The 72,089-nt window shown below is 42.8% G+C and overlaps 1 protein-coding gene across 4 annotated transcripts; it reads left to right on the forward strand.

The window, feature by feature from the left end:
• Positions 1-689: 689 nt before the first annotated feature.
• Positions 690-48,692, forward strand: ints13 (integrator complex subunit 13; the record flags this gene model as incomplete). Of its 4 annotated transcripts, none has more annotated exons than XR_014620526.1 (18): positions 690-1,169; positions 2,596-2,854; positions 9,072-9,146; positions 16,420-16,622; positions 17,555-17,635; positions 18,244-18,334; positions 21,268-21,396; positions 35,323-35,407; positions 35,943-36,035; positions 36,988-37,077; positions 37,342-37,520; positions 40,991-41,155; positions 41,654-41,808; positions 41,896-42,126; positions 42,758-42,894; positions 43,328-43,463; positions 48,227-48,377; positions 48,466-48,692. XR_014620526.1 is itself a non-coding variant. In XM_084330118.1 (18 exons), the coding sequence occupies exons 3-18, from the start codon at positions 2,630-2,632 to the stop codon at positions 48,261-48,263; spliced, it is 2,112 nt and encodes a 703-aa protein (XP_084186244.1). In that variant the 5' UTR covers positions 690-1,169; positions 2,236-2,382; positions 2,596-2,629. The 4 variants fall into 4 exon arrangements, 3 of the variants coding, with proteins under 3 accessions (XP_084186244.1, XP_084186243.1, XP_084186245.1); XM_084330118.1 differs by adding an exon at positions 2,236-2,382 and having other exon boundaries at positions 48,227-48,692; XM_084330117.1 differs by having other exon boundaries at positions 48,227-48,692.
• Between the last annotated feature and the right edge of the window lie 23,397 nt (positions 48,693-72,089).

Raw genomic sequence — 72,089 nt, forward strand, 5'->3', positions numbered from 1 at the left:
AGTCCTATCTTCCCACTCCTCGTTAGGGGATATGACCCTCCTCTCCGCCTTGATGGTCATAAGGGACCTCAGGGGGTACATCTATCAGTGGCTATGTGCCCTGCTCCGCCTTTAGTTCCCAAAGGCAGAGCGAGACGCGAATGCCAGTAATGAAATATAACAAAGGTTATCCTATAAACCTAGTTATATGGATACTGGCTGAGCGTCTCGCTTTCAAGCCCTGAGGACCCTTGGCTGTTTTCTCATGTGAAATTCAGACTCGGAAGGAGGAAGTATGGGCCCCACCCCGGGATTTATGGGACCGGAGGTGGGCGTGGCGGTGGTAGATGTAAAGGTGCAAGAGAAAGTTTTTTCAGCAAGTACAATAGGTACTATGAGCAACGGATGAGTTCCCAAAGGCAGAGCGATAGGCTCAGCCAGTATTCATATAACTAGGGTTATAGGATAACCTTCGTTATTTGGATAATAATATCAAATACAAATAAAAGGGACACCTTTCCGCAGAACATCGTGTGAATAGCCTACTATGATATTTCACCTTTTATTATTATTTTACATTTAATTTCAGTGAATTTGAAGAGAGGTAGCTAGGCCAAATATATTATTATAATAATATCGGTGCCAAACTAGGATCTCTTGAACTGTCTGGCTCGAGTAGCTGCCGGACCAACATATGTGACGGACCGGACACAGTTCTGCTAATAATAACAAATCTGCAGCTTGCTTGCTCCTGCGACGTTAGACAAGATGACTTAGTACCTAGTCGTACATATAGAAAATATACAGCGTGGAGCTAGAGACGAATGAATTATGTTTTGTATTCCTTGGAGATAGAAGTCAAACCGTAAACGGGTGATTATTCCGGGCCATTAGCATGTGAGCCAACCAGCTAACGCGCTAGTCAATGGCACGCTCCTTTCACTAGTTACTATCGTCACCGATCTGGGAGCCACGTTATTAATATAATAACTTACTGTGCGACTGACTCGGTCTCTCGTCGAGTAGCTAAGATAGTTTGACAGCGGACCAAGGGGAGTGTATTTAATTTAGGTACATTAGCTAAAGATGAAGGGTAATTGAGTGTAACGTTATCTGTCAAACTGCACGGAGCCCGGGCCTGGTTCACATTATCTCCTGTCAGGAAACGTTCCTCTGAGAGTTTTCATCAGGTAACGTTTTTAACGTTATGGATACAAGTGATGATAACCCTTTATGAAATAGCTCACAAGAAACCGTTTCCAAGTATAATTTTATTCAGATCCAAGCAGTGAGAACACAACTTGTTTAACCAATTAAAACGCCCAGATGAGCTTTATGATGAATTGAAAATGGGGGACCCTGATGTAAACAAGACGAAAGTCTTTCTCTGGTCTGCATCCCCTTAACAATTGTATGTATTGAGCTGTACTGTACCCATTCTGCAATCTGTTAATAAAGTTTTCAATCAATCAATCAACTAACGCTAGATACGGTTCATAATTACGTTTTTAGATGTATTTAAAAAAAAAATTATCTCATGCAGTATGGCACAAAGCCATAAACACAGCTCATTGGCCACGTTATTTGACTACAATCACCCGATGTTTGCCTACCAACATGTCTGCGATGATTATGATGTAATCAGTGGTGGGACGTTTTGAAGATTTGATTATGTACTTGAAAGCCATCCAACTTCAAGAGGATGTAATCAGATCAGCATAACTGGACCACATACCACTTTAACATAACCTTTAGAGGTCAAATGGATTGATGATTGAATGCTCCCAAGCACTGGAATCCAATTTTCAATGGAGGACTTTTACCAGAGTACTATTTTATCTGGGGTATTTCATAAGAAAAGGAACTGTACTTCTTCCACCGGTGGATGTAATGGAGCATGCCAGTTAATTAAACTAATGATTACTAGCTATATCTATGTATCTGTCTACCTATTGTTGTTATATGAAAAGAGGGCCTGTACACAAAGAAAATCTAATCTAATTGAAATGACTAGCCATAATGTATAATATAATATTTGAATGGTAATTTGGAAGTGACAGATTACTGCCAGCAGATTTTGAACTGTACATAAGCCTCTCTAGCCACAGTAGGCACCGACCAGCACACAGCAGCAGCTACATGTCTGTTCTTCTGAAGAATGACATGTTTATGTACTTGGTTGGTACAATGTGTGATTAGAAATTATGTGAACTCAGTTTAAGTGTTGTACATTTTTCGGTCACATGGTATTTTCAGCCCTCGTCATCATGTCCCCTGCCCAAAGAATGTGGGAACCCAACATGATGAGAGGAATCTTAAATCCGTTATTGGGAATAAGAATGTTCAGGAGTGCTGGTGGCTCACTGTGATGGGACGCATACCATATGAGCGCAACGTCCTAAGGTTTGAATTTGGCCTAGGACCTTTGTTGCTTCTCCATCCCCAATTTACTGCCACTCACTGTCCTGTCCAATAAAGCAGAAAAAAAAAAAAAAATATATATATATATATATCTTAAAATAATGTTCTACTGCAGCTTCTTACACCAAATAAGAATGTTCTACTGCTGCTTCTTACACCAACCTAACTGGCTCTATTCTCCCCCCCTGCCTACAGATTGCACAAATACTCCACACACTAGACATCCAACATGAGGATGTTTGCTGTGTCCCACAAGACGGCCTTCGTGGTCGATCACTGCCCCTACATGGCAGAGTCCAGCCGTCAGCAGGTGGAGTGTGACGTTCTGACTAAGAGTCGTGCCCAGGGTGTGATTCCCCTGGCGCCCGTGTCCAAGTCCCTCTGGACCTGTGCGGTGGAATGCTCCATGGAGTACTGCCGGATCCTCTACGATGTTTACCCCCTAGACAAACTGGTCAGCTTCTCCCTCTGTTACCTTGATGCACACTCGGTACAAACGTTATGTGGACATACTGTATGTGTTTGGGTCCATGTTACCACAACTCGGGTTAGTTAGCCAGAATTTCAGCGTGTCCGTCCGTATCAAATAGTAATCATTTATGTTACATTACCTCCACTTGTCTGCACTGCAACAGCCATCTCTCTCTCCACTCATTAAACGGAAAATCTCTTTAGTAAAAGGTATTTTTGTGCAGCCAGTATGGCTTGGGTATTTGGGTTCATGTAGCACAACAGCTAGCCGCAAATTAAGCGCGTCAGTCCATATCAATAGTTTATGAACGTTATGTGAAGTAGGCAACATGTTGTTGACATAATTTGGAAACATACAAACACAGAACATTGTTTTTATCTTTTAGAATCGATGATGCTATGGTATAGGGGTGGGACGATACATCGATCCAGATCGATACATCGATGTAATTATCAACGATCGAATCGGATCGATGCAATGTAATAAGATCGATTCATATCGATACTCTTATTTTGAAAATCCTGTGGCGAGTCTCATATCCGCCCAAGAACAACAGCAGTAGCTCCGTGTGTGTAAACGTTACAGCATAGCATTCTCCCTTTCTGTGTGTGTGTGTGCGCGCGTCTTTGGAAAGACCAGATGAGGTCAGAGGAGTTTGATGTTTAAATGTTATTTAAACATAAACAATATAATACATAATAAATGTAGGCCTATACATGATCATGCAACATCAACAAATTGTTGTAGGAACGGTTTGGGAGAGGGAGGTAGGGAGGGGTTTTAGGTTGTGAGTTTTGAGTTCCAAAAAATGGAGCTTAAAGTTTAAAGCTCAATATATCAAAATGTGGCACTTTACAGTGAACAGGAGGTCTATTTGTATTAAAAACAATAGATTGATTTTCCTTTAAATTTCTGGAAGAGCTCAAAAATACAAATGTCAAATGATATTTTCGTTACCGTTTTTTAGTTGATCTAAATGTTACTGATTGTGTTAAATGGGCATATGATATCATCTCATATCGATTGCAGGCACCTGAATCTAATCTAATCGTATTGTATCGTGAGAGACTTTGTGATATCGGCAAATATCGTATCGTTGTCCAAAGAATCGATATCGTATCGTATCATGATGAAACTGGTGATTCCCACCCCTACTATGGTAGCTGTATTGCAACGCGACAAGTGTTCCAGTCCTCATTTGTTTCCTGGTTCACGCACACACACACATACACACCTTGCAAATCCAGCTGCATCGCAAGGTAAACACACACATGCCTAAAAGGATTTCAGAACAAGACTTTTTTTTGCGCTAGTTTTCTGTTTCAGTGGCAAAAACTACCACTTTTAGTGGACGTACGTACTACAAATAAGAATAATAGGGAAAAGGACATTATGACCACTTGAAACCACGTTAAGTAAAAGATAAAAACCTCATAGTTACAGTAAATCTTGTACTGCTCCTAAAGCACTCATTATTATTATAAGAAACGAATATACCGTCATTTACCGTTACGGTCCAAAATTCTAAATATACCGTGATATTAATTTTACTTAAAAGTTTTCTGAACATTTCAAAAGGTTTACATTCTTTTAATATGTAATATATTTACTTATTTGTAATACATACACATGTTACATTTTCAATACAATACATACATATATTATAACAGTGTTCTAAATTCTCCTACAGTCAGAAACCTTTGCTTTTGTCATGAAAAGGACGGGTGTAGTTAATGTAGATCTATTCTGGAATCGGTGTGGCAGTATGGTAGCCTAATGTTTACAGAAGGAGGCTTATGACTGGAAGGTTGCCAGTTCGAATCCCTGAATAAGATAGAAAATTGGGCAGGGGAAGTGAATGGGGCCCTGTTTCCACCTGGCATTAACATCCAATCTCATATTCATATTTGACCAATCAGCACCAGCCCAAGCTACTGTAGCACCTTTACCTGAGAGCAACCACCGCTGTGGTTCGTTGTTGTAGTCATTGTGAGTGATTCAGAGTGGCTCTGTTTCAGGTCAACTACATTGTGACTGAGTGATTCAGAGTGGCTCTGTTTCAGGTCAACTACATTGTGAATTTGTGAGTGATTCAGAGTGGCTCTGTTTCAGGTCAACGGCATTAAATACCACTGCTACGCAGACGACATACAACTACTCTGCTCTTTTAAACCCGACAACTTGGAGAAACTCAGCCTTCTCCAGGAGTGCCTGCTCGGCATTGAGAGCTGGATGGGGAGTAACTTCCTCCAGTTAAATGCAAAAAAAACGGAGGTGCTGATCGTAGCAGCTGAAAAGACTGCAGCTAGAGTGGCCACTCACTTGGGGTCCCTTAAAGACAACATACGTCCCCACCTGAGAAACCTGGGTGTTGTCTTCGACCAGGCCATGAACCTAGACAAACATGTCAAAACACTCACACGCACCTGCTTCTCAGAATCTCAGAATCATTGCAAAACTACGCACCATCATATCTCACTCTGAACTAGAACTGTCCGTGCATGCTTTTATTTCCTCTAGGCTTGACTACTGCAACTCACTTTTCACCTGTCTCACCAAATCATCCACAGACAAACTACAAACGGTCCAAAATGCTGCAGCCAGGCTACTCACAAGGTCAAAAAAATCATGTCACATCACTCCCATTCTGGTATCCCTGCACTGGCTCCCGGTACACTATAGAATTCACTTCAAAGTCCTCACTTTCACTTTCAGAGCACTTCACGGTCAGGCCCCTATCTACATCACTGAACTCATCCATCCCTACACCAACACCCGCTCACTCAGATCTGCCGATCAGCACCTCCTGGTGGTCCCCAGGTCCAGGCTGAAAACAAGGGGTGATTGAGCCTTCGAGGTGACAGCACCAAGGCTCTGGAACGCTCTCCCCCTGGACCTGCGAACTGCCCCCTCTGAAAACTCTTTTAAAAAACAACTAAAAACACATTTGTTCAGACAGGCCTTTGGGCATACATAGGCACTTCTTCTTGTCCTCACTGTTCTATAGTTTTGTTTTAATTAGTGACTCATGATTTTATCCAAATTCTTTTATTCTACTTTTTCTATCTGGTTTCACTGTTTTTTAACTGCTGTTTGTTGTTGTTGTCATTTATTTCTGATTTTGTTTTATTGTGTTTTTATATTAAGCTGTAGTGTAAAGCACCCTGTGCATTCGTGCTGTGAAGGGTGCTATATAAATAAAGGTCATTCATTCATTCAACTACATTGTGAGTGATTCAGAGTGTAGAGCCATATGGAATCCGCAATCGCGGACGGAATCGCGGAATTGAGCAATAAAAATGGAATCAACTATATAAAAAAAAAAAAATTTAAAAAGTTTGTACAGCACTTTGTTCAACTTTGTCAGTGCTGTAAAGTTTAAACCTTTTTAAATCTTAGACAAACAAAACACTTTGCTTTCATGAAATATTGTAAGCCGTCATTTGAGGGTTTATAAAAGCAGCACAATAAACACAAATCTGTCAGTGCCGAGTCCGACCTCATCTTAAATAACAAACAGCATTGCTTGTTGTAGTTAACAAAGAGAGGCAGAGTTGATTTAGCAAAAATATAAATAATTTTTTTTTTTTTTAATCGAATTTTATGCCCATCGAACGAAGCTTCGAAGTATTTAAGACAGCCCTATTAAATGGACTGTTATATCTTATTAAATTGTGGACATTTATTCATTCCCACTTATTAGACACTATTTCTGATGGTAAAATGAGCGTACAAAGCAAAATACAGAATTCTGAAATATTAAAACGGAAAAAACGGAATTTGGAAAAAAATTAAATGGAATTTGGAAAAAAATAAAACGGATTTCATATGGCTCTATCAGAGTGGCTCTGTTTCAGGTCAACTACATTGTGAGTAGGGATGTCCGATAATCGGCCTACCGATATTATCGGCCGATATTGGCATTAAAATGTGATATCGGAAAATATCGGTATCGGTTTTCAAAAAAATATTATTTTTTTTACATTTCTATAACCTTTATTTACCCAGACAAGCAAGTAAGAACAAATTCTGATTTTATTTATTGTCAAAAGTATGCATAATGTTGTGTTAATTCCACAACAAGAGATATGTAATGTTAATTACCTGAAATTATTCCGTTTTTTGGGGGGGGGAAACCCTTGGTTGATATCGGTATTGGAAATTAAGAGTTGGACAATATCGGTATATCGGTATCGGTAAAAAAGCCAATATCGAGCATCCCTAATTGTGAGTGATTCAGAGTTGCTCTGTTTCAGATCAACTACATTGTGAGTGATTCAGAGTGGCTCTGTTTCAGGTCAACTACATTGTGAGTGATTCAGAGTTGCTCTGTTTCAGGTCAACTACATTGTGAGTGATTCAGAGTTGCTCTGTTTCAGGTCAACTACATTGTGAGTGATTCAGAGTGGCTCTGTTTTAGGTCAACTACATTGTGAGTGATTCAGAGTTGCTCTGTTTCAGGTCAACTACATTGTGAGTGATTCAGAGTGGCTCTGTTTCAGGTCAACTACATTGTGAGTGATTCAGAGTGGCTCTGTTTCAGGTCAACTACATTGTGAGTGATTCAGAGTTGCTCTGTTTCAGGCAGGGAACAAACTTAACTTTTTGACTTACCAGCCATTTGGCTGGTAGATTTTAAAAACTACCAGCCATCCAGATCTTTTACAAGCCAAAAATTATAAATAGCTTTTTAGTATATCGCCATGTGTTATTATTACTATATAATACTCTCGTATGCTATTTTCAATTAATATCATAAACAACATAAGGAATATTAGCCTAATTTTGAGTGGACTGAAGGAATGAGTCGGCGTTAATAGTTTTAAATGCAAATAATTTATTGCGAATTTATTTACAATATGGAAGCAAAAGAATTAAAGAACATATTAAAACAACTTCAAACAAGATAAACAAATCCATACTTGCCACCTACAAGGCAACAAGGGATGTTAGCGGAGTCTGTAATGCATCCAGCCTTGTATGGAATAATAATATAATAATATATAATATCATGTAAACAATTCCACTGGGTAGGCTTTACAACCATAATTAGCTGAAAGTGAAAGCCGACACACCTATATGAACATGCTGGACTAACGTTATAAAAAAACACAATAAACTTACTCGCACATCCAAGTCCCTGTATGGTCTTGATTTTTTCGCTATAGCGTGGGCGTTACGGAATAGTATCCGCATTTTAGCCAGAGTCGACTCTGACAGCTTGGTCAACAGTCGGAGCAGCCAGGAGCGGAGTAGACTGTGACAGCGTGACGTCTCGTGGCTTTTGATGGCTTCCAGTTTCATCACCGACGTCCCGATGACAAATTAATTTCGTTTTCTTTTATCCGTTGCTTTGGCACGACATGGTATACAAAACTTTACCCCCCCCCCCCTCAAATTTAAGCCATTCTCGCGGTTTCCCGGAATCAGATGTGTACCATTTCTGGTTAAATTTCCTAACTACACCGACGCTAGTAGCAGGTGCAGTGTTATCGGTGGTGCTTGTGGTAGCAACTGACTCGTCAACGTTAATGTTGTCGCCTGTTTTTCTTAATTTTGAGGGGGGACCCGGGGGAGCTACTCCGGGAATATGCCTCCACATATTTGGTCAAATCAAATGCAAAATTAAATATCAGAGCACAATCAAAAACGCGATTGCAGGGTTTTTTTGTAGTAGGCTAAAGAACGGATGAAGACAGATCTCATGTGCGTCTCATGTTACAAACTTGATCTCGTGAGCAGAGCGCATCTCACACACACACACAGTTTCACTTTCGTTTCAACTCACCACGCCCGCATCCAATAGGGTCCAGCTGCAGCCCCGGAGATTGTTCCAGATTGGGCAACTTCCACCCGCTCCCACGACATTTCTCTCGCTCAGCTGGAGGCTACACCCTGCATCATATTAATGCCGACTCATGCAGTGGATTTAGTTGGCCGCCAGATGGCGCCCAGGCCTTAATTTATGACGGCCAAACATTATATCTACAAGCCTGTGGCGGTGGGCGTGTGACTATTTTGTACCCTGGTTTCAGGTCAACTACATTGTGAGTGATTCAGTGTTGCTCTGTTTCAGGTCAACTACATTGTCAGTGATTCAGTGTTGCTCTGTTTCAGGTCAACTAAATTGTGAGTGATTCAGAGTTGCTCTGTTTCAGGTCAACTACATTGTAAGTGATTCAGAGTTGCTGTGTTTCAGGTCAACTACATTGTGAGTGATTCAGAGTTCCACATCTTGAACAGCTGGAGGCAGGAGGACCAGAGCACCCATGAGGTAACACGGCATCAAAACTCATTCAGTCAATAAAACAACTAGTATGGAATAGGTCTGACCCGAATGCTTTGAGGCTTCAAAGCTTCAATCACTGCCATGGTCATCGATGTAAAATTTCACTATTCCCATGTTTGTTCTTTGTTTTTGGTGGTGTTTTTTGTCTTACAACTCAAGAAATGTGCCTAGGTCAGCATTCATTTCGATTTTTTTTTTGTATTTTATTTTTTTATTATTTTTTAAACAAACACATAAACAAACATGACAACACACGATAAGATATACAAGCATTAGTTGACAGTGCACATCCAATGAAATCACCATTTAGTTAATTGTCTTATACAGGATATACCCCTAATACCTGTTATCTAAAAACCTATACACATATGCTCTAGCTCGTACCTCCCCCCTCCCGGACCCCCCATTGGATAATCCAACCATTATAACTTGTTCCTAACCATACACTACCATTATATGCTAGCTTTTATTCTCTCCACCACTTCTAACCACATTGTCATTTTGGATTCATTGAGACCCGAAATTCTTGCTGTAGATATTTCTTGATAAATCACATCGAGATATGTAAGAATCCAGACCTTCCGGCAAATTTTTTCCGGTTGAAACCATCGTGATGCTATCAGCTTTTTAGCCACTGTGATACCAGATAAAACCAATCTCTTTCGCTGTGGATGTTCTGCATACTCAAAAACATCATTCAGCAGTAATACAGAGGGGTGTACAGGTATATTCAGAATTAAGAGATTTGATAATTGCTGGGTCACTTCTTTCCAGAATATCTTAACTGGTGGGCAGTCCCAGTACATGTGCATAAATGTCCCCTCGTCCCCATTTGTACATAAGGAGCATTTGGAGTCTTGTTTAAGACCCATTCTGTTCAGTCTTATAGGAGTCAAGTATGTCCTATGGATATAGTTAAGATTGATTTGTTGATGGTCCGGGTTCCTTGATGCAAGTCGAACATTTGCCCAGGCTTCTTGCCACTCAAAATCTATTTCCAGGTCTGGTATATCCCTCCTCCAAATAGAGTCTAGGTGGAGGGTTTCATACGAGGCCGTTAGTAATTGATGATAAAAATCTGATACAAAACCTCTCGATGTCTCTCTTTCATAGAAAAAATTGTGGTATCTGTGGTGTGCAATTGGTATCGTTAATGGAACACTGTGAGCCTTCAAGCATGCCAATAACTGCGTAAAAATAATATGTGGACTTGGTGAGATTAAATTCTTTGCGTATTTCATCGAAACTACAAATACCCTGTTTGTTGAAAACGTCTCCTAGTGAGTGTATGCCTTGCTTTTCCCATCTAGGGAATCTTATAGGTTGTTTTCCAATCAAGAGTGCATTGTTATTGAATAAGGGAGTATGATTATGCCATTTATGTGTGATAGAATCTTTTTTTTGTGTTTCACGCCATATCCGGATCAGGCCATGTGAGCGGATCGGAGCGTGAGCGGCGCGGGGCGCGGAGCGGGCGGTTTTGACGTGAGCGAGGAGTGGGTTTTAAAATGGGTCGGCGCGACGTCCGGAGCGAGAGTTCTCCTCCGCTCCAATCCACTCCAGGTCGCTCACAGTGGTTTAACACTGTTGATGTAATATACATGCAGTACAATGCCAAAGCAACAGATGGCGATGTACAAACATGAAGGCCATTTTCAACCAATGAGAAGGGTGAACCTGTGATATCCGGTTCAGGCTTTGTCACTGTAGAGACGCCCACACTCACTCCTGTTAGAAAAAGTATCGACGCCATTGTTGTTGACGTTAGCTTACATGCTAACGTTAATGGCAGCGACCATAGCATTGTGGCTCGGCTAGCCTATCATCGCTTAACAGAGCTAGTGAATGGATAAACAACGTTATTTAACATTGCAGAATGGGTACAATTACAATGCGGCTCAATACAAACAATTGTTAAGGGGCCCAGGGGGTGTAGACTGTTGTAGTTTGAGCTAATTTACACCATGCTCCAAAAAAAAAAAAAAAAATCTGCCGAGCGATCTGGCGCGGGGAGCGATTCAAGGTGAGCGGGGAGCGAGCGGAGAGCGACTTGGGGGCGGGGTCAACATGATCGATTAGCGGAGCGGACCAAGCTTTAAAGAGCGGATTTCTCGGCCGCGCCGATCCGCTCACGTGGCCTGATCCGGATCGCATGAGTGATTATGGGGCCAAATTTCCGTTCGCATTGCTTAATTGATCATTTGGTGTATACTATGTCCTTCAGCCTATATGGAGCTACTATATTTTCTTCTAAATTTCTCCAGGATACTGATGCTTGGGGATCAAACCATGTTGTTAGTGGTCTTAAAGTGTATGCCTTAAAATAGTGGTAGAAATCTGGAAATGCCATACCACCGTCTGCTTTGTTTCTCTGTGCAGTGGATCTTTTTATACGTGGTGGTTTGTTATTCCAAATAAATTTGTATGTGGAGGAGTGTAATTCTTTCCAGTAACCCTTTGGAGGGGGTAACGGTAGCATTGAGCTGAAGAAGTTGATTCTAGGTAGGACGTCCATCTTAACTATTGATATCCGTGCCTGTACTGAGTTTTTAAGTTTTGACCACCTGACAAGGTCGTATTTGATTTTGTTTTGGATTTTTATGTAATTGTGCTTCACCGTTTGGCTTATGGTAGGAAATATTTCAACTCCCAAACATCTAAAGTGTTTTACCATCGGTATCTCTTCTGGGAGGGTTATATTTATTTTTGCAGGGGCGTTAAGTGGGAGGAAGGCCGACTTCGGCCAATTTATCCTAAATCCCGATAAATCTCCAAAGTCTTCAATCAACTTGAGAAGATGAGGCAATGCGGTGTTGGGGTTTTGCATGAACAGTATTACGTCGTCCGCATATAAACTAATTTTGTGTTGTGTGCCCTTGATTACGATTGGTTCTATGGATTGGGATTGTCTTATATATTGTGCTAAAGGCTCTAATGATAGATAGAATAGTCCGGGACTAAGAGGGCAACCCTGTCTGGAAGAACGTGATACCGGAAAGATTTCGGAGGTGGTTGTGCCTGTTGTAATCATGGCCGATGGGTCTTTGTATAATACTTTAATCATATCAATGAATCCTTTTCCTAACCCCATCCTTTCTAATACTGCCCATAGATACAACCATTCCAACCTGTCAAAAGCTTTCATTGCATCCAGGGACAGCATCGCCTTAGGTGTGTTGTCTTCCTTGTTAGCATCTAGTACGTGTAGTAATCGTCTTATGTTATCAGTGATCAAGCGGCCTCTTATGAAGCCAGTTTGGTCCGGATGAATTAAAGACGTCATATGCTTTTGTAGTCTGATGGCTAATACCTTAGAGTACAGTTTGATATCGGTTCCGAGGAGGCTTAAAGGTCTGTAACTACCGCACTCGGTGGGGTCTTTGTCTTTTTTAAGGAGGACTGTTATGAGTGCAATATTGTCATTCTTATGGAAGTTCCCCTCCTTGACTGAGTATAAAATCATATTTAGTAATAAGGGACCAATTATGTCCCAACAGGAGAAGTACATTTCTGGTGGGATACCGTCTCTTCCAGGAGCCCTACCACTTTGCATTTCAGATATGGCCTCCCTAAGTTCATCTAGTGTGATCGGTGTTTCTAACTGTTTAGCGTCATCCTCTGAAAGTTTAGGAAGGTTAATTTGATTAAAGGGGAACTATTTTACTATTTCTTTCACTATTTGGGCACTTTTACACAATTCCTCTGAGTCTATGGAACACCTCTGTAATATATATATTTTTTTTATTCATTTTGTATTTCTAATCAAGTCCTCAAAAACAGCATTTTTCTACCTCAAGATCTCGAGCTGTTTTGAGCCTGGGCTCCTAAACCACTGTGTGTGGCCGTGTTCGCCTGAACATTAAAATGCAGCGGTGACTATATGACATCACATATAGGCACATTTTCAAACGACTCAGTTCAGTGAGGGTGAATATTGTGAGAGGAGAATTGGAAGAATGCGCCAATATGAGAATTTTGAGACATAGATCATATTAATATAAGTTCACATAGCTAGGAAACAATGCTAAACACTCAAAAAGGCCATTTATAAGATAGTTCCCATTTAAGATATGTCCATTTTGTTTTGATCGAAGGTCGTTTCTGATTTGTATAAGTTGGAGTAGAATTCTTTGAATGTCGTGTTTATTTCTTTGGGTTCTGTAACAAGTCCTTGTTGTGTTCTAATGGTAGTTATATCTGCAAATTTTGCGTTGACTCTTAATCACATAGGTGACTTGGTTTGGAACCTTGGGAGTACTGCTGTTGTCTTGTGCTACGTATTTGCATTTCAGATTGTTGTCTGTATATGGCGTTAATCTCTTTTTTTAGTATATTGACTTGATTTTCCAGTCGAACCGAGTTGTTGTATTGTAAAGAATTAAATAACGTTGAGTAAAGCGTTTCCAGTTCAGCCAGTTTTGAGCATCGATTCTTGCGTATTTGGGAGGAAAAGCTATCAGTGAAATCCTTGATCATTCCCTTTTCCGACATCCATAATATTCTGGGGTCCTGCACCGAATTCGCATTCATCCGTAGGAATACCGTAAGAGCTTCTTTGATTTGTGTAATGAATTCCTTGTTATTAAGCAGCATCGTGTTAAATCGCCATCTTGGGGCTCGGGATGATAGTATACCAAATGTTCCTTTTAGGAGTAAATAACAGTGATCTGATAATGCATTGGGTATCATTTCCACATCGTAGTTATCAAATAGTCTCGGGGATGTAAAAACGTAATCTATTCTGGATAATGTGTTATGTCTCGCAGATCGACAAGAGTTCTTCCGGGTTGTGGGGTTGAGTGATCGCCATAAGTCATTTACACCTGTAATCTTCGACCAATCCTTTAATGCATTAGATGCAATTTTTTGTTCGTTGGAAAAGGAGGGGTTTGATTTGTCCATCCTTGGATTCCAAATGGCATTAAAATCCTCACCAATTATAAATGAGTATTCGGGAAGGTCTAACATTACTCTGGTAAGTGTAGTGAAGAAACTAACTTCGTATAAATTTGGGGCGTATACCGCTACCAACGCTATTTTCCTGTTCTTGTGTAAAATCTTAGCTATAGTTATCCGACCATCTGCATCAGACCATACTCCCTTCAATTCAATATTCAACTTCCGTCTAACGACTATGGCTACTCCCCGAGTTCTCGTTCCAAAGGAAGAGTGACTAATGTTATGATATGTGTTGTCCGCTAACGTATCTATGTCTTTCTCTAAAATGTGCGTTTCGCTTAGCAGAGCCACGTCCACCTGTTCTTTTTTCATCAGTGTGAGCACGCTTTTGCGTTTGTGTTGATTATTTATTCCACCAGTGTTCCAGATCATTATATTCAAACTAGCCATAATCTATACATGTTGTTGTGTAGTTGTTGGTAATGCTTCTGGAGTGCGAAGCTACAATAGATGTACATCCAATTATTGAGGTCCCGTTGAGAGCCGAGCTTAAAAACATACATATATACAAATAAAAATCCCCTATTCCCCCCTCCCACCGAGAGTCGTACAGGACTGTGTTCCATGAACACAACCTTCGCGTATAACTCCCTCCCTTAAACCACCGGATATCCCAGAATGATCCAATTATCCTTAACATTCCTATGTATACCATAGGATCTAACATTCTAAATTCTACCATAAGTAGAATGTCAACTGTGGCTTGGCCACTCTCCCGTTAAATAAAAATTAAAATAAGATAAAACTAAAAATAAAGACCAAAAATAAGCTTCAATTATCATACCATAATCACTTACATTTTATAAGAACTTGTGTAATTTATAATAACCCAAGAATAATATAGAGGTATTGAACTAAAAAGAGAACCTCAATAAGAATAATATAGAGGTATTGAACTAAAAAGAGAACCTCAATAAATCAGATACAAGAGAAGGAAAAAAAAAGAAAAAGAAGAGAACATTAACTTAGATCTTGAAAGAGCTTTGCTATGCTTAAACACCTAGAGTTTAAATTGGAGAAGTAGTGGAAATATTTCCAATTAATAAAAAGCAGTTTTTAAATACGTATATGCAGCATTTCCCCTGGCCAGGGGTGGGCGATGATCCGTTATGAAGAATGTTATTCCAAGATGGGCCCACCGGTCCTCAGCCAGCCGCGGCTGTGATGGTTCTGTGGTTCTGCAGCTAGATGCTATTGGTTATTCCCCCGAAGGTCTTCTGGCTGTATGTCTGGCCACGTATTGCTGTTATTCCAGAATGTTCCATATATCAAAGAATGTTTTAAATGTTCTAGATTATTCCAATATGTCGCTTTTACCGTGTTAGAACGTTCCAGTATGTTCCGGAATGTTGTTAGAATTCCATACTCTTAAAATAAGGACCGCTTCAACGTCAGTGTTCATCTTCTCTGTATCGTTCCAATTTTAAATCCAATATGTCCGCAGTAATAAAAGTCCAACGGGGAAACCATTCAATAACTCTGAGCTCGTAGGTCTCTCTGTCCCAAATCAGCGGTTCATTAAAGTTTATACGATATGGTGTCCATGCCTAACAGAGATTAAAAGGCCGTTTATACACTATCCTGCATTTTGTGCTGCCATGTATTTGACTGCATCTTCAGGCGAGTTGAGGAAAACCCTTTCTCCTTGTTTATCGACGATGCGAAGTCTTGCAGGGTATTATTAATATGGGTTTGTATTTCTCCAGATAGAGTTGGGACATCACCGTCTTGTACTTGGCCCGCAAGATCACCACATCCCGACAATAATCTTCAAAGAAGTGTATTGACATATCCTTGTGTTTCAGATTGCCTTTCATCCTGCGAGTCTCACGAATTATCATTTCTTTTATTCTGACTTGACGCAGGACTCATTTAGAATTTATTATACATTTTCTTTATTTAATATTTATTTAACCAGGAAACGTCTCTTAAAAGTCTCTTTTACAAGAGTGTCCTGGCCAAGCATTCTTTTTATGCTCCATGTCTGGGGTCACAGAAAAGGTGGCTCTCTATTTTCAGTGCTCACTAATCAAAAAGGTTGAGAACGACTGGTCTATTGTAACAGTGGGGGGGGGGGCGGGTCTCCACATGGTACACCACTCCCTGTTTGGGTTCTAGTTCTGTTTCCAGGTGGAGCACAACAAGCAGGTTTCAATGGGCCTGCGTCTCAACGTGGACGCCGGGCTTAAAAGCTGCCGGGAAGCCTCTCGCATAGACGTAAACATTACTGAAGAGTTTGACTCGTCTCATGAGCATGTGGTTCACCTCCTGCTTGCGGTTCCCTCTTCCTGTGTTGCAGCTCATGTCTGCGCTGGCAGTCGTCGGGCCTCCGAACCCCCGCGAGGACCCAGAGTGCTGCAGCATCCTGCACGGCCTGGTGGCTGCCGTGGAGTCTCTGTGTAAGATCACTGAGCTGCAGCACGAGAAGCGCACCGCCCTCATGGACACGGCTGAGCGGGTGGCCAACAGAGGTCGCATCATATGCCTGACCAACGCCAAGAGGTAAACACTGGCAAAAAATACCTTTCCTCCATTTTGGCACCTAGTTGTCATCTATTTACTACGATGTGTGACACGGAATTCACAAAAAAGAAAAAATCTTTCTAGAAAAGGTTTGCGAGTTGCATCAATCTGCACTTGCAGCCTGATCTAGCTTAAAATATATAAATAAAGTACTAATCAACCACAGGAAAAAGGGTATGTTATGTTGTAGCTATAAGTAATATATTTACATATTGTATAAAAAAAATTATTTACAAAATAAGTACATTTATTCATTACAAAAAATGTAACTTTTTATGTTTTCAGAAAACGTTTTAAGTAAGTTCCCCTGCTGGGGATGGAACCCTAACCTTAACCCTAACTTTATGTAGCCCTAAGAAAATGTTAAAAACGAATTCCTAGTTCCAAATCATTCCCTCCCCTCGTTGCCTTGTCTGTATTGACACCTCCGGTGTCATCCCTGACGTACAACAAGTAAACCCTTCTGGTTCTCTGAAGGGAACAAGGAAACACCACCAGTGGAAATGGAATGGCCCCTACATTTACAATATTACGTTTTTATTTGTACAACCTGATCACCTTCAAATGCTAAATAAAGAAACAGGCTACTCATTAATATACAATATACTGTTGTACAATAGAATTGGATTGATGGATACACTTCATGCTGGAAGCTTGCATTTTATACCCTTCATGGAAGGGAGAAAAAACAAGGGACCAAGGGAATGTAAACTCTCCGTTCCTTCACAGAAGTTGGAACTGAATCCCGATTTGTTTTGTAGCCATTTCTCATCCTGGCATTCTGGGGATTCCCAGAGACAACGGCAAGAGAATACCTGGACCTGGACCTGGACCTGGATCTGGATCTGAATGCAGCCTAGGAGACTGTCCACAGAGAGTAACTCTTCTTCTGTGGTGTTTTGTTATTGCAGTGACACTCACGTGCGCATGCTGGAGGAGATGGTCCAGGAGACCATCCAGGAGCAGAACAAGCTGGCAGCAGGGTCAGACAGGTCAGTACTATTGGATACAAGGGGAGAATAAGGTGTGTGTGTGTGTGTGTGTGTGAATGGCTGCATTTATATAGTGCTTTTATTCAAAGCGCTTTACAATTTGTTCCTCACATTACTCATTCACTCACATATTCACACACCAATGGCGGAGGCAACCGTGCAAGGTGCCAACCTGCACATCGGGTGCAATTAGGGGTTAAGTGTCTTGCTCAAGGACACTTCGACACGCTGCCCGGGAGGTGAGTGAGTGAACTCATTTATCTGACACATTAGATCATATATATAAATACATTATATCATATCTGAACACATTATATAATATATATAAATACATATGATATAAATACATATGATATAAACACATATATAAACACATTAGATCATATATATATATAAACACGCTAAATATATATACGTAAACACATTATATCATATATATAAGCACGTTAAATATATATAAACACATTATATCATACATATAAACACGTTATATATATATATATAAACACATATCATATTAACACACTTTTAACTCCGTATCTCGAGGTGTGTGTGTGAGAGAGAGAGAGTGTGAGAGAGAGAGAGTGACCTCTCCTTCTGTGTTCCAGGCTGATGGCCATCCAGCAGTGTGAGTTGGTTCTAGTCCACATCTTCCCTCAGGGAGAAGACACACTGGTCTCTGACAGACCAAAGAAAGAGGTAGGTGATAAACATGCTCCCTGATGGACGCCACGCACCACTCGGAGAAAGAACCCTCACATGTGTCACGTCACCTGGATGCAAAATCTGCAGAATGGTCAGTTGACTTTGAAAACGTCTTGTGAGCTTTTGCAGCCAAATGTGGTTTAAATTCAGCTTCAGACCTTTTAGCAATACTAGAATGTCACCCTTATTTGTGTGTGAGAACTCAATTTGAACTAGGGATGCACTGAATATTCGGCCGAAAATGGTTAAAAAGGCACTTTCGGCTTTCGGCCACCGTCGCCATTACTATATGCCTGTCGCGGTTAAAACCGTTTTAACTAACGTTAGCGTTAAGCTAGCTAACAATGCTTCCATTCCTCTTTGACCCGTCTCTTGTAAGCTACGTCATCCCCCGCTAAGAGTCACGGGAGATGTAGTAAATACAACAGTGCTTCTGAATGCACTTTGGTGTAGTTATCCTACAGAGAAAAGAAAATGCACTTGACTTTAATGCACATTTTGTTGTATGCAAAGAGAAAATGTTTAAATTGTACTCTTTTAGTAGTCAGTCTGGAATTAATGTATGCATTCAAAAGTGCTGAATACATTTTTTATGGGCCCATAATAGTGATTATTAACATTATTTAAGTTAAGTTTTGCCATAATCATGTCTTTTGCCATAATCAGGTAGCTGAAAAAATAAATAAAAATACATTTATATATATATTTATATATTAATCATTTTCGGCCTTTCGACATTCGGTTTTCGGCCAACTGTTTCCTATTTTCGGTATCGGTTTCGGCCAAGAATTTCCCATTCGGTGCATCCCTAATTTGAACACTTTATGGCTTATCATGGTCAAATCAGTGCCACGTTCATTGCCCCTGGAACAGCCCCAGATTTTACATCCAGGTGACATCACAGATTAAAGGGGTTCTAGCTTCAGGAGGGAGTGGTGCATGTTCACTGATATTGACTGAACTGTCTTGAGGCACAGGAAGAACTTATGTGACTTCTTAAAACGGGTGACTTTGAAAACATTCATTCAATCTTGATTTAAAGATTTAAACTGACCAATGAATACTATTAATGTATTGCGTTTTAAAAAGTGCATTGCAAAACATGTTTCTGGGGCACAGAAGCAAAAAGCAGATTGTCCTAATTCAGTGCAAACTCTAGTAGGAACCTTAACCCTTTCACTACCACTCTACCAAAGTGTTAACCATTTCACTGGGACAATACAGAAGGTTAACCCTTTCACTGCAACACTAAAGAAGGTTAACCCTTTCACAACCACACTACATAAGGTTAACCCACTAGTGTGGTAGTGAAAGGGTTAAGTGTAAGTCAGTCACCAGAGCGGGTATGATGAGGTCCAGAGTTCCAATCCAGCAATGAAGCCATGGGTGGGAGATCACCAATAATGGCCTTATACAGGAACGGATGCCAACGACAAAACGACTGAACATGTTGGAGCAAGCCACGCTTTACACTGCTGATTCTGTTGGCAGCATTCCATTATGATGACACAACTCCTGCGGAGTCTCCGTTGTGTTGGCAGCACTAGCATTCCATTATGGTGACATGGTGAATATTCGGCCGAAAATGGTTAAAAAGGCACTTTCGGCTTTCGGCCACCGTCGCCATTACTATATGCCTGTCGCGGTTAAAACCGTTTTAACTAACGTTAGCGTTAAGCTAGCTAACAATGCTTCCATTCCTCTTTGACCCGTCTCTTGTAAGCTACGTCATCCCCCGCTAAGAGTCACGGGAGATGTAGTAAATACAACAGTGCTTCTGAATGCACTTTGGTGTAGTTATCCTACAGAGAAAAGAAAATGCACTTGACTTTAATGCACATTTTGTTGTATGCAAAGAGAAAATGTTTAAATTGTACTCTTTTAGTAGTCAGTCTGGAATTAATGTATGCATTCAAAAGTGCTGAATACATTTTTTATGGGCCCATAATAGTGATTATTAACATTATTTAAGTTAAGTTTTGCCATAATCATGTCTTTTGCCATAATCAGGTAGCTGAAAAAATAAATAAAAATACATTTATATATATATTTATATATTAATCATTTTCGGCCTTTCGACATTCGGTTTTCGGCCAACTGTTTCCTATTTTCGGTATCGGTTTCGGCCAAGAATTTCCCATTCGGTGCATCCCTAATTTGAACACTTTATGGCTTATCATGGTCAAATCAGTGCCACGTTCATTGCCCCTGGAACAGCCCCAGATTTTACATCCAGGTGACATCACAGATTAAAGGGGTTCTAGCTTCAGGAGGGAGTGGTGCATGTTCACTGATATTGACTGAACTGTCTTGAGGCACAGGAAGAACTTATGTGACTTCTTAAAACGGGTGACTTTGAAAACATTCATTCAATCTTGATTTAAAGATTTAAACTGACCAATGAATACTATTAATGTATTGCGTTTTAAAAAGTGCATTGCAAAACATGTTTCTGGGGCACAGAAGCAAAAAGCAGATTGTCCTAATTCAGTGCAAACTCTAGTAGGAACCTTAACCCTTTCACTACCACTCTACCAAAGTGTTAACCATTTCACTGGGACAATACAGAAGGTTAACCCTTTCACTGCAACACTAAAGAAGGTTAACCCTTTCACAACCACACTACATAAGGTTAACCCACTAGTGTGGTAGTGAAAGGGTTAAGTGTAAGTCAGTCACCAGAGCGGGTATGATGAGGTCCAGAGTTCCAATCCAGCAATGAAGCCATGGGTGGGAGATCACCAATAATGGCCTTATACAGGAACGGATGCCAACGACAAAACGACTGAACATGTTGGAGCAAGCCACGCTTTACACTGCTGATTCTGTTGGCAGCATTCCATTATGATGACACAACTCCTGCGGAGTCTCCGTTGTGTTGGCAGCACTAGCATTCCATTATGGTGACATGACTTCCGTTGTTTCAGATCTGCCCTCTGCTCACTAGTGAGGTCCACAGTGTTCGCGCAGGAAGGCCACTGGCAACCAAACTCAACATTCTGGTTCAACAACACTTTGACCTGGCCTCCACCACTATAACTAATATCCCTATGAAGGTAAGCCATTCCTCAACCAAGACAAGTCATAATAACAGTATATATATTATATAGTATATATTACTACTCGGTACATATTCTACATTATCCCTGAACACCTTCCTTAATAACATCACTTACTGTTTTAGATTTGAATTATTTTTCCTTTTGTTTGCCCTTTTTTTTTTTTTTTTTTTTTTTTAAATGTGAAAGTTATTGTAATAAATCATTTAATTATATAGAATAGACCAAATCATCTCCTGGTTGTGCTAACAAAGACTATTCTAACTCTCTCTCTGCGCATATTATTGTTTACGTTCAGAAACTCACCACTTTTTGTAGATCCTTTCTGGTCCATAGTAGTCATGACACGAGGTCATTTCTGGTTCATAGTAGTCATGACACGAGGTCATTTCTGGTTCATAGTAGTCATGACACTAGAGGTCCTTTCTGGTTCATAGTAGTCATGACACTAGAGGTCCTTTCTGGTCCATAGTAGTCATGACACTAGAGGTCCTTTCTGGTCCATAGTAGTCATGACACTAGAGGTCCTTTCTGGTTCATAGTAGTCATGACACTAGAGGTCCTTTCTGGTCCATAGTAGTCATGACACTAGAGGTCCTTTCTGCTTCATAGTAGTCATGACACTAGAGGTCCTTTCTGGTCCATAGTAGTCATGACACTAGAGGTCATTTCTGGTTTAGTCATGACACTAGAGGTCCTTTCTGGTTCATAGTAGTCATAACACTAGATGTCCTTTCTGGTCCATAGTAGTCATGACACTAGAGGTCCTTTCTGGTCCATAGTCATGACACTAGAGGTCCTTTCTGGTCCATAGTAGTCATGACACTAGAGGTCATTTCTGGTTCATAGTAGTCATGACACTAGAGGTCATTTCTGGTCCATAGTAGTCATGACACTAGAGGTCCTTTCTGGTCCATAGTAGTCATGACACTAGAGGTCATTTCTGGTTCATAGTCATGGCACTAGAGGTCCTTTCTGGTCCATAGTAGTCATGACACTAAAGGTCCTTTCTGGTCCATAGTAGTCATGACACTAGAGGTCCTTTCTGGTTCATAGTAGTCATGACACTAGAGGTCATTTCTGGTTCATAGTAGTCATGTCACTAGAGGTCCTTTCTGGTCCATAGTAGTCATGACACTAAAGGTCCTTTCTGGTCCATTGTGTGCATCAATTACTTTGATAAGAGGCTACATCTTTGTTGGCGTAACCAGGACATAGATTTAAGCTATAGGGTTATCACCATATACCGGTATGGTCCTTAAAACATGTCTTCCACCATGTTTGATGTCATTATGTCCTCCAGGTCAACCCTGTAACATTTGGTAGTTAACACTGGTGTAGTGCTTTGTACTTATTATTAGCTGTAACATTTTATAGCTAACGCTAGGGTAGTGCTTTGTACTTATTATTAGCTGTACCATTTGATAGCTAACGCTAGTGTAGTGCTTTGTAGTTATTATTAGCTGTAACATTTGATAGCTAACGCTAGGGTAGTGCTTTATAGTTATTATTAGCTGTAACATTTGATAGCTAACGCTAGTGTAGTGCTTTGTAGTTATTATTAGCTGTAACATTTGGTAGCTAACGCTATCTTTAGTGCTTGGTAGTTATTGGTAGCTAAGCTAACGCTAGCTTTAGTGCTTGGTAGTTATTGGTAGCTAAGCTAACACTAGCTTTAGTGCTTGGTAGTTATTGGTAGCTAAGCTAACACTAGCTTTAGTGCTTGGTAGTTATTGGTAGCTAAGCTAACGCTAGCTTTAGTGCTTGGTAGTTATTTGTAGCTAAGCTAACGCTAGCTTTAGTGCTTGGTAGTTATTGATTGCTAAGCTAACGTTAACTTTAGTGCTTGGTAGTTATTGCTAGTGATGAAGCCAGCCAACAAAAGCAGATGTTGAGTTTGATGCTTTTCAGTGTGGAGTAGACCATGTGGACTGAATGATGTCATACATGGATGGAGGCAGACATCTTTAACACCCCCCACCCCCCCAAAATGCTTTCTTACTCAATTCCATCTTTGTTTTTGATAATTGTATCCTTTGTTTGTAGATATTAACTCCCTGTATGAAATATGTTCTCAGAATACGTCACCTACCACCTCGACAGAACTAAATGTTTCCACATTCAATTTTTTTTCTTTTTCTGGCCATGTTTAACAGCGTCCGCCACACAGTGTCCTCCATACATCAGTTTTTACAGGTCTCCAGCCCAGAACCATTTCACCCATCCACTCCAAACACACACACACACACACACACACACACACACACACACACACACACACACACACACACACACATTTGAATACTTTATTTGGTTCCACAAATTATATTACATAAACAGGGAATCAAATGTATCGGGGCCAAGCAGCACTAAACACTTAAGGGTACACATAGCACCTCCTTCTCCACGTGGCTAAGCTGCCAATAATAGCTGAGACGGAGCAATATTTGGCAATTTGTTTGGCTTTTCTTTTAGACATTGCAGCAATTCTCAGACCGGTCATGGTGCATTTGTATACATGGCCAAGACTTCCGAATACAAGTACACTATATCTACACCTATACCCAAGGTCAGCCATCACACTGAGCAGTGGTTGGTATTTGATATACTTGTCCTGGAAGGCCTGGTCCATGTACAGATCAAAGGTACAGCCTACTTCTATGATCAGCACCTCCCTGTGGCTGGTGTCAAGAAAAACAACATCCGGTGTATTTGGTATGTTAGCAAAGACATCGTTGGTAAGGTCAAACCACTCTGGTTTCACTCTGGCATGTTTGTACATTGCTGCACTAGATGGTGATATGTTCCGTACCGCATCAGACACAATGTCCACAATACGGTCATGACGAGCGATGTACAGATGTTTGTATGCATTACATCCGTTTGTTATGTGTGCAATGGATTCTAGGTGTTGTGAATCCTGATGGTTTAAACAGAATGGACTGTGGGTTTGAGGATACCAAGTGGACAGATTGTATTGAGTGGGTAATACCTGCAGCAGTCTTGCTTTGATGTTAAATTTGAAAACATCCTCACCAACAGCGGCGTTCTTAAACACTGAGTGTGAGACAGAGTGGTCAGCAAACTCCAAACAAGCTAGCTTTCCCTGTAGTCTGAGTCCACACCAATGCTGCCTGATCTCAGACTGCTTCATGCTAAGCAGAACCCTCCTTGCAGAGTCTGTGCAGTTCGACAGTCTCTTCCTGCGGTGTTGTGATGTTGGCCTTCACAACCACACAGGGGTCTGTGATAAGTTCATCAGAGACAGGGACTTCAGTCTGTGTGTTGGGTCTTGTCCATTTCAGCTGAACTCCAGTCTGGTTGCAGAGGTCATTGAGATCTGGCCAGTCAGACCAGACCCCGAAGCCCTTGGCCCGAGAGTCCAGTTTCCCAGAGTCTTTCTTCCTGAAGCCGAGGAAGTTATTCTGGTCTGCGGTGGCCAGGGGAATCTTCCTTCTGTGTAGATCCAGCAGGAGAGAGGCCCTGGCCATTTCTCTGACGGTGACATCATCATTGTTAAGCATGTGGAGCAGGTGGGCTAGCCTGGTGGCTATGTAGGTCCACTCGACATTGGGGACTCCCAGCCCTCCCTCTCCACATGGGAGAAAGATCATGCCCCGTGTGGAGTGTGTGTTGAGGCCTACCCACTTTCTGACCAGCTGAACAGTTTTGTTTGTCATTTCTCTCAGTGCCTTGAGAGGGATGTGTACATTGGCAAAAAGGTGTTGGATCTTAGCCAGAGCCACCTCTCTCACAGCCTGGAACTTCATGATGACGAGGAGGGGGGAGTCGGGGGACAGGTCAATCAGGTGTAGATGATGGAGAAACTCTGTAGTGAGCTCCTCGACCTGCTCCCCCCACTCTCCAGCGATGTTAAACCTGTGGCCAAGGTATGGGTAGGTCTCATTACGGGAATACACCTTGATGGGTTGGCCCATTACAAGAAAGGAGGGGGGCTTGTCGTTCTTGGCCTTATACCAGTGGTTGCCTCCACTGCGGCGCTCATGGAGTACGGCGCACTTGGCTTACTTCACCTCCAGCCCTGACCACTGGAGCAACTCATCAGTGCTTGCCAGCATAAGATAAGATAAGATATTCCTTTATTGATCCCCTTGGGGAAATTCAGGCATCATAGCAGCATGGGGGGGGGGGGGGGGGGGGGTACAGGTAGTAAAACAACAACACAGTGTGTACAGGTAGTAAAAACAACACAGGCAGTGTAAACAATTTGGTCAATATAATTTACTATCTGACTAGCTGAAGAAATATTCACATTATTCACAGTGTCACATAAGGTGCAGTATGCATAAGGTAGTGTTATAATTTACTATCTACTGAGTATACATTATTCACAGTATCACGGTATCCACTGAAATATACATTATTCACAGTATCACAGTATCCACATAAGGTGCAGTAAGCCTAAGGTAGTGTAGGTTGTCCTCCTTGGGTTCCTATAAGTCCCAGGTCAATGTCTGGTAGCAGTCGCTGTCTCTGCCCCCTGTTGTGGAGCCTGGAGGCTGCTAGTCGCTGCCCACTGTTGTGGAGCCTGATGGCCGCTGGTATAAAGGACTGCCCGAGGCGGTTAGTTGAGTGTCGTGGGGGAATGAGTCTGTGGCTGAACGAGCTTCTCATCTTGACTAGCTCGTCGTAGAGGGGGTGGTAGGGGTTCTCCATGATGGCAGCCAGCTTCCTTATCATCCCCCTCTCTGCCATCACCTCAAGTCTAGGTAGCTCGACTCCCACCATGGAGCTAGCCTTCCTCACCAGCTTGTTGAGCTTGTTGGTAGGGCTGGGCGATATGGAAAAAAATCATATCGCGATAACGATATGATAATTTTATTTTATTTCTCGATATCGATAATTATTAATTTTTTTTTTTTTTTTTTTTTTTTTAACAACAGATTTTGCAGCAATTCTTTGTCATTGCCGCCATCTTTAGTGTTACATCCCCTCACACTCCAGTTCTCAGGCTGCAGCTGGTTTAAAAGCTAAAGTAAACCGGCTTCTCTGCTGGCTGTGGCTCCAGAGGAGTTGAACAGTTCTGGCTCTGCTAGTTTATTTTCGATCTTTTGGCGCTTTTTTGGTGGACAAACCACCGCACATGTGCACTGTGACTCGTGACTGGAGTCTAGTTCTGCTAGCACACATAGCCTACTGTGTACAGACGGTTTCAAAATGTATTTTAAATTAGAAAGCAAACAAAATAAATGGACAAGAGAAAAAGAAATCTGAATTTGGTCAGTATTGTCATTTGGACAAGCAAAGCCATTACTTTAAGTTGCAGGCAAGAAAGACAAGTCTGTCCACTGTCTCTGGTTTTAAAACTGCCCTGTTGCAGGTAAAAAAAAAAAAAAAAAAACGATTTTTCGATTTTTTTTTTAATTTCGATATTCGATATCGATTATTAAAATATATCGCGATATTTATCGTTATCGTTATATCGCCCAGCCCTACTTGTTGGTGTCCCTTGAGTTGATGTAGCCTCCCCAGCATGCCACAGCATAGAAGAGGATGCTGGCCACAACAGACTGGTAAAAAGACTGCAGCAGTCTGTTGCACACATTGAAGGACCTGAGTCTCCTCAGGAAGAACAGCCTGCTCCGTCCCTTCCTGTAGAGGGCCTCTGTGTTATCCGACCAGTCCAGTTTATTGTTCAGGTGTACCCCAAGGAACTTGTATGAGTCCACCATCTCCACATCCACCCCTCGGATGGAGATGGGAATCGGGGGGGGCCTCTTCTTGCCCCTCCGGAAGAGTCCACCACCAGCTCCTTGGTCTTACTGGTGTTGAGTTGGAGGTGGTTAACACACACACACACACACACACACACACACACACACACACACACACACACACACACACACACACACACACACACACACACACACACACACACGTTTCCCTGTCTTTTCCCTCTTTCTTTTTTTCTCTCTTTCCTTCTTTCTTTCTTTCTTTCTCTGTGAGGTTCATATTTTTTATCAGTGTTGTGTGTTCTGGTTGATGTCATCAGCTGATCAGACTCTGCTGCTGTTTTCATGCTGTATCTTCTGTTTTGCAATAGCCCACATTAAATGTTTGCGAACAGGTTAGTACACACACACTCGCATGAATCAGAGAGAAGGTAGGTTTTACACCAGGCAGGTTAGAGGCTCTTACACAGTGTAGTATCTCTGATAGGACGCAGGTTAGTGGCTCTGACACAGTGTAGTATCTCTGACACAATGTAGTATCTCTCACACAGTGTAGTATCTCTGACACAGTGTAGTATCTCTGACACAGTGTAGTATCTCTGATAGGAAGCAGGTTAGAGTTTCAAGTTTCAAGTTTCAAGTTTCTTTAATAGTTGTCATACAGAAGTACAGAATACTTTTGTACAAAATGCTTCTTACTGTTGCGCTCCAGAGACTGTGCATGACAAGATAAGTATGAATAAAAACATAGTAAAAATTAGAAGTAAAAAAGAGGCTCTTACAGTGTAGTATCTCTGGTAGGAAGCAGGTTAGAGGCTCTTACACAGTGTAGTATCTCTGACACAGTGTAGTATCTCTGACACAGTGTAGTATCTCTGATAGGAAGCAGGTTAGAGGCTCTTACAGTGTAGTATCTCTGGTAGGAAGCAGGTTAGAGGCTCTTACACAGTGTAGTATCTCTCACACAGTGTAGTATCTCTGACACAGTGTAGTATCTCTGACGCAGTGTAGTATCTCTGATAGGAAGCAGGTTAGAGGCTCTTACACAGTGTAGTATCTCTGATAGGAAGCAGGTTAGAGGCTCTTACACAGTGTAGTATCTCTGACACAATGTAGTATATCTTACACAGTGTAGTATCTCTTACACAGTCTAGTATCTCTGATAGGAGGCAGGTTAGAGGCTCTTACACAGTGAAGTATCTAGAGTCCGATACCGATACCAGTATCGGAAAAGCCTCCGATACAGCCTAAAATGCTGGTATCGGTATCGGCGAATATGCTTCAATTCTATGCTCCGATCCCATATGACGTAATTTATCAACAACATGTACGGTATCCTCCTGCTGAGAGTGAGCATTATAAAACAAACATGTTTTTAATCGACCGTGAATTAAAGTGTCAAATGCTGTTTGTCATTTTAACAGCAGATACTTTCTTAAATGCCATCGTCCCGACAGAGTGGTGTGACGGGGAGCTCTGATGTGTTCGCTTGCTGGTGTTATTAGCATTAGCTGAAGAGCTAACCGAAAAGCTAGTTTTAGCTTAAAGGAAAACTCCAACATTTTGCGAAATTAGCTTAAACGTTCCTGTAAACATGTGACCTGTGTATTTACCACGTCTCCCAGTCACACAAGTCTCCAAGTCACACAAGTCTCCCAGTCACACAAGTCTCCCAGTCACACAAGTCTCCCAGTCACACAAGTCTCCCAGACACACAAGTCTCCCAGTCACACAAGTCTCCCAGTCACACTCCCAGTCACACAAGTCTCCCAGTCTCCCAGAATTTCAGAATTCTGTATTTAGCTTTTTATGCTAATTTTACCATCAGAAATAGTGTCTAATAAGTGGGAATGAATAAATGTCCACAATTGAATAAGATATAACAGTCCATTTAATGGTTTTAAGTGCTGCAACAAAATAAAAATACACATTTCAAGTGTACTACTGACATTATCACAATGACAATGTCAGTAGCCTAGCTATGTCTATTATATTGTGATGCAATATAGTAATGCATAATTTAGGCACCTTTAGTTTAGTTTATTTTGTTTATAAAGGACAGTGTATAATGACAATCGTTTGCATTAAACAAATGGATGGGTGCACTAGATTTAGCTAGAAGCTATCATTTCCATCTATAGTCCTATGTACTGTAACGTTACATAGCTATTTACGTTTATTTCGTTTATAAAGGGCAGTGTATAATGACAATCGTTTGCATTAAATAAATGGATGGGTGCACTAGATTTAGCTAGAAGCTATCATTTCCATCTATAGTCCTATGTCCTAACGTTACATAGCTATTTAATCACAATAGTGTCGCACATGTTTTTGCGGGTCCAGTCCACGGAACGTTGACAGAATTTGCAAAAAACCTTATCGCCGGAGGCATAAAAGTTATTAGGATACTGTTCTGCTCTGAATTGAGGGCCTATTGCGGAATTTCTTAGCTTCTTGACGATGTTAACATCAAAGCAGCCAGACGCTTGAGCACTGCTGCGTGTTGTGTGTAACCCGCTCTAGCGTCCCCGCCTCCCCGCCCCGGTCATGTTTGCTTTGCACCAAACGTTCCACCCAAAAACGGAATTTCAGTCCAGATTAGACCAAATTCTGCAATATTCCACGTTTTGCACTTGATTCCATTTTTATTGGTCAATTCCGCGATTCCGTGAACGTGGATTTCATATGGCTCTACCTAAGCCCAATGCATGCAGAGAGATGAAAAAGGTATGTATCTTCTTGTCTAACTCCAGGGAAGATGTTAAATAAGCTAATTTATTTCCCAAAATTTTGGAGTTTTCCTTTAACGTTACCTTGGCTAAAGTTGCGGCTATTCATAATCCAGCAATAATGGCTGCAGACCTGCAAGCAAAGTACAGCAAGTTGGCAAAGGAGTATTCCAAGGTAAATAACTTTTTCACCAGTAACGTTACATTGTCTTTCCATTTAGCTCACGCTAACGTGGCTAACCTAAGTGTCGTCACTGATCGACCTCTCGCACGCAATTAATGACATGTTGCGGACAGCCATACCGGTGACAATGTTTAGCTTTTAGTGCCAAAGGATAAGAGTCTGAGGCGGAGTCTCAAAAGAGAATGTTGAATATTTATTGTGCATTAAAAATCACAACATAAACGTTACTACTAGCCAGAGCCTCTGCTGCTAGCTAACTGAACCGGAGCACCTGGATAGTGCAACAACGTATAACGTCCGTGCGGAACCAATGCCCCAACAACCGTTCCGTGGCTGAACTCATTGAGAGCATAGTTGTCAATTAATGATACTAATACTAATCTATACAATCACCTGTTGTTGAATAAATACCATTACTTTCTAGTTATTACTAAAAAACAGTATATATAAAACAGTATCTGTAGCTGTAAAAAAAAAATATAATTTATATAATATAATATATGTTTTAATGTATGCACTGGTATCGGATCGATATCGGCCGATACCCAAAGCTTAGGTATCGGAATCGGATCGGGAATCGGAATCGGATCGGGAAGGAAAAAATGGTATCGGAACATCTCTAGTATCTCTGATAGGAAGCAGGTTAGAGGCTCTGACACAGTGTAGTATCTCTGACAGGAAGCAGGTTAGAGGCTCTTACACAGTGTAGTATCTCTGACACAGTGTAGTATAGACCACTACACTTCCGCGTTACATTGAAATCGGGGAGGAGATTGCGGGGGGAGCATATGAATGAATGTGGATCAGAGCCGTGATGTAAGTGGTTGCCGATACAGCTGTGGGGGTGCTAGAGACATGATCGAATAGACGTTTATGCGCCTCAATCTCCTGAACACGGCGTGACCCATTCCTAATCGATCAGAACTAAATTGGCAGAGAAAAAGCCCATTTTAAAGCACCTATTCCGCATGCACATGCGCAGAGTGCCCATGGAGTCTGGACGACGCGAGATGACGCATGAATGAATGTGGACTGTTCCATCAGAGGGCGGAGCTTCGGTGGTAATGTGAGTGGCTACAGACCGCTGCACTTAAATATAAACATTAGTCTACCTGGAGACTCAATGAGGTAATTGTAGATGTCGCCATAAGATGCGTCTGGCCATTTAGTGGGATCATTTTTTCATTATCCTGTTCGGCTGAAAGGACACTGGCCACCGAAACTCCCCCCTCTGATAGAACAGTCCACATTCATTTGTGCGTCATCTCGTGTCGTCCAGACTCCATGGGTACTCTGCGCATGTGCATGCGGAATAGGTGCTTTAAAATGGGCTTTTTCTCTGCCGATTTAGTTCTGATCGATTATGGGTCACGCAGTGTTCAGGAGATTGAGGCGCATAAACGTCTATTCGATCATGTCTCTAGCACCCCCACAGCTGTATCGGCAACCACTTGCATCACGGCTCTGATCCACATTCATTCATATGCTCCCCCCGCAATCTCCTCCCCGATTTCAGAATCCCGGAAGTGTTGCGGTGGTCTATTGCTGACACAGTGTAGTATCTCTTACACAGTGTAGTATCTCTGACAGGAATCAGGTTAGAGGCTCTTACACAGTGTAGTATCTCTGACACAGTGTAGTATCTCTGACACAGTGTAGTATCTCTGACAGGAAGCAGGTTAGAGGCTCTTACACAGTGTAGTATCTCTGACCCAGTGTAGTATCTCTGACACAGTGTAGTATCTCTTACAGGAAGCAGGTTAGAGGCTCTTACACAGTGTAGTATCTCTTACACAGTGTAGTATCTCTGACACAGTGTAGTATCTCTGACACAGTGTAGTATCTCTGATAGGAGGCAGGTTAGAGGCTCTTACACAGTGTAGTATCTCTTACACAGTGTAGTATCTTACACAGTGTAGTATCTCTTACACAGTGTAGTATCTCTGACACAGTGTAGTATCTCTGACACAGTGTAGTATCTCTGACACAGTGTAGTATCTCTGAGGCTCAGTGTAGGAGGCCGGTTAGAGGCTCTAATTTCCCGGGTGCACCAGTCTGACGTGTCCAGGAATACAGTATGGAGGACCAGCTCCTATAGAGAAGACGAGAGGATGTGTTTCTGTTCTGTGTGGAGCAGCGCCTACACTCCTACAGGGATTTTCACTCTTATATTTATATATTTTATATATATATTCACTTAACTATATTGTAAGAGTTAGACTCATCTGCAAAATTCTGTCTCCAGTTGATTTTCTAAGATCAGGGTCCATATTCATCACACTTGAGAATTAAGGAGTACTGATCTAGAATCAACTATCGGGTCACAGGACTGTACACACCTCACTGTGAGCCAATCACGTCTCAGATCAGCAATCCTACTACCAGATGTGTGATCGATACAGACCCTGGGCCATAGGACTGTCTGTTCAACACAGACACAGAATCACAGTGTGTTCTCCTCTTACCATTCATAGGAGCTAGTCGTCCATTCGTTGTACAGAGAGGTCTTCTGAACTGAGGTGTGTTCTGAACTGAGGTGTATTCTGAACTGAAGCATATTAAATGAGTCAGAGGCAAACGTGTAAGAGCCTATTAATATCAGGCAGTGTTGAGTTGCCCCTCCCGAGAGACTCGCAGCATCTCACTCACTGTTTTGATCTGTCTGTCAGTCAGTCGGTCGGTCGGTCAGTTCTACAACTTGGTGGTCAGATCACAGCCAAGGACAGGCAACACCCGTCTCAGACTCACACCTGGTGCATGCAGCGGACTCAGAACGCTGACATATGCAGGACAAAATACAAATGCAACATGCAAGCATTTCAAAGATTTCATAGTTACATATTCACATTAGGATATCAAGTCAGTGTGAATACTGTATGTGCCTGGTACTTCCTTCCTGCCACTTATCCTGGGGTGTTTTGTCGTTGTCTTGGAGTCATCTGCCTCTGTCCTGTCCTGTCCGGGGGCGTGTCCTGTCCCAATGACCCGTCACTCTACTGAGTGTGTCCTGGGATTTCCCGCCAGTTAATTCCACTTACACTAACCGTCTTGTGGGTCACCTGCTACTGTTCTGCTCTGCTGCTGTCATTTCACTGTCCTAACAGTAACGGGACACCCCAGGACGATGTTGGAGGACACCTCTAGAGACAGTAGCAGGACACCCCAGGACAGCAGCAGGACATTCCATGCAAGTGCAAGGAATCAAGGACTTTTCACCATCCAACAAATGCATATCAGTATCCCACGTGAAAATCAATGATTAATGGCAGTTATATGAATATATTTAAACTGACTGATTTCCTAGTATGAACTATAACTGAGTGAAATCCCTGAAATTGCTCCATGTTTTGGTAATTTCTGTTCAGTATATTATGTATGTATAGGCCTAACGTGTTCAGTATATGTATGTATAGGCCTAACGTGTTCAGTATATGTATGTATAGGCCTAACGTGTTCAGTATATGTATGTATAGGCCTAACATGGAGATTAAACTGATAGATTATCCCTGCAGTCATCACGGACCAGGCAGCGTTGCCTCTCCTTGGCTTCTGATCATGCAGTGTGTCGTGGCTGGTAACAGTCCCCTCCCTGTAGCTGTCCCGACTATTACCCATCGGCCTCAGCTTCCCCATGCCTGTCTATTCCTTCTGTCTCCTCCCATGAGAGATGGTCAGTCACGCTTCCTCCTCTGTCTTGCTGTGGTCCTGTGTGGCGTCTTTATGCGTAGTTTACCAACATGTTGTTTTATCTTGTTCCTGCTTTTTTTCTTTTTCTCTCTCACTGTACCTCCAGCTTTATTCCACTAAATCCCCTGAACTCTCCTGAAGACCAACCCATAGCTGAAGCTAAATACCTTAGTGTGTGTATTCAAGTGGTAGAATAAGGTTTAATTTAGCTTTGGTAGAATAAGGTTTAATTTCACCTTAGCAGAATTAGGTTTAATTTAGCCTTAGTAGAATAAGGTTTAATTTAGCCTTAGTATATTATGGTTTAATTTAGTCTTAATATAATACAGTTTAATTTAGTCTTAGTAGAATAAGGTTAATTTAGTCTTAGTAGAATGAGGTTTAATTTAGCCTTTGTAGAATAAGGTTAATTTAGCCTTAGTAGAATAAGGTTAATTTAGTCTTAGTAGAATACGGTTTAATTTAGTCTTAGTACAATACAGTTTAATTTAGTCTTAGTAGAATACGGTTTAATTTAGTCTTAGTACAATACAGTTTAATTTAGTCTTAGTACAATACAGTTTAATTTAGTCTTAGTACAATACAGTTTAATTTAGTCTTAGTAGAATGAGGTTTAATTTAGTCTTAGTACAATACAGTTTAATTTAGTCTTAGTAGAATGAGGTTTAATTTAGCCTTAGTAGAATAAGGTTAATTTAGTCTTAGTAGAATAAGGTTAATTTAGTTTTAGTAGAATAAGGTTAATTTGGTTTTAGTAGAATGAGGTTAATTTAGTCTTAGTAGAATACGGGTTAATTTAGTTTTAGTACAATACAGTTTAATTTAGTCTTGGTAGAATAAGGTTAATTTAGTCTTAGTAGAATACGGTTTAATTTAGTCTTAGTACAATACAGTTTAATTTAGTCTTAGTACAATACGGTTTAATTTAGTCTTAGTACAATACAGTTTAATTTAGTCTTAGTACAATACAGTTTAATTTAGTCTTAGTACAATACGGTTTAATTTAGTCTTGGTACAATACAGTTTAATTTAGTCTTAGTAGAATGAGGTTTAATTTAGTCTTAGTACAATACAGTTTAATTTAGTCTTAGTAGAATGAGGTTTAATTTAGCCTTAGTAGAATAAGGTTAATTTAGTCTTAGTAGAATAAGGTTAATTTAGTTTTAGTAGAATAAGGTTAATTTGGTTTGAGTAGAATGAGGTTAATTTAGTCTTAGTAGAATACGGGTTAATTTAGTTTTAGTACAATACAGTTTAATTTAGTCTTGGTAGAATAAGGTTAATTTAGTCTTAGTAGAATAAGGTTAATTTAGTCTTAGTAGAATAAAGTTAATTTAGTCTTAGTAGAATACGGTTTAATTTAGTCTTAGTACAATACAGTTTAATTTAGTTTTAGTAGAATAAGGGTTGAATTAATCTTAGTAGAATACAGTTTAATTTAGTTTTAGTAGAATAAGGGTTGAATTAATCTTAGTAGAATAATGTTTGATTTAGTTTTTATTTTAGCCTCAAAAGAGTGTTTGCATCTTCCTTTTTTCCATAATTTGTCCTTCCTTTGGAACATGAAAGCAGCAGTGTGTGTGTGTGTGGTTCATGCTAACATGTGTATATGTGTTGTGTGGATGTGAAGGAGGAGCAACATGCCAACACGTCAGCTAACTACGATGTGGAGCTGCTGCACCACAAAGACGCTCATATGGAGTTCTTTAAAAGCGGTAAGTACTGTCATTAGCATTAGCTGTCTACTCCTTAAAGCTAGAATCTGTAACGCCAACAGTGACCTCTAGGCAAAAGAGCCCTGCTTGGTATTGCACTTTGTTTACATTTTCTGTTTTACTGTGTTGTATAGGTGACTATGCAATCTATCTATCCATCTATCTATCTAAGTATAATCTTATCTTACTGTGTTGTGTATCTTATCTTACCTAAAGTATAATATTATCTTACTTTGTATTATCTTAGGTGCTGTTACTAAAGTATAATTGTATCTTAATGGCTATTATCTTAGGTGACCTGTTACTAAAGTATAATTGTATCTTAATGGCTATTATCTTAGGTGACCTGTTACTAACGTATAATTGTATCTTAATGGCTATTATCTTAGGTGACCTGTTACTAAAGTATAATTTTATCTTAATGGCTATTATCTTAGGTGACCTGTTACTAAAGTATAATTGTATCTTAATGGCTATCAACTTAGGTGACCTGTTACTAAAGTATAATCTTCTCTTCTCTTCTTGTGTATTATAGGTGACCTCCACATGGCCGGCAGCACCAGTAGAGACAGTGGTCTGAAGGAGACGGTGACTCTCAAATGGTGCACACCCAGAACCAACAGTATAGGTCAGCACTGATAGCTGGAAGGACACAATAATCAATAATAATGACTGACTGATTGACCGAAGAGCTACTGGATTGGTGAATGATTTATTGGTCATTGTATGAAATGTGTCATGAATCATGGAGCAGGTCTAAGTGCTTGTACGAAAACTCCACCATGTAAGGCCATAGATTTAATACACATGAAACATCCACCATGTAAGACCATAGATTTAAATACACATGAAACGTTCACTATGTAAGACCATAGATTTAAATACACATGAAACATCCACTATGTATGGCCATATATTTAATACACATGAAACATCCACCATGTAAGACCATCGATTTAAATACACATGAAACGTTCACTATGTAAGGCCATATATTTAATACACATGAAACATCCACCATGTAAGGCCATATATTTAATACACATGAAAGATCCACCATGTAAGGCCATAGATTTAAATACACATAAAACATCCACTATGTATGGCCATATATTTAATACACATGAAACATCCACCATGTAAGACCATCGATTTAAATACACATGAAACGTTCACTATGTAAGGTCATATATTTAATACACATGAAACATCCACCATGTAAGGCCATAGATTTAACACACATGAAACATCCACCATGTAAGGCCATGTATTTAATACACATGAAACATCCACTATGTAAGGCCATATATTTAATACACATGAAACATCCACTATGTAAGGCCATAGATTTAATACACATGAAACATCCACCATGTAAGACCATAGATTTAAATACACATGAAACGTTCACTATGTAAGACCATAGATTTAAATACACATGGAACCACTATGTAAGACCTATTTAATACACATGAAAGAAACATCCACTATGTAAGACCAGAGACAGACAGCAACATCTAAACGGTCTTATTGAAGCACATGTTTGTTTCTGTGTTTTGTTGTTGTTTTTTTTCTCTCAGAGCTGCATTATTGTACGGGAGCCTATCGGATCTCACCTACAGACGTTAACAGTCGACCTTCATCGTGTTTGACCAACTTCCTCCTCAACGGTAAGCTGGATCTCCTCTGAGGTGGGGCCAAGGGTCAGGTAAGGGTCCTGTACTAGATGGACTTTCAAGAAGTCTCAAGTGTCTGTCCCTTATTGTCCTATGTAGTAACTCCACCCACCTGGGACTCCCAGCAGGTTAAAACTTGACAAAGAAGAATAATTTACAACAATGTTCAACCCAGGTCTGCCTGACACAGAAGTCGGTCTCTCTTTAGTTAAATTTATTATTTATTTATTGATAAACTTTTTTTTCTTCTCCGTCCAGGTCGATCGGTGCTCCTCGAGCAGCCCAGGAAGTCAGGGTCAAAGGTCATCAGCCACATGCTGAGCAGCCACGGCGGCGAGATCTTCCTGCATGTGCTCAATAGCACCCGCTCCACGCTAGAGGACCCGCCCTCCATCAGCGAGGGCTGTGGGGGCAGAGTGACAGACTACCGCATCACGGTGAGTTCACCTCAGACTATTACATCACAGTGAGTTCACCTCAGATTTAGCGCTGGGCGATATATCGAGTATACTCGATGTATCGCGGCTTGTTCTACATGAGATGTAGTAAATTACTATATCGTGAACATTGAGTATATGTTGTCACGTTGCGACTGAGATGAGACTTGCTTTAGCGCAGAGCTGTCCTCTCATTTCATTATAGACACATGACCAGTGCAGACCTTAAATGACATGCAATTGTAATTTCATTAGACAGACCAGCGCGGACCTTTAATAACATGCAATTTAATTGACACGAGCAATGGGCTAACGTTAGCTGCTAACCAAGTTATCCATTAGGACTATGCTAAGCTAACTAGCGTTAGCTGCTAACCCTGGAAAACGCTCAAAGCGGACTCCACAACACTAGTTCCATTCGTGAGGAAAGGGGGTGGGTTATATTGACAACGCTTGACAACAGAAGTTTAAACATAACTTCATATTTATTGGTCATTCGTTTCTGTATATCATCCAGTTTCCATCTCCGTGTGTTAAACTCTTCCTGTTTACATTCGAGTGTGACGTCATCATCAAAACGCGAACCTAGAACAAAACCCGAGGGGGGGGGGGCTGGCTCTCGCGCATTCTTGCCCCCTCTCTCTCTCTCGCTCTCTCTCTACATTCAATGTTAAAGTAGCCAAACGTTACAGTATAAATACTAACTGGATAGTTGATGATATAAACATTTAATTTCATTATCTGAAATATTCTAAAATCATTAAGTCTGCTATAAGAGCGGCTACGTGGCGTAGTGGGCAAGGCGCTCGCCACGAATGCAGAGACGCTGGGCTCGCCTGTTCGAGCCCAGCGCTCCACATTGCTTTCAGTTTAGCTGGTCGTTCATACTAATACACATTGGCCGTATTAGGGGGTGGGAAACTGATGGGTGGGGATCGGGCGTTGTGGACAGCGACTCCTACAGGTCGGTTGGTGCGCCTGCGCAGTGGAATCAGGAAGTGTCGGGGGCAGCGTGAGCCTCCCACGCGTTACTCTAGCCACTGAGAGATCGAGCTGCGCAGGTGAAAAGATGCGACTGCTGTTACCTCAAGTACCGGAGGGGACTTGTGCTATGTATGACTTAGTCCACATTGCAGCCGGCTTGTGGGAGGCAAGAAACAGCATTCGTGACAGGGGAGGGTTGAATTGGATGATACGAAATTGGGATGGGAGAAAATATAGAAAATGGGAGAAAAAGTGGATAAAAAAAAGTCTGCTATAAGCCATTATCCCTTTGTGTGTGATTATTATTTTCTCACAGTAGTGTGTGTATATATATATATACTGTGTATATATATGTGTGTGTGTGTGTTTGGCTAAAGTGGATAGAAAACACAGTACTGTGCAAAAAAAGGCACCCAAGAGTTTTTATATAAATGGTCTTAGGCTACGTTTAGACGGAGAGAGTCTGAACAGAAACCGCAAAAGTCGTCTTACGGTTTCACTTTTAATTTTGCGTTTAGACTATCGTTTTGGGATGGAATTCTGTGTGCAGACGAGGCTGTAACGACTCCAGACGACTGAGCCCCGCTGTCACACGATTGGCGCATATGTCACATGACGTGCTGTGAAGACCTGCCCTACTCTGCCTCTGATTCGCAGACTGTGGGTGGGGAATGTGATTGGACCAAAGCAGAGTCACTCACAGACAGTGGGTCCAGTCACGCCGCGGGACAGATTCTTGTGTATTTAAAAGTACTGCCAATGTAGCCTTCAGGTGATCGCCATGGATAGAATCAGACATGCTTTGTTTACGCTTCTAGGCTACTGACGCATGCCTGTGATGTAAGCAGTACACGCGACGAGAGCCTTGACAACCCTTTCGTCATCGTTTTATGCGGTTTGACAGTTTAGATGAGAGCGCGAAGGTTTATCGTTTCTAGGAATTCCACCCTGGAAGGTAGTCTCACTTTTTTGCGGTTTCACCCCGTAAAAACGCTGTTTCCAGGGGAGCTCCAGTAGCTCACCGCGTATCTCGGCGCTATTTCGGCGTCTGGGACAACCGTGCGCGTCACGGATCTGGGGTACACAAGTTCGACTCCCGGACTCGCCGTATTTTCTCAGAGTGTCTTTCCCCGATCTATATCCCATTCAACCTGTTTCTGTCGGTCATGCTTGACCAGAAAAAGCGATAAACGCTGAAAAGAACCAGCTGTCTGGTCAAAGTAAAAAAAAAAAAAACGCTGTTTCCGTATAAACGAAAGGCACATCCGAAAAAATATTTTTGCGGATTCACCTGCTAGCGTTTCCGTCTAAACGGGGCCTTAGATGTAAATAATTATTTTTATTAGTGTGTCAGTAGACTACTCTTAGTATATTTTCATTAAATTATTTTTTAAAGCATCTTCATGGTTTAATAATGCAAACATATGTTGCAGGGACTTATTATAATCATCATATTGGCGTGACTGTATGCATCAAAGGGTTAAATCAAGCATTTTTAAGTGCTTTAGAGGAAATGTCAAAATATCGCGATATATATCGTGTATCGTGCTATGGCCAAAAAATATCGCGATATCATTTAGAGGCCATATCGCCCCGCCCTACTCAGACTATTGTATCACAGTGAGTTCACCTCAGACTATTACATCACAGTGAGTTCACCTCAGACTATTACATCACAGTGAGTTCACCTCAGACTATTACATCACAGTGAGTTCACCTCAGACTATTACATCACAGTGAGTTCACCTCAGACTATTACATCACAGTGAGTTCACCTCAGACTATTACATCACAGTGAGTTCACCTCAGACTATTACATCACAGTGAGTTCACCTCAGACTAATACATCACAGTAAGTTCACATCAGACTATTACATCACAGTGAGTTCACCTCAGACTATTACATCACAGTGAGTTCACCTCAGACTATTACATCACAGTGAGTTCACCTCAGACTATTACATCACAGTGAGTTCACCTTAGACTATTACATCACAGTGAGTTCACCTCAGACTATTACATCACAGTGAGTTCACCTCAGACTATTGTATCAGTGGCTGCCGGTGCGCCCACCACACAGGGTTTCAGCACCACTCTCCACTGGACAGCTCCCTCCAATCATGGTGGTGTTGCTGTGGAGGGAATGACATTTCCTTAATGTTAAGATAAAGATTGTTCACGAGTCCCACATCTCAAGTCGAGTCTCAAGGCGTGTGGGTGCGACTGGAGTCCCAAGTCTCGGAAGACTTGAGTCCCCATCTCTGACCCATTAGTCACTTTGCTTCCAGTCCTGAGCTGCCTGCCTGTAAATCAGCCTCTAGTATACACTGTGCCTAGAATCCCTTGCTGTTGTATCTAACTAATACTAAAGTATTTTCTGTTGTATCTAACTAATACTAAAGTATTCTCTGTTGTATCTAACTAATACAAAAATATGTTCTGTTGTATCTAACTAATACTAAAGTATTTTCTGTTGTGTTCTTCAGGACTTTGGGGAGTTCATGAGGGAGAACAGGTTGACCCCGGTCTCCGAGTTGACCTCTGACCCCTCAGGGAAGCCCCCTGCAGACAGGGCCAAAGCTCAGCTGGAGAGACACACCAGATACTGGCCCATGATCATCTCCCAGACCACCATCTTCAACATGCAGGCGGTGAGACGCTGCACCACTTTATTATCAATAATGATCATCATAATTAATATTCCAAGAGGAGAGGACACTATTCATATTGTCAATATTGCAACATGTGGGTCTCTCACCATATATTGGTGCCATATAGCATCATGGTCAACCAAGCTGTCTGTCTGTTTATATTTATTATCTGTCTGTCTCTCTTTTATCTGTATCTGCCCATATCTATCTATCTATCTATCTATCTATCTATCTATCTATCTATCTATCTATCTATCTATCTATCTATCTATCTATCTATCTATCTATCTATCTATCTATCTATCTATCTATCTATCTATCTATATATCTCTGTCTCTTTCTCTCTCTCTCTCTCTCTCTCTCTGTCTTTCCCCCTCCCTCTCCCTCTCCCCCCCCCCCCCCCCCCCCCCCCCTCTCTCTCTCTCTCTCTCGCTGTATGTCCCTCTCTCTCTCTGTATGTCCCTCTCTCTCTCTCTGTATGTCCCTCTCTCCATCTAGGTGGTCCCCCTGGCTAACCTGATAGTGAAGGAGAGTCTATCGGAGGAGGATGTGTTGACGTGTCAGAAAACAGTTTATAACCTGGTGGACATGGAGCGGAAGAACGACCCTCTACCCATCTCTACTGTGGGCTCCAGAGGGAAGGGACCCAAGAGGTACCGTGTGTGTGTACGTGTGTGTGTGTGTGTGACTGACTTGATCTGCTGCATTTAAAGATGCCTGACTCTCCCCTTCCTCTCCAGAGACGAGCAGTACCGCACCATGTGGACCGAGCTGGAGACGCTGGTGAAAACACACGCAGAGGCCAGTGACAGACACCAGAGGGTGCTGGACTGCATCGTCGCCTGCCGCAGCAAACCACCCGAGGAGGAGGAGAGGAAGAAACGAGGGAGGAAGAGAGAAGACAAGGAGGACAGGACGGAGAAGAACGGCAGCAAAGACACAGAGGACAAGAGCTGGCAAGACTCTGATAGGTCAGTAGAGAGAAGCAGGAGGAGCTAACGTCAGGGCAAACTTTGATAGGTCAGTAGAGAGAAGCGGGAGGAGCTAATGCCAGGGAAAGACTGATAGGTCAGTAGAGAGAAGCGGGAGGAGCTAACGCCAGGGAAAGACTGATAGGTCAGTAGAGAGCGGGGGAGGAGCTAACGCCAGGGAAAGACTGATAGGTCAGTAGAGAGAAGCGGGAGGAGCTAACGCCAGGGAAAGACTGATAGGTCAGTAGAGAGAAGCGGGAGGAGCTAACGCCAGGGAAAGACTGATAGGTCAGTAGAGAGAAGCGGGAGGAGCTAACGCCAGGGAAAGACTGATAGGTCAGTAGAGAGAGGGGGAGGAGCTAACACCAGGGAAAGACATAGGTCAGTAGAGGGAAGCGGGAGGAGCTAACGCCAGGGAAAGACTGATGGGTCAGTAGAGAGAAGCGGGAGGAGCTAATGCCAGGGAAAGACTGATAGGTCAGTAGAGAGAAGCGGGAGGAGCTAACGCCAGGGAAAGACTGATAGGTCAGTAGAGAGAGGGGGGAGGAGCTAACAACCAAATCACGCCAGACCATATAAAAAGATGGGAGCGTTCTGCCGTCAGTGCTGAGGTGTCTCCGTGTGTCTTCAGGCTGAAGGGAGCGGTGGAACGGGAGAAAGAAGAGCCAGAGACTGAGGTGATAAAAGACTCTCCTGACTCCCCAGAGCCGCTCACCAAGAAGCCTCGTCTGGTCGCAGAGGACGTCCCACCGCAGGAGAAAGCTAAAGGTGAACTCTGACCTCTCCTTCATGACCCCTCGTCACGTCACAGTACTAGCTAAAGGTGAACTCTGACCTCTCCTTCATGACCCCTCGTCACGTCACAGCACTAGGAGCGTTTAGACACCTTTTCAAAAACAACAAAAACACATTCTACATGGGCCCATGCTTTTTCCCCAACAACGCAATTGCCATGTGGGTAATTATTTGTCGAGAGCCAGCATGGCTTTCCCCCCCGTAGGCAGACATTGTCGTTTGTGTTGTCAGCTGACGGTGATATAGCTGCTGCCGCTGGCACTCCAGTTAGACACGTTTTCCTGCCCACACTGCTACTACGTATTCATTGGTGCACCGACGCACGCTAACGGAATGCTGTCACTTGGTGTGTTTCATGCTGTGACCCCTCCCTCCCTCCCTCCTTCTCTCCCCTGCACTGATCCAGGGCCAGTTTCACTCCTCACCATGTGGACCAATAGGATCACAGCAGCTAACTGCCGGAAGCACCAGGAATTCGCCGGGAGAGTCAACGCTGTCAACAACAAGACAGAGCTTTACCAGCACCTCAAAGAGGACAACGGGTAGGAGGCTACTGTCGTGTGTTCATTCATTCAGTCTTTATTTCATCTCCAAAGATTGTTGAGAACAAGCTCTCATTTACAATGACGTAGTAGAGATATACAACACATAATACCAAAACAGTGTAGAAACAGAAAAGTCAATCAATTAAAGATTTAAAATAATTAAAAACTACAGACTGTGGTGAAGTGGTTTACTATTAAGGATTTAAACTGACCAATAGATACTAATGTATTGAGTTTTAAAGTGAATTACAAAACGTTCCACATGTCGGGGGGCACAGAAGCGAAAAGCAGATTTTCCTAATTCCTAATTCAAGAATCAAGAATCAAGAGGTTTATTTGTCACATACATACCAGGGCATACAGTGAAATGCCTGCATCGATTGTCCAATCAATAATACAATAATAAAATAGACATAGAAAAAAAAAACAGGTAAGATGAGATGTGCATGATAAAAATAGACATGCTAAAGAAGAGAAGGCACTGGTTCCTATGTACACTACTATACAATTTTAACTCTGTCATTATGTTATACTTAAAATATCTAAAGTTCTAAACTATACTATACAAGAGCCACATCTGTTATTTCCTTAAAGTGACTTGCTCATGTATACTTGTGAGTGGAGAGTTCAGTGTTCTGATGGCCTGGGGGAAGAAGCTGAGCCGGAGTCTCTCTGTTCTCGTAGCGTGTGTACGTAGGCGCTTGCCTGACCGCAGCAGCTTGAACAGGCTGTTGTTGGGGTGGTGGGGGTCTTTCATTATTCTGCAGGCTCTGGATTTGCACCTCCTGTTATATAAGTGCAAATATTCAGTGCAAACTCTGGGCACTTTAAAGGGGAGATGAAGCATTGAACAATATGAGCCTAGTTTGTTTGTTGTGTACCTTGGGTAAGACAGGGTCCTATAATCAAATGTGAAATCCTGCTTATTTGTCTGAAAACTCAAATGTAATTTCCCTGTTTTTCGCCATGGGCGGCGCCATTTTGTTGCTGACGTCACGGTGATGGTTTGGTCTGGCTCCTGGCTTACACTGCTGGTTAGCTGCCTAGTAAACATGGAGTGTCTTGAAGGTCAGTCAGTAAATGCAACGTTACTTACCAAACAACGGGACCGCGTGGTTCTTTTTGTATTGCTCCCGGCTGTTTAAACTAATTTTACAGCGTGAAAGAGAGAGGAAAGTTGGTTCATTTCCACAAACTACCAGTGAAAAAAACAGTGTTGTTGGCGCGTTGGCTGGCTGCACTCAAGCGGCGCGATCAGCCTGTTGGACAGGGAATGAAGATCTGCAGCGAACACTTCATTGCCTCGGATTATGTTGTTGAGGGTGTCTTTGAAGAGGATGGGAGGTTTGTCCAGAAGACCACTAATCAGCTGAAGCCCGATGCGGTTCCCTCGGTCTTCGACAGACAGACTGGCCCAGGCAGTTTAACCAGCGTCAGCCCTGCGCCGGTGCATTTAGCGTGCTGGCTACCTAGCTACGGTTCAGCTAACTAGCTACATGCAGCATTTAGCATGCTGGCTACCTAGCTACGGTTCAGCTAACTAGCTACATGCAGCATTTAGCATGCTGGCTACCTAGCTACGGTTCAGCTAACTAGCTACATGCAGCATTTAGCGTGCTGGCTACCTAGCCGGGATTCAAAGCCAACTAGCCGGCTAACCCAGCTCGCTAAATGCTGCATGTAGCTAGTTAGCTGAACCGTAGCTAGGTAGCCAGCACGCTAAATGCTGCATGTAGCTGGTTAGCTGAACCGTAGCTAGGTAGCCAGCACACTAAATGCTCCGGCGCAGGGCTGACGCTGGTTGAACTGCCTGGGCCGGTCTGTCTGTTGAAGACAGAGGGAACCGCATCGGGCTTCAGCTGATTAGTGGTCTTCTGGACAAACCTCCCATCCTCAACAACATAATCCATTTTGATTTAATCCGAGGCAATGAAGTGTTTGCTGCAGATCTTCATTCCCTGTCCAACAGGCTGATCGCGCCGCTTGAGTGCAGCCAGCCAACGCGCCAACAACACTGTTTTTTTCACTGGTAGTTTGTGGAAATGAACCAACTTTCCTCTCTCTTTCACGCGGTAAAATTAGTTTGAACATTGATTGATTGATTGATTGATTGAAAAGTTTATTAACAGATTGCAGAATGGGTACAGTACAGTACAGCTCAATACATACAATTGTTAAGGGGATGCAGACCAGAGAAAGACTTTCGTCTTGTTTACATCAGGGTCCCCCATTTTCAATTCATCATAACATATGACATACATGACATACAGATAGACAGTACTGCTACATCTATACATTTATGACATATCAGATTTGCAAATACAGTACTGATACAAAAGTGTCCAGAAAAAGAGTGTATATACATTTGACGTAGAAACTGTACATTGGAGGAGGTTGGGTGGGTGGGGTGGGGTTGGGTGGGTGGGTGGGGGCTGTACATTGGAGGTGGAGGGGGGGGGGGGTTGGGTAGGGGGGGACGGGACACTGTACACTGGAATACTGACAAAGCCATACTTGGTCATTTACTGTGCAACTGGGTTAGGACATTTGTAGGGGCCAGTTTCGAATTGCAGTCTCCCGTAGGTGTTTTTTGAGTGTTTTTGAAAGTGGGTAGTGATTCACATTCCTTTACAGCTTTGGGTAGGGCGTTCCACATTGATGTGGCATAATTGCGAAACGTGTTTAGTCCCTTGTTTGAGCCGAATCTGGGTTTAACATGATTTGTGGAGCTCCCTCTGGTGTTGTGATCGTGGTATTCACTGACCTTTGGGAAGTATTTTGACATGTACATGGGTACCTTGGTCGCGTAGTGTATCTTGTAGACCAGGCCCATTGCAAGTTGCTGTACTCTGTCGTCTACTCTAAGCCATCCTAGGTTGTCAAAGTGGGCAGGGGTGAGGTGGGTTCTAGGAGTCAGGTCAAGCAGTAGTCTGACTAGCTTGTTTTGAGATGTTTGTAATTTGTTTTTTAGTGCCTTTGAGGTGCTTTGGTACCATGAGGTGCAAGCATAGTCGTAGTACCCTTGAATGAGTGCTCCTGCTAGAGTCTTCAGGGTATTCTTGTTTACCAGAGAGGAGATCCGGTACAAGAATCGAGTTCGTTGGTTGACTTTTTTTTACTACATTGGATGCCATTTTGTCACAGGAAAGATTAGCCTCTAGGATGGAACCCAGGTAGGTAATTTCATCTTTCCTTGTGACAATATTGTCAGTCACCCACTGTAACCGAGAAGCCGTCGGTCTTGCTGAGTTTGTTATTTGAACCGAAGAGAATGGACTCTGTTTTGCCCATGTGTAATGATAGTTTGTTGTCGGCGAGCCATATGCAGATTTTGCCTAGTTCTGAGCTGAGGGCTTTTTCAACCTGTAACTTGTTCTTGTCAGAGACCAGCAGCCGGGAGCAATACAAAAAGAACCACGCGGTCCCGTTGTTTGGTAGGTAACGTTGCATTTACTGACTGACCTTCAAGACACTCCATGTCTACTAGGCAGCTAACCAGCAGTGTAAGCCAGGAGCCAGACCAAACCATCACATGACGTCAAATTGGCGGCGCACATGTTGATAAATGATTTTTTCTGTGGTCTAAATACTAATTTGATGCTATGACTATGTTTATATCGCTATGCTTCATCTCCCCTTTAAGCATAAGCCAATCACCAGAGCAAGGTCCAGTCCAACAATGAAGTGTGTGTGTGTGTCTCTGTGACTGTCTGTGTGTCTGAGAATTTCCACAATATGTAGAAACATGTAACAGGCCAAACTTATTTGAATTAATCTGCTGGATTTTTAACACTTCCTTACTGGTCATTTTCCACTGAAAGGACTTGCCGTGGCAAACTGTGCTGTCAAACAAAGAAGTATCTACCGGTATATAGAGTATACAGGTTTTATCTTTTTTAGATAAGAGCTTTTATACTGATTTAAGGCTTCCAGGAGTAAGTAGAGTAATCCAGCCTTACTCAGCACTATGGAGGTCTGTTACTACCAGGAGTAAGTAGAGTAAATATTTTAATAAGAAGTGCTGTGTGTGTATTACAGCCTTGTGTAACTAACTTTACAGATGATAATACTAATACAAATAATAAAAAGTAATGATAATACAAATAAAAAGGACTCAATAATGTTATTTTCAAAAACTGACTGAATTTATTGTTACACCTGCACACACACACACACACACGCACACACAAAGAATGGCCAACTCCGGGCGGCTAGGTGGTGCAGTGGGCAAGGCGCTCGCCACCAATGCAGGAGACGCTGGGTTCGAGCCCAGCTCTCCGCATTGCTATCAGCTTGGCTGGTCGTTCATACTAATACAATTGGCAGTATTAGGGGGTGGGAAGCTGATGGGTGGCGATCGGACGTTGTGGACAGTGACTCCTATAGGTCGGTTGGTGCGCCTGCGCAGCAGAATCAGGAAGCGACGGGGGTGGCGTGCCCTCCCACGCAGACCCCCGACGCTGAGAGATCGCACTGTGCAGGTGAAAAGATGCGACGGCTGCTTCCTCGAGTACCGGAGGGGACACGTGATGTAAGGCTTCGTCCACATTGCAGCCGGCTTGTGGGAGGCATGGCCTAACAGCGTTCGAGACAGGGGAGGGTAGAATTGGACGATACGAAATTGGGATGGGAGAAAAATAGAAAATGGGAGAAAAAAAGTAGATACAAAAAAAGAATGGCCAACTCCAGAATCACCATTATACATTTTTTTTAAATGTTGTGTTCCGTTTCTCTGATCCTTGTAATTGTATTCCTCTCAGGATGGACGTTCATGAAAATGGCAAAGCCTCCAGATGATGGAGAGGAGATGACCAGAGCCTTCTGTATCAACATGTTAACAACATGTTATCCTGGATCAATAACAATACGTTATCCTGGATCAATAACAACACCTTATCCTGGATCAATAACACGTTATCCTGGATCAATAACAACACGTTATCCTTGATCAATAACATGTTATCCTGGATCAATAACAGCACCTTATCCTGGATCAATAACGACATGTTATCCTTGACTCAATAACAACAACCTGGACTCAATACCAACATGTTATTCTTGATCAATAACAACATGTTATCCTGGATTAATACCAATATGTTATCCTGGATTAATACCAATATGTTATCCTGGACGACAGAGGAACAGTGAATCTTGATGTGTATTTTATAGATTTTTTTACCCATGTTTTTGTAGATATACTGTACCGCCCACATCCAGTATTGTGCAAAGCAATAAAGGTTGTCAATAGATGCCGTCTTCTTCTGTTATTATTTGCTCCACTTTCAGATCTTTTGTGACCTTTTCCGTGGTTTTCATTGACCACAAGACGACAATAATATGGTGCCTGTATTTTAGAGCAGACCCAAGCTTCTGTCGCTGCTGTGGTATTTTATGCTAAATAATATTGACATAAAGTAGGTATAAACAGTGAATTATCTTTCTTTACAGATCAGGTTCATGCTGGGGCGGCTGGGTGGCGTAGCGGAGATTGCGCTCGTCACCAATGCAAGAGACTCCAGTCTCGAATCCCGGTGTCAGCATTGCCTGCGGCTTGGGCCAGTCGTCATACTATCTCAATTGACAGAGGTAGCGGGTGGAAGTCGATGGGTGGGGATTGGGCGTTGTGGACAGCGACTCCTACAGGTCGGTTGGGTGACGCCTGCACAGCAGAGACAGGAAGTATCGGGGGCAGCGTGAGCCTCCCACGCGTTACTCCTCGCCACTGAGAGTCGGCGCTGTCTGGTGAAAAGATGCAACAGGCTGCCTCCTCGTGTACCGGAGGGGACCCGCGATGCAAGGCTTCTATCCTCACTACAGCCGACCAGTGGGAGGCATAGTCTAGCAACGTTCAAGACAGGGGAGGGGAGAATTGGCAATACGAAATTGGGATGGGAGAAAAATAAGGAGAAAAAGTGGATAGAAAAAAAATATCAGGTTCATGTTTTCTCTTGTATTATTTCCGTGTCCTGTCGTGTGAGTACCGTGAAGTCACCTGGTGTTGAGGAAGAGATGGATGAAGAGTCTGTGTGTAGGCTGAGGGCAGCGGCCCCTCGTTGGCCTGGGTCAGATTAATCCACAGTCTCAGCGGTGGAGGTGGTGGCTCCTGGTGGAACAACGGCGGTCGCCTCGGCCTCACGGCTCTCCTATCCAGGTTCTGAACAGAGACCAGCCTGTTAGCCGGCCAGATGGAGACAGTCCTCTCCCTGTTACGGCCCTTACGGAAATGGAGAATTGCCACTGTGAGGATGACTATCAGGATGAGAAAACAGACCACCAGCAGGGCAGTGAGCATGCCGGCCATCCAGTGGAAGCGGTCGACCTCTCGTACTGATGCAGGGGTGGCGGTAGTGGGCATTGGGGCTGTGACACTGGCGTCAGAAGTGGGATTTGGCGTACTGGTAGCAGTGGTAGGACTGTTAGAAGTGGGATTTGGCGTACTGGTAGCAGTGGTAGGACTGTTAGAAGTGGGATTTGGCTTACTGGTAGCAGTGGTAGGACTGTTATAAGTGGGATTTGGCTTACTGGTAGCAGTGGTAGGACTGTTAGAAGTGGGATTTCGGGAAGCGTTGATGTCAGAGGCGGGTTTTGTAGCAGTTGTGTAGAGAGTAGGACTGGGTTTGACTGCTGTGGAAGCGCTGGAGAAACAGTCCTGCCTGTAGCTCACAGGCCCTACTCTAGTAATGGGGAACTCCGGGAGCAACGCCCTGCTGAATGCAGGGTTAACCCTTCCATCCCCAGAGATCATCTCTAACCACATTCTCTGTATTTGACCCACGTGACATCCACGTCTCCCGCCGTAGTCCAGCGGGCACAGGGTGTAGTTGTACCAGGACACCACGGTGGACCCGGCAGTCACAGAGAGCACCGAGAGGTGGTCCCGGGCGGCGCTGCCGTTGAAGAAACGAGCCAGTTTGCTCAGCAGGAGCTCCACCCGATGGCGCTGGTGGAGAAAGGAGTGGAGGCTGCGGTGAGACGTGAGGGTGAAGCTGTGGCAGGGCTCCGCCGGACTACGGCGAAGGTCCAGGGTGAGCGGGAGCCAGACTCCCAAACCCTGACTGTCCCGGGCGGCCAGCAGGAGCCGCTGAGGGGAGAACTGCAGGTCCACCTCCAGAGGGACACCGTGCAGCTCCAGGCCGTCCAGGGCCAGCCAGGAGCCGGCGGTCGGCGGAGGCCCGTCGATCAGCCGCATCTCCAGGGAGAGGGCGTCCGCCTCCCCGTCTTCCGGGTCCAAGAAGGTCCCCGGGGGGATGGTGTAGTGGAAGAAGAAGCCCACCGTGGCCACCAGAGCTGGGATGGACTGAAGCACTCTGGGAGGGAGATTAGAAGGTCCTGAAATGTAAAATAAACATTAGATTATAGTCCTTAGAAATGTATGTGTTTTATATTATTGTCTAGAATTATGGCACAGGAATATGTTTGAAGTGCTGAGGTATTGTAGAAAATGGTAACACATATCGCATATATTTTAGAATTGGAGATTGGAGTTTTGGTCCGGGAGTGAAATAGTTTAAGAACCCAACCTTGAACATCCCGATCTTCACTTACTTGAGGGGGAAGATGAAGCAGAAGGTAACTGGACAGAGTTTTGTCTTCTTGATGAGATGAGTCCCAAAGATGTCTCACTGATGTCCATCTGGACTGGTGTTAATATGATACTAGAGGCCCCATGATATTCACTCAAAGAAGTTCTTGGAATCAGATGAGTAAAAGACCCTTTTCTAGTGAATGGACCTTCGGTGATAGTTCTATCCTTGAATGGACCCTCTGTGATCGGTCTATCCTTGTCCGTGATACCTGGCAGTCTGGAGGATGACTGCCTCATTGGTGAGGACTCTGTCAAACTGAATACATCTCCATCAAGGCCAGTGGCGGTCACCATTAGTGACGTTTGTGTGATTCCTGAGAAGTTTTCTAGTGTGTTTGGTGCATCAACATTGTGTGTTCTAGTTGTGGCAGCCATCTTGGTGGCCACTGATAAAAACAACAAAGAGATCAACTCATCTGTTTGGTTTTGATCCTCTCCGTCATCCGTTAGGATGTTGGTGAAAGACACAGAGACATACTGCTCAGATACGTCCGACCCCGTCTGCCCATAGATGGAGTAGAATGGTTCACTTTGGTCAAGAACAACAGAAGTAAACACAGTCCAGTACGTCTCCCCCTCTTCTGGCACTGATCTCAAACCTGTAGAGTAGACCTGAATGTGTCCCGGTGTGTCATCTGGCAGGCTGCTACTTAGTGGTGAGGTACACTCACTCACATCCAGGTTATACTCCGCTGTAAAGACGCTATACAATGGGAACGAGGGCTCCAGTCTCTGGGATTGAAGAGAGGACGATGTGATGTACAGGCCTTGAGCAGTAGAGGGCGCTATAGGAGTGTGGTGACTTTGTGCTGTCATCTCAGCGTCCTCTGAAGCTGTCAGTGGAATGGTGTGAGTCACACTTACAAAGGAAGATTTTAAGTCCAATATATTTGTGTCTATTGAGGAAATCCCTGTGAATGAGGTTACATGAGAGTACTGCTTCCTTGTAGTTTGAGGGATTGACGACTTTGAAAGTATTGAGTTGTAAATGGTTTGTTGATACTCTTCAAAGAAAGTTGTTTGGATAGCTCTTTGTTGCATTGAATCACTGAATAGTGAACTCTTATGAACTGTATTTTCTTTAGAAGCTGATTGGAAACCTGTGCTTTCAGTTTGCCATCTTTGGGTTGTGTCTCTTTTTACAGAGGGGTCAAGGGTCAGGACAGAGGTCAGCTGGGGGGTTTGACTCAAAGGCTGATCTGTTTTCTGAGTCCAGAAAGAGTGTGCTGGTAATAACATGTCAACCAACGTCTGTGTTGGAAGAGTTGTGGTCATGAACACTCCTGATTCTGACCAGAAAGCCACTCTGCTCCCAGGAGTCAGTTGCAAAGGTGTGTCTCTTGAGGTACCAATGTTGGAGAGTAAGGATATGTGTAACGACTGAATTTGCTGCGATTGGGAGAATAAGCATATGGGTAACGACTTAATTAGATGCGATGGAGAGAATAAGGATATGGGTAATGACTGAATTAGATGAGATTGGGAGAATAAGGATATGGGTAGTGACTGAATTAGATGAGATTGTGAGAATAAGGATATGGGTAACGACTGAATTAGATGAGATTGGGAGGATATGGGTAGTGACTGAATTAGATGCGATTGGGAGGATAAGGATATGGTTAATGACTGAATTAGATGAGATTGGGAGGATATGGGTAGTGACTGAATTAGATGCGATTGGGAGGATAAGGATATGGGTAATGACTGAATTAGATGAGATTGTGAGGATAAGGATATGGGTAGTGACTGAATTAGATGAGATTGTGAGGATAAGGATATGGGTAGTGACTGAATTAGATGAGATTGGGAGAATAAGGATATGGGTAATGACTGAATTAGATCCGATTGGGAGGATATGGGTAGTGACTGAATTAGATGCGATTGGGAGAATAAGGATATGGGTAACGACTGAATTAGATGAGATTGGGAGAATAAGGATATGGGTAATGACTGAATTAGATGAGATTGTGAAGACGTCTCCAGGGTCTGCAACAGAGATGTTGTAGAGCGTCCCTCAGGTTCCTCACTGGAGAACCCGACTGCTGAAGGTAAAGGTGGTGTAGATGTTGTTGTGAACCACAGAGACGCTGACGTCGAAGCCTCCAGTTCAAACTGTCCAGATCTGGTTTGATTTGTGGGCGAGGAGGATGTGGTCAGGGAGATATCTTGAATCGTTTCAGTATGTTGACTCGTTCTAAACGATTCAGTCGGTATAGACGTGGTTGGTGAAATATCACGAATCATGTCAGTCTGTTGAAGCATCGTGAACTCAGTCAGTAAAGACGTGGTTGGAGACATATCTTGAATCTTTTGAATTTGCCCAGAGGTTGTCAACCAATCTGGTTGTGAGGAGGTTTTATCCCGAATGCTTTCCGTTTGTCGAGTCGTTACATGTTTAGTCAGTGGAGATGCGGTCGGTGATGCGTGTTGAATCCACTGTGGAGAGGGTGAGTCGTAGGATGTCGACGGTGGAGTTGTCTGCAGTATGGACCCTTTTGGCCACACAGTGGGTTGAGTGTCTGTCAGCGTTGAATGAGGAACAGATGGTGGTTCATGGAGAGAAGGAGCTTTTGTGGTGGCATGGTGGACTTCCATAGTCTCTTTGATATACACCACATGCCCTGTGAAATAAAACAAAAACATGTTAAGGGAATGGAGTTTCTCTTTCTAAGAATAGTCTAACATTGACCCATATAGTTGGCATGGATTGTGAGGATTTTCTTTTGTTTCTTTCTTTTTCCCCTTTTTCGCTCATGGATCATCAATATAAATGTAAACACATGACTGACAGGAGTGAATTGTTTCATTAGATAAATATGTTTGATCAATCAAAATTCCATTTGATTAGTAAGCCCTTTCATCCATCCATCCATCCATCCATCCAGTCAGTCAGTCATACATTATTTAACTGTTTATTCGATCGTTTAACAGGTCGTAATCAAACAGTCATCTCAACTTATTTTTTCCAAGTAACCTTGCATTAACTATTTTGAGTTGAATTAATGAAATTTAAAGAGTGAATCTGAAATATCATCTTCACATAAATCAAATCAAATCAAATTTATTTGTAAGGCCCGACAACACACGTTAATGTCCCCACAGGATAAGGCTAAACAAGATCTTGCTCGCTGGTCAACACTTCCCCTATCACTAGCTGGCACTGCAGGATTAACTCAATCAAGATGACAATTATGCCCAGGTTCCTATTTTTTTCTTTCAAACGGTGCTCGTTGTTATCCCCAAATCCTTTTTCAAAGAATTAGACAAATTCATCTCAACCTTTATCTGGAATAAGACCACCCCGCGTATTAGAAGGGCATTCTTGGAAAGACCGAAAGAGGATGGAGGATTAGCACTCCCACATTTTTTACAACACTATTGGGCGGCAAACATCCATAAACTGACATTGGATGGCTGCATCACACAGGGGAGGCGGAATGGTGTGGGTTGACATGGAACAACACTCCGCCCACCCGGTATCACTATCCTCACTAGTGTGTGCTCCACTGCCACTCAGTAAAAAGCGCCTCACAAATAACCCCATGGTGATTGGCTCACTCCGTATATGGGCACAGTTTAGGACTCACTTCAAATATAAACAAGCCTCCCCCTGTCTCCCAATTGCATCTAATGCACTTTTTACGCCCTCACTCGTGGATTCAGCATTTAAAACTTAATTTTTACAATGTACTCATCAACATCTATATCCACAATAACTGTCCTGCCTGCTATGGTCTCATAGTGCTGTCGAAGCTGTGGTGGAGATGTGGAAAACACCGGACAATCATTGTCACATAAGAAGTCATGTATGTCAGATGACACACAGTCATACAGTGAAACCATTATAAACGTATATAGGAGCAGAGGGGGACTCACCAGACGACCTCTGACCCCGGCCCTCTGAGTGAGAGGGAGGAGCGCTGTAGGAGCCGGTCCAGGAGGGCTGGTCCCTGGGAAGAGGACGGGGAGGTTGAGCAGTAACCAGTCCTCTGCTGGCCACAGCGCCATGAGTCATCGTGGGTGTAATGCTGTCGGAGTCTGGGGTCAAAGGTCGGAACGACACAGACTGTGTAGTGAGAATGTTGTCAGGAAAAGGTTCCTCAGTGAAAACTGGGTGGAAAGTCTGACTGAGTGTTTGTGCTCCATCAAGTTTGTGACTGAGTGTTGGTTCTCTATCAGGCTTGTGACTGAGTGTTGGTTCTCTATCAGGCTTGTGACTGAGTGTTGGTTCTCTATCAAGCTTCTGACTGAGTGTTGGTTCTCTATCAGGCTTGTGACTGAGTGTTGGTTCTCTATCAGGCTTGTGACTGAGTGTTGGTTCTCTATCAGGCTTGTGACTGAGTGTTGGTTCTCTATCAGGCTTGTGACTGAGTGTTGGTTCTCTATCAGGCTTGTGACTGAGTGTTGGTTCTCTATCAGGCTTGTCACTGAGTGTCGGCTTCTCATGTTCTCCCAACGTGTAGCGCAGAGTGTGCTGAATAGATGATTTTGACGTGGGATGCGGCAAGCCTGCATGCTTATCAAACGTGTTGGACTTCTGTGAATGTCCCAGGTATAACCTTACTGAAGAACTGGTTGTGTGTCTTGCTAGCGGCCTCCCAGAGCTATTGGGAACTTCAGTTCTCTCTCCTGGGCCGCTTTGCCCAACTTTTGTGTCCATGATTGACTCTGTGGTCCAGATGTGTTCTTCAAACCTGAGGATTGAAGTTGGCTGCCATGATTCTGAACTTAGTGGTAGTGATGATGATGAAGGTGGTGGTAGTAGTGATGATGATGATGATGAAGTAGAGAGTAAGATGGTATCTGGGAACTGTCCGCCGCTGTCAGTCATTTCCACCAGCTTTGTTCTCTTAATGGTAAACAGATCAGTTGTTTTTGAATATTCACCAGAATCGCGCAAAATCTCATGTTTTGAGCGACTGCAGGGAAATTCTGTGCAGGCGAAGGTGTAGAAAGCAGGTGTTTGTGGGTCATGGTCACCGTACGAAGACGAGCTTGTCTGTTGGATAAAAGAAAAAGGAGGCAAGGAAATTATCTTCACGTGACTTGTTCTTTGCATACTTGATAAGGCCTCAGATTTTGTGTGTGAGTAATACACAGTGGACCCTGTTTCTCTCTGATGGTGCCGTTCAGGGGCGAGTGTGAATGACTTGAGGAGAGTCTTATCATCATGGCTCCCAGAGAGCGGTTGTGAAAATTCTGTGCTCAGAGGGAATCTGGTGACGTGGATTGAAGCCTGTGTTTGCATCGTCTCTGGCTTCGCTGTCGCCTCTTTGACATCCTCATGGGTGGTAGTGAAACTAGGGGTCTTTTTGACATCCTCATGGGTGGTAGTGAAACTAGGGGTATTTTTGACATCCTTGTGGGTTGTAGTGAACCTAGGGGTCTGTTTGATATCCTCATGGGTGGTAGTGAAACTAGGGGTCTGTTTGATATCCTCATGGGTGGTAGTGAACCTAGGGGTGTGCTTGACATCCTCATGGGTGGTAGTGAACCTAGGGGTCTGTTTTATATCCTCATGGGTGGTAGTGAAACTAGGGGTCTGTTTGATATCCTCATGGATGGTAGTGAACCTAGGGGTGTGCTTGATATCCTCATGGGTGGTAGTGAACCTAGGGGTCTGTTTGATATCCTCATGGGTGGTAGTGAAACTAGGGGTCTGTTTGATATCCTCATGGATGGTAGTGAAACTAGGGGTCTGTTTGATATCCTCATGGATGGTAGTGAACCTAGGGGTCTGTTTGATATCCTTGTGGGTTGTAGTGAACCTAGGGGTCTGTTTGATATCCTCATGGGTGGTAGTGAAACTAGGGGTCTGTTTGATATCCTCATGGGTGGTAGTGAACCTAGGGGTCTGTTTTATATCCTCATGGGTGGTAGTGAAACTAGGGGTCTGTTTGATATCCTCATGGATGGTAGTGAACCTAGGGGTGTGCTTGATATCCTCATGGGTGGTAGTGAACCTAGGGGTCTGTTTGATATCCTCATGGGTGGTAGTGAAACTAGGGGTCTGTTTGATATCCTCATGGATGGTAGTGAAACTAGGGGTCTGTTTGATATCCTCATGGATGGTAGTGAACCTAGGGGTCTGTTTGATATCCTCATGGGTGGTAGTGAAACTAGGGGTCTGTTTGATATCCTCATGGGTGGTAGTGAAACTAGGGGTGTGCTTGACATCCTCATGGGTGGTAGTGAAACTAGGGGTCTTTTTGACATCCTCATGGGTGGTAGTGAAACTAGGGGTGTGCTTGACATCCTCATGGGTGGTAGTGAAACTAGGGGTGTGCTTGACAGCCTCATGGGTGGTAGTGAACCTAGGGGTCTGTTTGACATCCTCATGGGTGGTAGTGAACCTAGGGGTGTGCTTGACATCCTCGTGGGTGGTAGTGAAACTAGAGATCGGAGAGAGAGGAGAATAGAGGCGTGGATGCTCCTGGACGGCGGTTGGAGGTGGGATAACCATATTAGGGGTTCGTGTGCCTCTCAGTTGTCCGGCATCCCTCTTTGCCTTGTGGTACCTCTCTCCAGCTTCACAGAGCACCCTCCAGCCTAGCACAGGGGCACCCAGGAGTCTGGAGAGTCGTCCTGAAGTCGCACTGTGTTCCAGCACTTGGGCCAAATCACTCTGTTGCTCTTCTCTGCCGCAGGCAGCAAGCCAGGTGAGCTCACCAGCCTCTCTCGTGAGGCCTCGCATCTCCTCTCCATCCAGTCTCACAGCAGGCCCACCTCGTCTACAGACCCTGATCTTGTCTCTTGGTAGAGCAGGGGAGTTTCTGGCTGAGAAGAGGTAGACTGAGCTGGGTGGCAGTCTGAGGTAGTCGGCCATGACGCTGACTAAACCGACACGCTGGCTGGCTCCCAGGTTCCCTGGGTTCAACTGGAGGAGCAGGTTGCCCCAGATGATGGTCTCCCCTGCAGAGCAGACTGGACTGGCCCTGTCAGATCAACACAAATACATTTGAAATTGTATTTACCGATGTTCAACCTTAATCCCATTGTTCTTTTTTTGTATTTTAATTTTTTATAATTTTTTTAAACAAACATGACAACACACGATAAGATATACAAGCATTAGTTGACAGTGCACATCCAATGAAATCACATTTTAGTTAATTGTTTTATATAGGATATACCCTTAATACCTGTTATCTAAAAACCTACACACATATGCTCCAGCTCGTACCCCCCCCCCTCCCGGACCCCCCATTGGATAAACCATCCATTTTCCCTCGCTCCTAACCAGACATTACCATTATATGCTAGCTTTTATTTTCTCCACCACTTCTAACCACAATGTCATTTTGGATTCATTGAGACCCAAAATTCTTGCTGTAGATATTTCTTGATAGATCACATCGAGATATGTAATAATCCAGACCTTTCGGCACATTTTTTCCGGTTGGAACCATCGTGATGCTATCAGCTTTTTAGCCACTGTGATACCCGATAAAACCAATCTCTTTAGCTGTGGATGTACTGCACACTCAAAAACATCATTCAGCAGTAATACAGAGGGGTGTACAGGTATATTCCAAGTTAAGAGATTTGATAATTGCTGGGTCACCTCTTTCCAGAATATCTTAACTGGTGGGCAGTCCCAGTACATGTGCATAAATGTCCCCTCGTCCCCATTTGTACATAAGGAGCATTTGGAGTCTTGTATAAGACCCATTTTTTCAGTCTTATAGGAGTCAAGTATGTCCTGTGAATATAGTTAAGATTGATTTGTTGATGGTCCGGGTTCCTTGATGTGAGTCGAACATTTGCCCAGGCTTCTTGCCAATCAAAATCACTTTCCAGGTCTGGTATATCCCTCCTCCAGACGGAGTCTAGGTGGAGGGTTTCATATGAGGACGTTAGTAATTGATGATAAAAATCTGAAACGAAACCTCTTGATGTCTCTCTTTCATAGAAGAATTTGTGGTATATGTGGTGTTCAATTGGTTTATTTAATGGAACACCTTGAGTCTTCAAACATAACAATAACTATGTAAAAAATATGTGTTTTTTCCGTATTTCTTCATAACTACAAAAACCCTGTTTGTTAAAAACATCCCCTAATGAGTGTATGCCTTGCTTTTCCCATATAGGGAATCTTATAGGTCGTTTTCCAATCAAGAGTGCATTGTTATTGAATAAGGGAGTATGATTGTGCCATTTATGTGGGTTAGGATATTTTTTTTGTGTTTTACGCCATATCCGGATCGCATGAGTAATTATGGGGGCAAATTTCCGTTCGCAATGCTTAATTGATAATTTAGTGTATGCTATGTCCTTCAGTCTATGTGGGGCTACTATGTTTTCTTCTAATTTTCTCCAGGATATTAATGCTTGGGGATCAAACCATGTTGTCAATGGTCTTAATGTGTACGCCTTAAAATAGTGGAAAAAATCTGGAAATGCCATGCCACCGTCTGCTTTATTTCTCTGTGCGGTGGATCTTTTTATACGTGGTGGTTTGTTATTCCAAATAAATTTGTATGTGGAGGAGTGTAATTTTTTCCAGTAACCCTCTGGAGGGGGTAACGGTAGCATTGAGCTGAAGAAGTTGATTTTAGGTAGTACGTCCATCTTAACTATTGATATCCGTGCCTGTACTGAGTTTTTAAGTTTTGCCCACCTATCAAGGTCGTCTTTGATTTTGTTTTGGATTTTTGTGTAATTGTGCTTCACCGTTTGTCTTATGGTGGGGAATATTTCCACTCCCAAACATCTAAAATGTTTTACCATAGGTATCTCTCTTGGGAGGGTTATATCTTTTTTTGCAGGGGCGTTAAGTGGAAGGAAAGCCGACTTCGGCCAATTTATCTTGAATCCCGATAAATCTCCAAAGTTCTCAATCAACTTGAGCAGATGAGGCAGTGTGGTGTTGGGGTTTTGCATGAACAGTATTACGTCGTCCGCATATAAACTAATTTTATGTTGTGTGCCCTTGATTATGATTGGTTCTATGGATTGGGATCGTCTTATATATTGTGCTAAAGGTTCTAATGATAGATCGAATAGTCCGGGACTAAGAGGGCAACCCTGTCTAGCTGAGCGTGATACCGGAAAGATTCCGGAGGTGATTATACCTGTTGTAATCATGGCCGATGGGTCTTTGTATACTACTTTAATCATATCAATGAAACCTTTACCTAACCCCATCTTCTCTAATACTGCCCATAGATACGACCATTCCAGCCAGCATTGTTCTTTTATGAGGATGACATGTGATGAGAACACTTACCACTCTCCTCTGGGAGATAATAGTGTCTACAGTTCACTAGAGGTCTGCTCTCCTCTGGGAGATAATAGTGTCTACAGTTCACTAGAGGTCTGCTCTCCTCTGGGTGATAGTGTCTGTAGTTCACTAGAGGTCTGCTCTCCTCTGGGAGATAATAGTGTCTGTAGTTCACTAGAGGTCTGCTCTCCTCTGGGAGATAATAGTGTCTACAGTTCACTAGAGGTCTGCTCTCCTCTGGGAGATAATAGTGTCTGTAGTTCACTAGAGCTCTGCTCTCCTCTGGGTGATAGTGTCTGTAGTTCACTAGAGGTCTGCTCTCCTCTGGGAGATAATAGTGTCTGTAGTTCACTAGAGGTCTGCTCTCCTCTGGGTGATAATAGTGTCTGTAGTTCACTAGAGGTCTGCTCGGTGATAATAGTGTCTGTAGTTCACTAGAGGTCTGCTCTCCTCTGAGTGATAGTGTCTACAGTTCACTAGAGGTCTGCTCTCTGGGTGATAATAGTGGGTCTCATTCCCGAAAATTTTCCAAAGATATATTCTGGAAGACTTGGAACCACTGAGACATAATCTATGACAAGTACACTCTGAGTCCTGAACGTGCTGGAGATATGTCTTAAGTGGCTGAAACGGTCGCAGAAATTATATGATCTTATTAACAGTGTTGCAGTGCTGGTATAACTCGGTATAACGGCGTTATACCTCGCTCACTGAGGCTGAAGTACGCGCAATCGCTTTTTACATGGCATTATCCAACCGGACTCCCGGAGAAGCATGCAGCTGCAGAGCCAGCGGCGCTCTCTGGGCCGCGCGCTGACGGCCGCGCTGTGAGGCAATAGTATCCAGCTGCAGGACGAGAGCAGCCAAAAAAAACTGCATGCGCGCGGAGCGTTTGACCTACTGTCAATTTGCCACTGCACCACTGATCTTATATCTGCTTGGAGAATGGCATTCTGTCGTAAACTCCAAAGCGCGTTCCCGTTCAGCTCATTTGCATACAAAACACCGCCTCCATAGTTCCTTATAAGGCAACTAGTGACGCAGCTGTGTGAAATGGAATGGCGGAAGTGCTTTGCGAGCCGCGTGATTACGAAACCTAGTGTCAGTCAGAGAGAGTCTCAGAGAAATGCGGCTAGGTTTCGTAATCACGCTTGCGCCCATCAAAACTAGATTAGATTAATGTATTGGCATCATATACAGCTCGCGGTACACACCTGCCGCAGCGCGCGCGCACACACAGACACACACACGCTTTGATTGATTGATTGATTGAAAAGTTTATTAACAGATTGCAGAATGGGTACAGTACAGTACAGCTCAATACATACAATTGTTAAGGGGATGCAGACCAGAGAAAGACTTTCGTCTTGTTTACATCAGGGTCCCCCATTTTCAATTCATCATAACATATATGACATACATGACATACAGATAGACAGTACTGCTACATCTATACATTTATGACATATCAGATTTGCAAATACAGTACTGTTTGTGATACAAAAGTGTCCAGAAAAGGAGTGTATATACATTTGGCATAGAAACTGTACATTGGAGGAGGTTGGTTGGGTGGGGTGGGGTTGGGTGGGTTGGGTGAGGGCTGTACATTGGAGGTGGGGGGGGGGGGGGGGGGGGTTGGGAAGGGGACACACACATTTTACACTGTACATTGGAATATTGACAAAGCCTTACTTGGTCATTTACTGTACAACTAGGTTAGGACATTTGTAGGGGCCAGTTTCGAATTGCAGTCTCACGTAGGTGTTTTTTGAGAGTGTTTTTGAAGGTGGGTAGTGATTCACATTCCTTTACAGCTTTAGGCAGGGCGTTCCACATTGATGTGGCATAATTGCGAAACGTGTTTAGTCCCTTGTTTGAGCCGAATCTGGGTTTTACATGATTTGTGGAGCTCCCTCTGGTGTTGTGATCGTGGTATTCACTGACCTTTGGGAAGTATTTTGACATGTACATGGGTACCTTGGTCGCGTAGTGTATCTTGTAGACCAGGCCCATTGCAAGTTGCTGTACTCTGTCGTCTACTCTAAGCCATCCTAGGTTGTCAAAGTGGGCAGGGGTGAGGTGGGTTCTAGGAGTCAGGTCAAGTAGTAGTCTGACTAGCTTGTTTTGAGATGTTTGTAATTTGTTTTTTAGTGCCTTTGAGGTGCTTTGGTACCATGAGGTGCAAGCATAGTCGTAGTACCCTTGAATGAGTGCTCCTGCTAGAGTCTTCAGGGTATTCTTGTTTACCAGAGAGGAGATCCGGTACAAGAAACGCGTTCGTTGGTTGACTTTTTTTATTACATTGGATGCCATTTTGTCACAGGAAAGATTAGCCTCTAGGATGGAACCCAGGTAGGTAATTTCATCTTTCCTTGTGATAATATTGTCACCCACTGTAACCGAGAAGCCGTCGGTCTTGCTGAGTTTGTTATTTGAACCGAAGAGAATGGACTCTGTTTTGCCCATGTGTAATGATAGTTTGTTATCAGCGAGCCATATGCAGATTCTGCCTAGTTCCGAGCTGAGGGTTTTTTCAACCTGTAACTTGTTCTTGTCAGAGACCAGCAGGGCTGAGTCGTCCGCAAACAGGAACAAGTTGCAGTCACAAGCTGACGACATGTCATTTGCATAAATTAGGAACAGTAGCGGTCCTAGTATGCTTCCTTGTGGAACACCACAGCTCACTGTGAGGGGGGGGGATAGGGTACCGTTTACCTCCACCATCTGTTCCCTCCCCTCAAGGTAGGATTGCATCCAGCTCACTGATAGACTATCAAAACCAATTGCTTTTAGCTTGTCAATCAGAATGGAGTGATTGACCGTGTCAAAGGCCTTTTGTAGGTCCAGCATGACCATGCCGCAGTATTTGCCTGCGTCCACCTCTTGTTTGATGTGGTCATTCAAATAGAGAAGGCATGTGTCAGTGGAGTGGGATGTTCTGAAGCCAGATTGGAATTCGTAGATTCGATTTTTTTCCGCTAGGTACTTTTCGACCTGTTCGTAGACTATTTTTTCCATGACTTTCGAGATGGAGGTGAGAATAGAAACAGGGCGGTAGTTGCCTGGGTCTAATTTGCTGCCCTTTTTGTGCAGAGGGGTCACCCTCGCAATTTTGAAGTCCTTGGGGACGTGTCCCTGTTTTATGGAGAGGTTTATTATGTGTGTGATGATTGGGGTGATGGCGGCTGCTGAGTCTCTGAGGAATTTGGAGGGGATGTTGTCATGGCCAGTGGCCTTGTTAGGTTGGAGGGCGCTCAGTTTATTGAGTACCTCATCTGTTGTTACCATTTCCAGCTTGAAGTCGTCCTTGCGGACCCCTAGGTTTTTGTAGTAAGCTACTATGTGTTCTACCCCATAAAGCCCTGAGTGGGAGGGTAGTGTAGTAACTTTTTAATAGAACATAGATCATAACTGGAATTCAAATCAAACGAATGTGTTTTAGTACAAGCCGGTCACTATCATGAAATCCTTGTGTCCTGGGGGACAAGATTAGATTGCCTGAGTAAGTCAACAAGACTCCTCTCAAACAGGTTGTGTCAATGGCCACTCAAAATTGCCTGCTGTAAAAGTTAAAAGAAACTATTTGAACAAGCTAAAACTCCTTCCCCTTCGGGAGTGAGTGAACAATAGAGGCCACCTGGTTCCTAGGGTGGGACAGGAAGGATTGCAGATAAGTTCTAGCGAAAACAATGAGGTGATGAGGTTAAAAGGGTCAAAGCGCCCAGGAAGTGTTATCGGCTGTTTTATGGCCTGGGGGACAGGAAGGATTTCAGATAAGCCTTAGTTAAACACACGAGACCACCATTTGGTCTCCTAGTCCCACATAGAAAAGAATAAAGAGGTTAAAGAAATAAGTAAGACGGTTTAAAGTTGAGTTAAAATAACTTAAAGGTGTCTTACTGAGTTAGGAGGTTTACCCTCAATGTGAAATAACTACAATTATGCTTGTTATATTGTGGTAACCATCCTGAGTCGAATGAAAGGTGTATATGCAATGTTTATGAGTCTCATTTAGCATCAAGATAATGTGTTTAAGTATGATATCTCTGGGTTCATGTAATTAAGGGTAATTCAAATATATATAGTATGAAATGAATAATTCAAGTATTAGGTGGTTAGATGGTGGCTGTTCTTTGACTGTAGAACAAAGGAAGGTTCAGTTGGCTGTGTAAGGACAACCCCCTGTTTCAAATCCAAACGTAGCAGGCCTGGGATTGGAGGAAACACGTCTGGTGATGTCACTCTGGTGACATCACGAGAGACTCCAGGCCTTTGCTATAAGAGCTGGGGTGTGGTGACGAGGAGGAGACTCTGAAAACCAACTCACCGACAAGGAAACCACACCCATCTCTACACACGCGGGCAGAGGAGGATCAACGGACAGAGAACATTTTGCTTTGTTCACTAGCAAGGGAACAGAGCTCATCAACAACTTATCAACTATCATTCTTTAATCTGATTTCTTAGTAGGGCGAGCGGCATATGGCTCCGGTACCTTGAATCTTCTATAGCATTCTTAATTGTAATTTGTATACACTCTTAACTTTGATTAAACAGCTGCTGTTAACTACCCTCTCCTCTCCTTTCTCCTGCTGCACCGCTGATCGTCATAACAAAGACCTCAAGTCTTTGTTTAAAGTAATTTCCAAGGCGTTAAAGGTTTTGAATCACAACGCAGAGCAGATTAGATTAGGTTCTGATTTATATCAGAACAAATAGCGCAGGAAATTACTACAGTAGTTTGTTTACCAGTGTTGTGGCTATGTTTGTGAAGAAAATGTTTAAGTAATTGGCTACATCCAGCTTGTCTGTGATGAGCGTGTTGTCCGTCATCCCACATGACATTCCACCAATTCAACCTCCAGAATTCAACCTGGACACTAGCCCTCCGAAATGGAAAGAAGTAGAGAACACAGTCCGACAAGTAAGAGCAGCATGGGCTCCTGGGCCTAATGGAGTACTATAAGCTCTACAAGAACACACCTGTTGTCCTATGATTTCTTTGGAAGCTCATACCTTTTTTGTGATCTTGATGGCATTGCAAATGAGGGTAACACCTCAATGTCCCTTTTCGAGAAATAAAGGTTCGTCTTCATTTGCTCATGAACCTGTGTTCATGGACCTCTTAATAAATTAACCAGAACGACAGAATTGATTGATCCCACCTGGGGTTGCTTTAGTTGGGACATTTCCATAAAGTTAGGGAATTTTAGCAAGATGTTTGGACCATCTGTGAAAAAATGTATTACCAATAGCTTTCTTCACCAAAGTGTTCCTATAGGTGTCTACTAACACCTCTCAATTTATTCAAACCCAAATCCTCTGGGAAAATTCTGGAGAGCCAATCAAAGTTAAGGAGCCCAGGGGGCTTGGGCGAAAAATATGAAAAAAATTAAATCAAATATTAACGTGTGGGGTGACTAACTAGGGGTTTTCAGGGGTGCTGAATCTATTCCAACCATTAGTTTTGAGTAAGAATGGCTCCCTGGCCATAAAATATTGGTATATTATATATATAGTATAATATATTTTAAGCTATAATGTACAGCAAAAAGGGTATAATCAACGGTATGGGACTGAGGTGTTGTTGATTTGATTCTATTCTGGAAAATAAAATATGAAAATATTGCAAAAATGCACATGCTCAGTAGGATACACTGTCTGCATGTGGGGAAGGAGCAGGAGTGCTGCATCATGGCAAATATCTCTGCACAACAAAAACGATTTTAAGGTATGATCGTTTAACTACTCTTTGGGAGAGTAATTGGTTTTCCTCTGCTGGCAAAAGGTTTGATAACTGTAAATGTAGCACTTTATCAATTTTCTCTAGTTTATTGCTAACAATAAACAACCATTCACCTAGCTAAAGTTTGCTTACAGCTAACATTAGATAGATAGCTAGCATCAGAGTGGTTATAAGATCAGCTGGACTTTGTGTGGTGATCTACTTTTTCAGTGAAGATAATCTTGTAGTTCACTCACTCCATCAATAAGTCTTGCTGTGTGGACCAGTTCTGTATGTTTTGACACAAATCATGACACTTGTCTTTTAGTAGACTACAACATGGAAGAGGATTCTGTAGCTTGTTGCTTAAGGTGCTTCATCTGTGGTGGTCCTGAGACTGGGATTAAAAAGCTCTCAAAAGTCACCCAAAAAGGCTACGCACAGATTTAGTCTTATTCTGAGAGTGTGGACGATGAAGCATTAATCAGACTACATGACGACTGGAAAAACGGAGATGATCCCAAGCTTAGACGCCATTTGGAATGCAGAAACGAGCTATACAATGGTGCAAGAAGTAAATCCACTGGAAATCGTACGTTTGTTTTATTTTTCATTGTGATGAAAGCACTTGCAGTTTTCAATCATATTCTATGTTGTGAGTGACATCTCAATTTAATAAAAACGTTTAACAAATTCTATTCTTTAGGGCAAGATGAGCAAGACCAACATCCAGACATGTTGAACAGACGCAGCGTATTGTCTGGGTCAAGTAGTCAAAGTGCTAGCAGCTCCACCATAGTTGGATGGTTGGAAGTAGTAAACCCCTTCGATAACACACGGGACAGGAAGACCCTGGTGTCCTTCTCTACAGGGTTTAGCAGCTCTCTTGGAGACCCAGTAAATGCGGATCAGGCAGAGGAGATTGGCAGAACCATACAGGCCAAGATGGATGGGAAAACTGTTAATGATACAATGCAAACAAAGTACTAAGTCAAATCATTAGCAACCCTCAGATCTGGACCCAAAGTCAGTGGGGAGAAGCTGGTTATTGACTCACTCAATCTCTTCAACCGCCTCATCATCATCAGTGAGCGTGAAGTCAAGACCAAAGAAGCTCTGCTATTTGAGTTGACGCCAACACCGATGTCTCTTTTTGACAAAAACCAGAAGATGCAAACGCCAGATAAGGCTGCTCTAGCAAAGTTCCTAAAGACATTTGTGGAACCCATTGGGCAAACCCCATGCACGAGCCTTGTGATTGATGGTGGGTGGCTCCTGCACAATGTCAAGTGGGAGGTTAACCTCACCTGGAAGGACATTGCTGAGAGCTACCTCGGGTTTGTGAAGGCCATGGGAAGCCAGCACCTCCGGATCACTGTGGTTTTTGACGGATATGACAACTCGACCAAGGACCATGATCATCTCAGACGTACAAAAAGTTCCTTGACAACAAGAACAACAAGGCCCAGCTTATCCTGCTTCTAGCTGAGACATTCAGTAGTAATGGAATCCGTGTACATCAATGCTTTGATGATGCAGACACTTCTATCGTCCAGGCAGCTCTATGAGGCAAGAGAGTCCGCTGTTGAGGGGAGAGCTGAGGATACGGACATCCTGGTTATGCTCATTCATCATGATGCAGACCACTCAGTCTTCTTCACAACAGCAAACAATGTGTCTTACGATGTTGGAAAGATACAAGAGGCCCTCCCAGAGAAATACAGGAAATATCTGCTCTTTCTACACAGCTTCTCAGGCTGCGATACCGTGTTTGCAATTTCTGGCTTTAGCAAACCAACTTTCCTACGCACACTCTGCAAGACGGACCAAGCTGAGAAGGCCATGGAAGTTTTTCTTGACATCCAAGCCCAGAAAGATACCATCATCACAGCCGGCTGTGAAATATTCAAACTCATGTTCCATGGGAAACCACCCAAAGGTTTGGGGGACTTGAGATTTGAAATGTTCAGCAAGCGGGCTGCAGCAGGGAAAATCAGCCCTGAGAAACTGCCCCCCCCCCGACTACAGCAGCAGCAGCACAACATTCTCTCCGGGCATATCTCCAAACCAGAGACTGGCTTCTCTACTATGGCTGGAAACTGGGAGAAGAAGGCTATGCACCAGTCCCTACCACAGACCCCATTGCCCCAGACTATCTCCTGAAATTCATCAGCTGCAACTGTGAGGGAGACTGCAGATTCTTCATATTTTTCACCCAAGCCCTCTGGGTATACCAATATTTGATGGCCAGGGAGCCAAATTTACTCAAAACTAATGGTTGGAATAGATTCAGCACCCCTGAAAACCCCTAGTTAGTCACCCCACACGTTAATATTTGATTTAAATTGTTTTCATATTTTTCGCCCTAGCCCCCTCAGCTCCTTAACTTTGATTGGCTCTCCAGAATTTTCCCTGAGGATTTGGTTTTGAATAAATTGAGAGGTGTTAGTAGACACCTATAGGAACACTTTGGTGAAGAAAGCTATTGGTAATAAATTTTTTCACAGATGGTCCAAACATCTTGCTAAAATTCCCTAACTAACTGCTCACTTACCCCTTGGGAGCAGGCAATAGACCCCCCGCCGCTGTGTGCTTTGAGATGTGCAGATGGAGGCAGGCAGCACTGACACACTGGCCGTTGCTGACAGACACTTTAAGGTGGTACGTCCTGCTGTCCTCTCTCAGTGCCAAGCCAGACAGACTGCTATTCTGATTGGTCAATTCCAACCAATGGGGAAGAGGACCCGTGTCATCGGCCAATGCTAACTGTGGACACAACAGGAGAATATTTTATAGTTGGACTACAGTACAGTAGCTACAGTATGCCTCCTGTGTGTGTAAGTATGTGCACGTAGCCTGCATGTGTGCATTTATGTATGTATTAGTATCAGAAAGACATATTTGTGTGTTTGTGTTTCCATGTGTGTGTGCATGCATTTATCTATCATCTAAACCAGTGGTTCTGAAACTTGTTTGTGTCAAGGATCAATAGATGCGTAATAGGTCAGGGACGCAGACCAGGCTGCAGAAACAAATTAGTGGGGGGGCATAAAATTTTCTCGGGGGGGCACAATGGTTTTTCAACACAGGTTCCCTTTTATACGTTTCAGCTGGGACAGTGGCGCTGTGGCTTGCTTGGCGCTGCCCACGGTGCTGAACTAAACAGCAGAGAGGCAATTGAAAAATCTAATTTCTCTCTATCTTAATTAAGAACATTCACTTATACAAAAACAGACTGAACGGATATATATAACAGACCTGCTGGGGCAGCGGACTGAGAGCAGGGGACACAAACAGGCTGGATAAGATGGTCAAGAAGGCCAGTAGCGTGGTTGGGGTGGAGCTGGATTCTAGCGAGGGTGGCGGAGAGGAGGAACCTTGCTAAGCTCCAGGCCATCAGGGAAAACCCCTCCCACCCACTATACACAGACTTGGCTGACAGGAGGAGCATGTTATAGGCTCACACTACCTAAATGCAGCACTGAACGGCACAGGAAGTCCTTCATTCCGACAGCCATCAGACTATACAATGCATCACTGTGCCTCACTGCATCACTGAGCACAGAGTGACAATTACCATCTTCCTGGACTCTTACTTTTTAAACAGCACTGTGCATTATTACACCTACTGTTGACTTCAGTATATTTTTACTGTATTTATTTACTGTATCTTTTATTCTATTTTTATTCTATTTCATTTTATTCTATTCTTAGGCCATTTGTTTTGTTATTCTTATTTGTGACTTGTTCTGTCTAAATGTTTAATGTTGAGTGATTTGCAGTGTCAAATTTCCCTCAGGATAATACATTTCTATTCTATTCTATTCTATATCTTTGAAAAGTCTCCATTTATTCAACACTTCTGAATTCACTGACAAACTGAACTGACAAAAATAAGGTGCATAAAAAAGCAAACAAAATTCCTCCACAGGCTGCTCACCATCATAAGTAGAGAGGCAAGCAGTGTTTGGGGACAGAGTGAAATCTTCTTAAAACACTGCCCCTCCACTCATCCCTGAACTTTTTTGTTAAGTCCTTCTCACTTAGTTGCGTCGATGAAGCATACTAAGGCGATGTTCTGTAAAGACGTTCTTGAGGGTAGAAAACGAATTCTCACAGAGTGCCGTGCTAGCTTCAGTAGTGTTGTTGTTGAAATCAGTGCCCACTAGGGCTGTCCCCGACTAAGGATTTGGATAGTTGACTTTGACCCAAAAAAAAAAAAAAAAAATTATTTTTTTACCAGGGTGGGCACAGCTGACTCAGTGGGCGGGCCCGGCCCCCTAATGCCCGCCCATGGCGCCGGGACTGCAGGGACGCCCATTTGTTAATATTTTTCTTTTTATCAGGGACCTCCATCTGAGATTTGTTGTTGTAACTTGTTAGATGTGATTTAGTCCAGAATTCCACAACTATCTTTACTGTAGGTATCAGTGGAGAGAGTGAAACTTATCAAGCTACATTGCAAATTCTGTAGTCAACTATGTGCCTTCTAGAATATTACGATCATCTAGATTCTAGTCTATTAAAGGAAAACTCCAACATTTTGGGAAATTAGCTTATTTGCCATCTACCCTGGAGTTAGACAAGAAGATGCATACCTTTTTCTTCTCTGTGCATGCAGTAGGAGTAGGAAGACGTTGGGAACTAGGCTAATGGAGGAACCTACTTCCAGTGACTGACGCTAAGCTGGGCTAACGGTGCGTGTCTTCCTACTCCTACTGCATGCACAGAGAAGAAAAAGGTATGTATCTTCTTGTCTAACTCCAGGGTAGATGGCAAATAAGCAAATTTCCCAAAATGTTGGAGTTTTCCTTTAAAGGTTCCCAACAACAGCCTAAAGAACATCGGGGACGCAGCCTTCGCAAACTATGCACCAAAGCTATGGAACACCCTACCTATGGACATTAGGGAAGCTAGATCTCTAAATATATATTTTCTTTAAAGCTAAACATGTACCTCTTCACCTTAGCCTTTTAATACACTCCACTGCTGATTGTACTCTAGATTTTACTCTGTCCATTCTATTTCACTCTTTTATTACTTTTTATTACAGGTTCTAAACTGTCAGGTATTGAACTGTGTGGGTATCAAGCAGGAAGAAAGACTGTCAGGTTTTAAAACTGTGTGGGGGACCCAGGCCTGGAACTGCGCCCTGAGAGAGGGAACTGCGCCCTGAGGGAGGTTCGAAGGGTCAACGTGGGTTTCAAACAGGAAGCAAGACCGTCACGTTTTAAACTTGTGGATATCAAACAGGAAGCAAGACTGTCACGTTTTAAACTGTGGATATCAAACAGGGAAGGTAAAGACGGGTTTAAAACTGTTAAACAGTAAAATCAGAACTATTTTATTGCACCGCACTATTGCATCATTTTACTCTGTCTATTCTATTCTACTATTTTATTGCACTGCACTATTGCACTACTTTACTCTGTCTATCGTATTTTTTGTCTATTTTAAAACTGCAATGTAATCAAACCATAAACAAGGTGGCCTATTGGGATATTAGATCCTAATGTGAAAAACACTGATTTTATATGTCTGCACTTTGTGCTCATTTTATCTTTTTGCTGCTGTGAAGCACTTTGAGCTGCAATTCTTGTATGAAAGGTGCTATATATAGGCTCAGTTTCTTCCCCAGAGCCATCACCACCCTGAACTCTAACATGCACCAATAATTCACCTTTCCCCCTCCTCCCACACTGTGCAACATCCTGATGTGCAATATCCACAGTGCAATACCCACCAACTACCGTCTGACACTGTGATTGTTATTTGTGTATTGCTATTCTGTATATTGTTGTTATTTTGTATATTGTAGTCTACAGGACTGTAACATTGTCTTATTGTATAGCATTTAATGTTTCTGTATAGGATTTTGTTTCTCTTTTATTACTTGTGATTTTATTACTGCACCTTAAGCTTGAGTCCCAAATCTTGTTGTATGCAAATATAATGACAATAAAGTACAATCTAATATAATCTATACAAACGTTTATTATTATTATCATCAGAATAATCATTCTTATACATTCTCTCATTGGCTTAACTTCTGGGTACCCCTGGAACACGCAAGGACCCCTGAGGGTC

Source organism: Notolepis coatsorum (assembly GCF_963971535.1).
Source record: "Notolepis coatsorum genome assembly, chromosome: 15".
Taxonomy (NCBI): domain Eukaryota; kingdom Metazoa; phylum Chordata; class Actinopteri; order Aulopiformes; family Paralepididae; genus Notolepis; species Notolepis coatsorum.